This window comes from Gobio gobio (assembly GCF_949357685.1).
Source record: "Gobio gobio genome assembly, chromosome: 24".
NCBI lineage: Eukaryota > Metazoa > Chordata > Actinopteri > Cypriniformes > Gobionidae > Gobio > Gobio gobio.
Window position 1 is genome coordinate 29,783,338 of NC_137120.1, and position 72,089 is coordinate 29,855,426.

Here is a 72,089-nt window from a genome sequence, read left to right on the forward strand (position 1 = left end):
AAAAGGCACATAACAGCCTGCCTGGAGTCAAAAGGCACCTGAAGGACTCTCAGACCATGAGAAACAAAATTCTCTGGTCTGATGAAACAAAGATTGAACACTTTGGCCTGAATGGCATGTCTGGAGGAAACCATGTACCGCTTATCACCTGGCCAATACCATCCCTACAGTGAAGCATGGTGGTGGCAGCATCATGCTGTGGGGATGTCTTTCAGTGGCAAGAACTGGGAGACTAGTCAGGCTCGAGGGAAAGATGAATGCAATGTACAGAGACATCCTAGATGAAAACCTGCTCCAGAGCTCTCTGGACCTCTGACTGGGGCGAAGGTTTATCTTCCAACAGGACAACAACCATAAGCACACAGCCAAGATAACAAAGAAGTAGCTACAGGACAACTCTGTGAATGTCCTTGAGTGGCCCAGCCAGAGCCCAGACTTGAACCCGATTGAACATTTCTGGAGAGATCTGAAAATGGCTGTGCACCGACGCTCCCCATCCCACCTGATGGAGCTTGAGAGGTCCTGAAAAAGAAGAATTTCAGAAACTGCCCAAAAATAGGTGTGCCAAACTTGTAGCATTATACTCAAAAAGACTTGAGGCTGTAATTGGTGGCAAAGGTGCTTCAACAAAGTATTGAGCAAAGGCTGCTTTTCATTTTTTTATTTTTAAAACATTTGCAGATTTCAAACAAACTTCTTTCATGGTGTCATGATGAGGTATTGTTTATAGAATTTTGAGGAAAATAATGAATTTAATCCATTTTGGAATAAGGCTGTAACATAACACAATGTGGAAAAAGTGAAGTGCTGTGTATACTTTCCGGATGCACTGTATGACAGAAATGGTAAAAGAAGTATGTCAGTATACTAATTTTAATTCAGCCTATGTTTGCTACTTGCTAATGTTAGCAAGAAACACCATCCCCTTCGATGCGCCTCATCAAACTCCGTGTTCCAATAGGAAATATGTCAACACAGTAAACAAACTTTTCTTTAGTGTAAGAATAAACGTAATCAAATGGCAAGCATCATCTTCAAGCATTTTTACTTGCAATGCTGAAAAAATCTACTAAGCAGAATAAATCAAACACTCTAAACATTCCAGGTGGTGCCATTATGGCTCCGGCAGTCTGAATCTATAAGGAGATCATGACTTGATTTCATATGCACTTTCATGTGGCTTGCCATTTAATTATACATTAGTTTAGGGCCTCGAAATGAGACCCCGTCACTTCACAGGTACAAACAGTTGAATTATTGAGCAGCATACATGCTGGAAATGCAGCAGCGTAGCTGTTTCGGTGCAAAAACGGGAAAGACTGCAGGGTGATGTATCCCTTTATTCTTACACTCCCAGAGTTACTCTCAGCTCTTTGAGTCAACTGAGCCGCTTTTCTATCACATTCAGCTCTGGAGGGGTGCGATTAAACTTGGTCAGACAGCCTCACATGGATTTTTGTCGTTAGCATTTTGGTCTTATTCTGTGTTGCCTGAATATCCATGAATTTTCAAAGCACTGAAGCAGAGACTTCGAAAACGTAAGACAAAGCCTTTTGACAGATCAATTATGAGAGTACAGCTTGAAGTGGCTAAATGTGCAACTGACACTAGCTAAATGAGGTTTAATTCAGTTGCATGGTACTATGTGAGTGCTAAACCTACAGTAAATACAGTTGAATACCCTGGGTATATATCCTATTAGATATAAACCTCAAGGAACTGTATGCAAAAAGAATTGACATGGAATTTACGGATCTGAAATGTGGAATGTATATGTACAATTTAAAGCTGAAGTGTGTAATAATTTTGATGTTTAATACTTACTCTACTTATGTAGAGACAACTATAAGTAAGCCGTTTGTAGGTTGATTTTTCCTAAAAGTGTTAACGCTGCTGTGTTATTAAAACATTGCCCTGCGTGTTTCAGCATCCCAATCAGCCTAGCATAGCAACTGTGGCTGGACCAATGGCATGAGTTATGGGTGGGGCTTTTTGTTTGCAGACCAATGACAGGAGGTTACTTTTGCAAATAGAGGGGAGCAGATATGACGTCACTTTATAGGCCCAACCGGCAGTTAGCATCACACTGGTTCCCTCAACAAAAACCCAATAGGATTTTCCCACAGGCTTTTGGATTATCCAAAATATTGGATAATTTTCAATATCGTCAATGTTGCCAGAAGTCAAAAGCTAGGCTATAAACGAACTACTCAATGGTCCCATGACTTCAACGTCACCATCCCTAAGCTTCAGACAATACTTTCAGTTTTTATCTAAAACATTTGCTCAGAAAGTTTTAGTTAGAATAGTTTATTAGAGGATAATTATATGCATAATGAGATTGGGTTTACAAGTTTGGTGTGATGACGTTTAATGTCCCCGACAGCCTCTATAGTCCCATTTAGCACTTGTTAGCAACCGCTTTTTCAAGACGCATAACAGCTTCAGAAAATCACGAGTGGGATAATACTGATGCATTTTATGTTGTAGAATAAAACTTGAAAGTGTCTTGAGCTTGTGTTCACCACATACCTTGTTTCAGCCATTTAACCAAAACCCCATTCAAAAAACCCATTGACTTCGGGACGACGGAACCGGAAGTGCTAAAATGCTAACTCGTTTCCACGTTTTGGCCTACAAAACGATGTCATACCTGCACCACTCTATTCTGTGATAGTGAAGCAGAAATTACATACCTTTAACTTTAGAATTTAAAAAATTGGAGTTTTAAATGTAAAAAAATTGTAATACATTTAAATTGTAATTCTTTTAAATTTATCTTGAAAATTCCAGTGTAAATCTTTGCATGCATCTATCAGAAATTGTCTATTGGGAAAATACACCCAATTATTGCAATATAGCCATCGAGGATGCATAACTTGACTACTGTCTCAAAATATAATAAGCTCAATACAGGGTATGAGCAAATGTGACTTTAAATCAATTAAATCCTGTAGTAATGTTGTAATTTGTGACTTAATTTTGCATTGTGCCTAATTTTTTAATGGATTTTTTACAATTCTGGAATTCTGTCAAATTTGAAGAGTAAATTTATATAAAAAAAATATAACATTTAAATGTATAATTCCAATTGTAAAAGTTTGCATGCATTCAATCCTTTGGGAAAGTACACTCTTAAATATCCGCTCAGTTGACTGAAGATATTTTTTGGATTGCAGCCACCCAGGACACATCACTGTCTTTAATTTACAGCTCCAGGGCTTCAGATGTGTGATATACAGCTGATTGGGTGAGGGGAAAGAGAGAAAGTGAGAGAAATAGAGGGGTGTAACAGAAGCTGACAGACTGAGTGTTTTTCGAAGCAGGATACGCATGAGTGGGCTGGTTAAGTTGATATCTACTGGGGGTGGTGGGTGGGTGAGGGGCGTGCGTGTGCCAGGGAGGAAGCCTTATGCCCGATGACAGGTGAAGCCTATTACTACAGCTGAGACCTCACAGCTGACCTGGATCTACTGTGGATCCTCTCTGCAGAGCACATGCCATGTTCCCAGGACTACTACGACCCCTTTGAGACAATAGTATGCAGCTCATGCTTTAGGAATGATGGCAAATTGAAGTGTGCGTGGTCAACCCCAGAGCTTAGTTTCAGGATGATGCAATCGTTAATAAAACTACAACTTACTTTAAAGTCAAAAAGTCAGCCTGAAGCTTTGCATCAAGTAGGTCGGCTTTGAGGTGCTTAAAGAACTGGAACGTGACATCTTCTTGCACTCATTTTTCTCGAGCGCAGCTCAGTGTGACATAAATGAGCACTTGAACACCTTTCTATCGTTGACGTAAGTGCTTTTGAAGGTTTATCCCCTTCAACCGTACCTATGCTCTGACTGTATGACTGTAACAGGTTTAACCTTCTTGGAAATATTCAAGACGTCTCCACAAGGCATTAAAAAGGAGACCACCATCTTCTGCAGAGCAACTCAACATTGAATAAGCTCTAAAATCTGATTGTATGAGCCGGTTCGAAATTGCCATTATATTCACACCAGGGATCACAACTCGAATACATTTTAGAGTAATGTAGCAAGTTGCAATATCTCTTTGTACTGTGCCTAACCTTCTTGGAAATCTTCAGGGCTTCTCAGCAAGACACCAATAGAAAAAAAGAGACCACTAAAAGTTCAGCAAAACAACCCAACCTTATGGTGGGTTTTGCAAGGTATTAATGAGTCTCTTGAATGCAGTCTCAAAAATTTGATTGCGTGTTCGAAGCCATTGTAAATTGCCAATAGTAGGTGCAAACGTGACCTCACTATAAATTCAATTTTGTGCCAAGTTGTAACATCATTTTGCATTGTGCCTAACGTTCATGCACATCTTCAAGTCATCAAGGGACAAAAGAAGACCACCAAAAGTTCTGAAAGCAACTCAACCTTAGGACTGGTATTGCAAAAGGTTTTCTATCAAATACTGTCTCGAAAAGATTATTATATGTTTGAAGCCATTGTAAATTGCCAATATACATATACCCTGGGAATTTACAACAGCTCCGAACATGCATGCAAATGTGACCTTAAATCAATTAGATTGTGTGGTCATTTGCCATTCATGTTGTCATTCAAGTTGCTGCATCGTTTTGCATTGTGCCTAACCTTCTTAGAGATCTTCTGGGCTACTTCACAAAATGGGGTCGTAAAAATGAAGTATGCAACATAGGCCCTGTTTACACCTGGTATTAAGATGCTTTTTGGTGGATAATATCATAAGTAGACGAGGGAGACACATTTCTGTTTACACCTGGTGCTTTAATCCAGGGGCGCCGCTAGCAATTTTGGGCCCTATGAAAGAAAATGATGTTGGGCCCTCTACCACACCAACCTAGCTATCCAAAATCTTTGTCTGCAATTTAATAATACTGACCAATTAAGCTCCGCTCGCTCAACCCAGAATGCCCCAATTGGCTGATGAAACATTGATTAAAATTAAGATACAATTTATCCAAAACAAAACTTAATGAAGTGGTCAATGAATCATGTCTGATCAACACGTCCTATCTCATGCTGTTCACTTTTCATAATCGACATAGATAGACAGATCGACAACATAGACATAAAAAACCCACATTATAATATTTAAACATAAATATAAAAATAAATACCTTAATGGCTGCAACAATTATAGCACGTCATGTCGGAGTGGGATATGAGTGAACGTAGTTTTACCGGTGAGTGTGAGCGGTTCATGAGTGGAGCGTTTTTGCTGGATTTTGCCGGAAATGTGCCATAATTTTTTTATATTTGTAAAGGCCTTTGCACACTGAGTCCGAAAATTTTCGCACGTCAAAAAATAAATTCGACCTCACGTTATAACGTCAATTACGCTTGCACACTGCCTCCGAAACTTTCGTCCGTCAAAAAAAAAAAATCGTAACAGGTTCGATTTTCTGCGTTTTTTGCATCCGTTTTTCCCATCTACAGTGCTACAGTGATGCCCAACCTAAAACTGCTGGCAATGGTGGTGAATGAATCGCCAGTGCTCAGATACCTAAATATACAAATATTATTGTATCAAAAATACTACAAATATTATTATATCACAACTATAATTATAGCACACCAAGTCCCTGTAAACCGTGTGTGTGTGTGTGTGTGTGTGTGTGTGTGTGTGCGCGCGCGGATCCCTTTAGACATAGGCTGTCAGTCTCTGTTCAGGATAAATTGATTCACGGAAATTTGTGGTCTTCTTTTTAATATATGGCTCCAGTATCGCTAGCAAAGCATCAAACTGAGTCACTGACATTCTATAGTAAACTTTGAATCGGCCTGGATAATCCCGCAGTCCTTGATAAGAGGAACTCTCCTTCCTCTCTACGCGATCGCAGAAGTGGATGGACCCAATATTTCCTATTTTTCATTTTTTAAGAGAGAGGACAAAAAAAATCATCCTCACTACTTGAAGACGGCATTTTGTGTTGTTTTGCGTTTTTTTCCGTAACGTGTTCATTAATACACATCGGACTCAGTGTGCAAGGTCTCTGTGCGTAAATGTATGGTTTTTTTTCAGATCTTTCGATCTAATGGATAAAATAAGCTTGCACCATTTACATATGAACACGTTCAGAGATTATGGAAAAACATACGGAGCACATCAGCTTACGTTTCTGCTCTGACAGACACAAAACCACGCCGAATGCTGTGAGTGCGTGTTAGAAATAAGGAATGGTGAGAAATGTGCTTCAAAACAAACTTGGGATTTCAGCCGACAAAGTATAAATCCCGTCTGGCTAGCGTGCTTCCCGTAATAGGTACGCATTAGGTCAGTCGGCGGAGAGTAGGCGGTCTTTTGTGGCTGTTCGAACGCATTGCTTTCATAGTGTAAACACTCATGTGATCTAATTTGGTCAAATGCGTTTTCAACTACATCTGGAAGTGGTCAAAAGTGGACAAGCTCAAACCGTTTTAGACCTGTATTTAGCGTCATCCACTTGTGATCCGATCGCCAAAAGTGCTTCTTAATACCAGGTGTAAACGGGGGCATATAGGTCAGCAATTTGAAGGGGGACAGGAGTGCAGATAACTGGTGCGCAGGTGTGCATGCGTGGTAAAAAATAAACAATGTGCAGCAGAAAACGTGGAGAGAAGTGCAGAATCCAGTCATAAAAACGGAATTTACTGTATAATGCTGCGTTCACACCAAACGCGAATAGAGCGTCAGGAGCGAGTGATTTCAATGTTAAGTCAATGGAAAGGCGTGTTGACGCTCGCCTGAAGGTCCTTCGCGATGGACGCGATTCCGTCTCATTCGCGTGAATGACGCAAATTGGACGCAAATTGAGCGTCTTGCGCAATACACGCATTACGCGCGAGTGGTGCTTTTTGTGCATTCACGCGTTTAAAGCGAATTCGCATCTGACGCCCGAGTTGAAAAATTTTAACTTTGCCGTCAATTCGCGCCGCGTTAACCAATCAGGAACCTGCTTGCTGCTGTCACGTGGTGAAGTGACGTGATGAGAAACCCTGCATAATTAAAAAATACTACTATTATGTCACCAAATGAGGTTTTAAGACTTTTTCAGGTGAGAATGTAGTTGTTTAAAGCTCAAATCTGTGGTTTATTTGTAAAGAGAGCACCTATTTTTTTTTAAATAATCTCCGCGATCACCGGGCACTCAGCGCTCATTAACCCCGGCGAGAGCAGTCTTTCCTCGGCTAGTCCTTCTAACGTTTGCCGCTGGCTCTGATGTCCTGTAGTGGTTCGTCTTGTGTGGAGCTAACGGCCGATTTTTGCTCTCATGAATCTATAATTTGTTGTCTGCCAAATAGTTTTGACTGAGGGCAAAGAGAAGTTTCATAACTTTATTTTTTTAAGGATATTTAAATATACATGCAGTGAAGATAATATAGGAGTTGCCTGGACCACATTTGTGTGGCTATTCATGTTTAATATATATTTTTAATGAAAATGAAAAGAGGGAGAGTAGTGTTTTACGACATATTTCTTCTGGAGTGCCTTGTACATGCGTCTATTTCGCTTCAAACGTTCAATTTATACATGCGTCCAATACGCTGTGGACACGCGAATGGATTCAAAATGTTCAAGCGTCCAACTAGACACGGAAGACGCGATTTTGACACTTTATTCGCGTTTGGTGTGAACGCAGCATAACGCAGAATTTCATGGAATTTGTCAAATTTTTTATGAATAAATACGAATCCTGAATGTTCTGCGTGTCTCTGTGTGAATGAATGGAGTTTCATTTCCCACACACACACACACACACACACACACACACACACACACTGAAGCACGCTCACTGTGTTTTCAGCCTCTGCCTGCCTCACCTATGAGGACATGAATGCATGAACTTCATATCCAGAGCCGCTCTGAGAGTCACTTCATGAGCATTTTACCGTTTCATTTGAGAAAAAAACAAGTGAAGTTTTAGTTACTAATTTCGGGAGGAGCACGTCCAGATAATTAAACCTATCTAAACAATGGAGCACGCCAGATAATGTAACCTAATCAAACCCAAGTGGAGCACCCTCAGATAATTAAACCTAATTAAACACATGTGGACCATATCAAGCCAATCGATTTAATCAACGATAAGAGGTGTGTGTATATATACAGCATATTTACCTTCTTTCGTTGACCGTTTTTATTTTTAGCATCCCTCCACCACCCCATCTCCTCACTTTGATTTAATAAACTCATTAGACGTCAACACAATCCATAATAAAATACAGTCTAGTTCTAGACTATCTTCATCATGGGGGGGATACTCGGGGTTCGGGCCAAATTCCGAGCCCGGAGCCCTCCCCCGGACAGCACGCCAAATACGCATGATCTTTACTCCATTTAATTTGATGTACGTGTGAACTCGTGAATTGTCATATCATAAACACACTCAAACTCAAAGGTCTTCACGGCAAGCCGTCAAAACAAAAGCTTGGTTTAACTTTATATTACATTTACTTGTCTAAGATGACAACAGAGACTTGACCAACCTTAACTCCTGTTAGAAACTGAAGCCTCCGCGCCACGATCACCCCCAGGTGGTCAGTCCCAGTATAGGTCATAACCCCCGCCCCTCCGTGCATTCTAATGGATGCGAGACAAACTAAACAATCAAATTACACTTCATATAATTTTTTCCCAAAGATGGTTTCTGTCATTTTAGGCAGTTTTCATTTTAAGTGTTCGTTTTTTAAATAAGGTTGATTTAAGTTAGTTATTTGATGCTATAAAAAGGGGGGGTGGGGGGGGGGTGACAACATGATTGACAGCTGAGCGCTTCTCTGAGTGAAGTAGTCACTGAGGCACCAACTGACTTTTTTCTGGATTTTCGGGAGGAGATTGGAGCTTTAGCTTAAATTTTTTTTACATTTTCATAACTGTTTATTTCACACCGACATTATCAATTGTTCTGCGAGAGTGTGGGCGGGCTTTTGATATCGTGGCTATACTTCCTGCTCTCTATCGAGCAGGCTCTCTACCCGCGCAGGTCCCGAGGTCACTACTGCGCAGACTCCCAAATTTATATTCCGGACCTCCAGAGGCTTCACTTTTCTTTAGCGGAAGCTAATGAATTCGCGTCGTCCATATTTTTATATGGACTTGACCCAAAGCCAGCTGTTGACTTGTAGATGAAAACAACAAATCGCAGGCTTAACCAGGGATAAAGAAGCAGGCCTACATCATCATCTACCATGTTTGAGAGAGAAAAAAAGATATTGAGGAGAGCGGTCAGGAGGAAAGTGATGATGACAGCTTGTAGGATAAGTGTGCCGTAAAGTGTGAGTTCTAAGCAGCATCTGCAGATGTTCCCTTGAGAACCAGACCAAAAAAATGTTGTGCACCCATGGATACTGTATTGTTGCTGCTTGGTGTAAAGTGTCAGTAGACGGGGACCACCCAAATTTCTACAAAGCAACCTAAACCTGGTTTTGCAAAGCATCAAAAACTCTCTTGAGCCCTTGCTCTAAATTCCAATTGGATGACCCATGTTGGAAGCCGCTGTAAAAGTTTTTGTCTGAATTGTTAGGTCATTGAAAATGCTCAAAGATCCGGAGAACTGCCCGAGACATTGCAGTGTTAAATCTATCTGTCTTGGACTTTTTCTCGTTTGGCCTGAAATTGGGAACCCTTTGCACCTCGACACTCTGAGAATGATGATTTTCAGTTCCCATCATTCAGTATCATCATTCGGTGTCTTTATGAAACCTGAATGACCAAAATGACAACCGAAACCTTTAGCTCCACTTCGTCATCCATCAGTCCCACCGAAATAATTACAGTGGCTGCCTGAGACCCAAATCGAGGGGTCGAATCTAATAACCTCCATTAACTCTTCAGACATCTCAGATGGCAAGTGCAGCGTAATGAGGTTAGGTCTCCTTCGTAACAGATAATGCTCGGTCTCAAGGCATATTGCGCTCATACGCCAGGCTGCTTTTTAAGGCCCTGGCCGTTTTTCTGGAGAAATGGCATTCTTTGAAGGTGTCCACAGGCAAACCCGGGTGGATATTATCAGCATCTCTCAGCTGAACCGTGATGCCTGCCAGGGTCTTCAGTGCGGTCGACTGGCAGGCTGTCGCTCTGAGCAGTAGGGTTTTTCTTTCCTCTTGTTTTGGCACGGAGGCCGGGGCAGATGCCACACTCATCCCTCGGGGTTTTGTGTGTGTATGTGTGGATGTATGTTTGTGTGTTTGGGATGAAACCTGTGGCTGTAGTGTCGTAAGGCAGAGAAGGCAAGTGTTAAATAGCCCATCTATGGCGGCAATAGCGAGGTCTTCACAACAGATGGAAAGAAAAGCCGACGGTGTAGCAAAGCTCCGTGGAGAAGATGTAGGGAACGTTTTACACTCAGGATTGGATTAAAGTAGATAAATTTGTGTGGAAACTGTAGCGTTTTCCTCTCTTCATCTCCGAAACTGAAACTCACAATGCTGCACTTTAACAGTCTAGAGGTTTGCTGTGGCAGTTCTGATTTTGACTCATAATTTTTAATCTTGGTGTGTCGTTTCTTAAAAAAAAAACATGATTGTATTCGTAGGTGTTGGTACGGAAAGTGTGGTTCTACCACACATACATTTGTTGTCATTCAAATTGATACATTCGATATCAACATGGATAGACGGTTTATCATTGTTTTTTTTAACTTTGGATATGTAGGGGAGAGCGGGGCACAACCTAACGCTTTTTGACTTTCTCAGTTTGTGTAAATCCACTTGGGGTTCAGAGTATTTATTTTTTCCCACACGAATTGCACACATTTCTAGTACAATTATGTGGTGTTGTTTCATTAATACAGTTTATACTTTTTTCTTGATTTACCCCGAAAGAATGGAAGTTAAATGTGACAACGTGCCCCATAGATTGTAACATGTGAGGGGCACAATGTAACATGTCCAAATGACAGCTTAAAGGTCCCATGGCATGGCATTTTTCTATTATTTTATAATGTTTCCTGAGGTGTACTTAAATTGTTAGTATGATTTTTACATCATAAAATGTCATAATTTAGAAATAAAAGGCATTTTTGCTATAATGCTGTTTGCCCTGTGGCTGAATGCCCTGTTTCAAGGGGTGTGTCTGCTGTGAGACTTCAGTTAAAACGCCCACTGTTGTGATTGGCTGACATCTTTGCATTTGAAATGAGTGGAGGGGGCGTGGTTTAACGAGGTCTACCAGGCACGAGCTGCTACCAGAGAGACGGATGGACCTGAGTTCATTTCACATCAGTTCTGTCTGTACGTCTCAGTTCAGTGAACTGTTGTAGTTACTAGAATATACTTCAGGTTATTAGTTTATTTCTAGTCGGAGGGGCTGTCACTCATGTCAGAAAGTTAGTAACTTTAGTAAATTATGGATCAGCGCTGACTCGAGACGCGAACCGTGTAGAACGATTCAGTCCGATTTGGTGAACTGATTCGGTTCACTAAAAAGAACTGGTTCAAAAGAATGATTCGTTCGCGGACCGGACATCACGGAGACGGAGCGATTGCTAACAAAGTTATTTATAGTAACTACTGAGTCGTGAGAGCGCTGTCTGTCAGCGCGAGTTTATTGTGTTTGTATCTGAGAGTTCTGAATAAACACGAGTCCCAGTCACGCCGAGTCCGTCTTCATCATTATTCTACCAACTTTGTAACACATGCAATGTACCATTACAGCGAGATGAACGAGTTAGTAAGTGTTGATTATAGCATTATTTTTAGATATGTTCCAATCATATGAAAAGCGTCAGTGATGTGCATTGAGTAACTTACACAGCGCAAACAAAGACACAACAGCAGTAATCGAATGTAATCCAGTTTATTGTGGGGAAAGCTGGCTAGCCTAGCCGGATACCCTCACGCTTATCCCCCTTCTGCTTAATCTCGCGCCGCGTTTGGTGCCTCCGCTGTGGGCCAGATGCAGTACTGGGGGTCGGGGATGTTGAAGGCCGACCGGTCAGTGCAGCCCGAGCCTCGGCGTGCGTGAGGTTTATCTCTAAAGATCTGACTTTGCTGACGTTGAGCAGAAACTCACGACTGTATGTAGAACAGATAGACGCGACGAGGACATACAAAAATACTGACTCACAAGATAGTAAACACGAAAACACTGTTCTGTCAGGAGAGAGAGAAGCCGCAGTGTGTGCACGAATAATAAATAATTAGCTACACATAAGAAATCACTGATCACAGATCAGAAGTGAACTGAAAAAAATACTTCTGTTTTCATTTGTACATCCAAACACTGAGAAACTGCCAGCATTCACTCATTCACAACCCATGATCTCTCGAGCGTTTGCATGGGCGTGCCAGATTCTCTGGGCGGAGGAAAGGGAGGTAACCGTTCCTGTGTGGACGTCATAACAGGAGACTTCAGGATTGGCTAGTCTGGCCTGTCATTTTCTCAAAGGCAGAGAAAGACAGCCAGAACTTGGTTTTACACCGATCAACATTTCTATCCACTTGGGGACAATATTCAGGCTAGGGGAACTCATATTAATGTTGAAATACCTCATAAAATGAAAATTTCATGCCATGGGACCTTTAAAATGTTACCTGATATAATCAAAAAAATATCCAAGACAAACTAAAATATTACAAACTAACATACATTTAGGCATTTTTAAGTTTGACAACAAACACATCGCTAAATACAGCTATACAGCATAGTTAAAAACATAATTATAATTCATAATTTCTGAACATTAACTCTCAGTCATTATTCACCCTTTTCTCATGGTTTTTCAAAAGAATTCATAAAAGTATAGAATATAATAGTGTAGTTCTAATAGGGGCTCATTGTAACGCAGTGTTACAACACACCCCATCTGCGCAACTGGTATTTAAATTGTGGCTTGTGTCTTCTGCTGGTTAAAGAACGATCTTAACTGTTAAATAACAGATATAAGATTAAAATAATATCGGATTTGTCTTATTTTAAATAAACACAAAAAACAGAGATGAAAACCAAACTTAAGTAAGAAATTTACTCTTGCTATGGTTAAATAAATGTTCAGTAATATCTTCGAGATTTTTTAATTTTGGTGCAATTTTTTCTCTAAATAATGTTGATATGGCAACTAGTAAATACACTAAGTTTCGTCATTCTGGCATGTGTGGAAAGGGTTAAAACATGCGTGTTACAACTAACCCCGCGTTAGGTTGTGCCCCGTGCTCCCCTACATACAATATGTGTGTTTCACCTTTTTAGTGAGCTTTATTGATAGGCTACTTAAATTCAGCCATGCATGTGCAAATTACTTTACTTTGATTGATTAACCCCACCTGAATTTCATTTATAAATAAATTTGCCATTTCTTTCTTAGGCTGGCTACACACATTTTGAGCCCAATTTGCACCCCATAGGGCCAAATGTTCAAAAAATGTAATCTAGATCAGAATGATCTGGATTGGGAAATCCCATGTTTTGCTATCCAGGATCAGATAATCCATCTTACTTTTGTGCTGGTTTTTCAAAGCAAAATTGGATTGGATCACCCTAGTCCAGATACACACTCTTTCAGATTACCAAATCTGGATTACTAGTGCTCTACAGAGCCCCTAAACTAAATGGTGATGGCAAAAAATATGTGATGAGGAAAAATGCTTTCGCATAGCATTCACCCAAGAAACTGAGTTCGCTCGCAACAAACTTTTGACTGGTTAATCTCTTATTGTGCCAATGTAGTTTACAAGCAGAGATTAAAAAAAAAAAAACTTTAAATTAAATAGAATATTTACAGCTGTTTTGGGATTATTTTATGGGTTGTTTTACTTTTATTGTAGGCTACCGAAAAGCTTAATAGGTAGCCCAATAATGTCTACTTCTAATTTATTACTTTAACAATTAAACTAATCAAGAACAAAAATAAAAAAATGTGTGTATTACATTTTTTAGCAGTTTTATTACATTTTTGTTGGCATCAGTATATTCCTGATTTCTTTGGATCAAAGGAATCCCAATCTTACTAAAAAAAGTTTTGAACAGCACAAACTGAGGATTTGATCCAGATCAAAACCAAGATTGGAATTTGTGAACTAATCTGATTTCAGAATTCTTTTTTTCTTTTGAACAACCCAAGATTTGATCCAATCCGATACAAATCCAATCAACATACTTCTGGCCCCAAGTGATCGGGGGTGTGGGCCGATATGATACTTGTTGCAAACGACTTTTTGTCCAAAAATCCTCAATTGTGTGGTGTCATTGCGATTATTTTACTGCTTCTGATCGTGTCGGAGCCCACACAATCCCAAATCGTACATATCAAACATGTTTACAACTCTTGATCGGGCTGCCTCTGACGTGATACCCGCGTTAGCCAATGAGAGTGAGCGAGCTTCACCAACCGGATGTTACGTGCTTCTACAGCCTCGAAAGTGGCGTATTGAGAAAGAAGATCACCCATATTCTTTTTTGTCTCCTTTGTTTTTCTGTCCACAAAACAAAACTCACGTCAGGAGAACCAGCTGATGTAGTCGATCGTCCACCATTTGTTTTTCTTCTCAAGTCACGTTTGATCTCATGAGTCTCCGTGAGATCTCGTCTCAGTGTGAAAATGTGGTCTCGCGGTCCGGACGAATCTTCTAGTATGTGCATTCAGAGGATTATTATGCTCGAAATCTGAATCTGCCCTCATGTCTCTGGTCTCCCGCAGTTTTAAAATCTTAAGATTTGAAAATCGTCTCGTGTTTCTCAGGCCTTTGTGCATCTTTAGAGGATTAATAAATAAATAGTTTTATCCCTAAAGTTGTACATACTGTACGTAAACGTTTGTTTTATATACAGTCAGTATGTTGATATTGTTGGTGTGTATCCAAAATGTAGAAAAATGCATAAAAATACCTACAAATATAAACAAGATCCCCCGTTTTATGCATTCATAGTTTTAATTCTCTTTCACACCGTTTCTGTGGAAAGAACTGAAATATGACACTGCTATTTATACAGTAGTTACAGATATATAGATATTTCTCAAAGGGAAGATACATATAGCACGAAGCCTATGCTGCAGCTCAAGATAATGCAATTCATGCATGCATTACCACTGCAGATACTACACACACGCACACACATACGAGCGCGCTTGAACTGATTAAACATTAATATTCATAAATATGTGGACTAGTTTTTAAAGGTGATAATCACACATTGTAAAAAGTGTAAAATTATTATTGTGCATTCAACAAAAGTCTATAAATGAAGCAAGAAATATTTTTTGAAGCCTCACGCGGGCAAGGCTGTTTTACATCCTTGCATCAGAGTTAAGGCTAAAATTAGACCTAAATCATCATGCATTAACGGTTCTCTGAATCCTCTTTGCTCTCTACAATTTATGCTAAGCATTGCAAAATGTCAGTCTAAATTTAGGAGTGGAACAAAGATAAGATTTTGCTCATTTGTGATGAGGCGAATGCTTTGCCGCTGATCTTCTTTATTCTGAATTCTGTTTGTTGATTTGTTGCCCCCTCCAAACACACAACACACACACACACACACACACACACACACACACACACACACACACACACACACACACACACACACACACACACACACACACACACCTGCAGCAGGATATTGTGTCACATAACTGACAAGCCCTTATTGAGTGAATAAAAATGAAAGCAAGACGGCCATTCCGAGTACGACTGTGATGCTGATTTGAGATTAATGGTAAAATATCTCCTTAATAAATTTGCACAAGCCTGTTCCTTGACATGATACATGACAATCAACTGGAAATGATGCTAGCTATCCTCAGGCAGCCATTTTAAATGGGGCTTAAATGTGGCACAGCTAGAGAAACGTCACAGTCAACAGCTTTTTCACAGCTTGCATATCAAAATAATATTTACTCATTAACAAAATCATCTACTGTTGCTACAATTAAATGCTGTCTTTTACAGAAAATTATCTTTTAGTATCCGAAGAGTTTCAAATTATCCTTGATAAATCATATTACAACAGGCCAGAGTCCAAAGGCAAGTAAGTAGATTTTGGTAGTAAATAAAATAGCATTATTAGCACCTGCAATATTGAATTGTACTTGTGTCTTTTTGGGATCTTTTTTAAATGTATTTTTCCCCATAGGGACTGTCTGATGACATGCATCTATATGATGTATGATGCAATCACTTGCACTGGCTCTAATATGCAAGAGAAAAAATGGCAAAATAATCAAAATATAATCGCATCTAACATCAAAGCCTGTATATATATATTAGTGCTGTCAAATTGATTAATCTAATCTAAACATAAAAGTCTGGGTGTGTGTGTATATTTTAGTACTGTTAAATTGATTCATCACGATTAATCGCATCCAAACATAAGTGTGTGTGTGTGTGTGTGTGTGTGTGTGTGTGTGTGTGTGTGTGTGTGTGTGTGTGTGTGTGTGTGTGTGTGTGTGTGTGCGTGCGTGCGTGCGTGCATGTGTGTTTGCGTGCGTGCGTGTGTGTTTGTGTGCTGTAAAATCGATTAATCACGATTAATCACAACCTAACATAAAAGCCTATGTGTTTGTATATGTTAGTGCTGTCAAATCGATTAATCGCATCTAACATATAAGTCTGTGGGCCCTATTTTAACGATCTGAAACGCAAGTGTCAAAGCGCGAAGCGCAAGTAACTTTGTGGGCGGGTCTCGGCGCTGTTGCTATTTTCCCGGCGGGATAAATGGCTCTTGCGCCCGGCGTAAATCTAAAATGGGTTGGTCTGAAGTAGCTTCATTATTCATAGGTGTGGTTTGGGCGTAACGTGAATAAACCAATCCGAGCGTCATCCAACATTCCCTTTAAAAGCAGGTGCGCAAGTTCCATTATGGATTGCTATTATTATGGCGTATTTACCAGGCGCACGCCAGGAGCGGTTCACAGCCGAGGAGACTGATGTTCTTGTAAGAGCAGTGAAAGACAGAGAAGTGAAGTTGTAATGTTGTACATTATGGTAAAGGTGATTTCACAGTCTTTTTTTTCTTCAGTCTTTCAGTTTTTTCAGTTTTTCAGTCGATTTTTTTTCCTGGTTCTTGACGGACAAACCAATTTGTCAGATGTCCTTATATACATATATGTCTTGCCACTATTGGGCAAACAGGTCTTATCCTTAATTATTACAATTAGCCTGAATCATTTGTAAGCTAGATTTATGCCTATTTTTTCACATCTTCGTGGCACACCACAATGATTTCTGTCATCTCATGTGTTAATATTTTTTTAGTGTAACAATTTATGATTTGCAAAAATAACTGTTGCATCTGTGTAGGTTACATGAGCAAAGTGTATGCGCGTTGTGCACGCTATACATTATGGTCAAGCATGCGCCCTTAAAATAGCATAATGAACAACGCGTAACGCGCCACTGACTTTAGACTAGGTTTTTTCTGGTCAGTGGCGCAAATGTTTAATGGAACAGCAAAATAGCACCAGGGATTGTTTGCGCCGGAACACGCCTCCTTTTTTGCGCTGAACCGCCCAGGGAGCGCAAGTTCATTCACTAGTGTAGCGACGTGCTTCTGTGGAGGGAAAAGCGCGCTTTGCGCGGGTGCAAAATAGGAATGACACATGCGTCGGTGTACAAAGTCAATTGCGCTGGGTGCAAGATAGGGCCCTGTGTGTGTGTGTATAGATTAGTGCTGTCAAAACAATTAATCGCATCTAACATATACGTCTGCGTGTGTGTGTGTGTGTGTGTGTGTGTATTAGTGCTGTCAAAACAATTAATCGCATCTAACATATACGTCTGCGTGTGTGTATATATTAGTGCTGTCAAATCGAATAATCGTGATTAATCACATCTAACATAAAAGTCTGTGTGTGTTCGATGCGAGTCATGTTCGATGCGATTGATTGATTCTTTTGGCTAGCGTTAACATTATGTGAGCATGCTCTTACTCATGCAAATGCTTTTAAACCATTCAAGCACGACAAGACAAAAGTGCACTCTTGACACACACAACGTACAGAAAGACAAAAAGTACCCCATGCCCACGGTTAAACATACCGCTATATCTTTAATGTTGTGGGCCTATTTTTTTGCTGGAGGTCCTGGACATCTTGTTCAGATACATGGTATCATGGATTCTAGTAAATACTAACAGATAAAAAACCTGACACTTCTAATAGAAATCTTATAATGGGCCGTGGCTGGATCTTCCATCAGAACACTGATCCAAAACAAACATCGAAATCAACACAAAAATGTGTCACTGAGCACAAACGGAAGCTTCTGCCTTGACCGTCCCAGTTTCCTTATCTGAACCCTATAGAAAATGAGTGGGGTGAACTGAAGAGAAGCACCAACAGAGCTGGGAATCTGGAGAGATTCTGTATGAAGGAATGGTCTCTGATCTCTTGTCAGGTGTTCTCCAAACTCATCAGGCATTTTTAAATAAAAGATCAAAATGATCAACATTACAGATTTATTTTTACAGCCATATTTGATCATATTTACCAGGGCTGCCAATAATTCTGACCACAACTGTATTCGTGACCCATGCTGGCAAAAGGAGTCGCAATACGCACAGTATAATTTCACGCTACAGGCAAAACAAGTGAAAAATGTAGATTTTGAGGTTTTTGTCTAGCGATCCCAATGCTCCAAATAGCAATTAAACATTTAAAAGTATCTTTATTTGTACGTTTTCAGAGAGGAGTACCTTTCCCTTAGCCTGACGTTGTCATACTCAATTCTAGTCAGAATATGAGTCTGATACTGCTCCGTTGGGCTGTGATTATGGGGCGTGTTTCAACCGAACCAGGAAAGACCTCAATTGGATAGACCTACAACCAATCAGAGCAACGGAGCGACGCATAACTAATTATAGTTGTCAAATGTCAACAGAACTCAGCTGCACACAGTATTCGGCTGTTTTTCCATGTCCGCGGGTTGAAGCGACCCCAATTATGTGATATTTAGACCCAGGAACCCAGGCAACCCGAGCCAAAAAAAACACATATTTTACCCCCCAAACGCCTTTTTGCTATTGGGCTTGTTTTGAGTAGCAATTGGGCGGGTTTTGTTGTGAAAACTTGGCAACCCTGTGTACGTGTTAACGCTGTTTGCCAGTGTTGTAAAAAAGAATTTAAGGATACACAGAGTTTACTTACCAACACGATCATCATTTCTGAGAGAAATAGTAAAGGTGAATGCATATACAAACAAGTTTAGGATTAGAACAAATTCAACCCAAGCGCTCTTTGGTGACGTGAATGATTACATTACTGTTTATCATCTGTCCATCATCGTCTTAAGCCCGCCCTGACAATTTGATTGGTCCAAACAGCTTCTGTTCGGGCACAGTTGCTCCCCAACAGATCGAGTCCAGACCGAACTGCCGACCTCAAATGTTGTGGGCGGGGCTAAGTTCGGCTGGCATCCAGGCTACCTTTCCCTTGTCCATGAAAACGATCTCACTCGCGCTGACTGACAGATCCGACGCGTGCGCACAAAGACGCCTCAGACAGCGCGCGATCCCGATATACACAGAATTACAGTATTTCAAAATATCTGTTTTGCCAAGTATTCACGCAAACATTATCTCTTATGTCTTATGTGAACATCTAATGTGTAACATTATATTAGATCCGTGTGGTACAGTAAATCTTAATATGTAGGTTTTCTGCTTGATTAATGTTAATCAAACAACTGTGGTATCATGGGAAAAAAAGTTTAATGTATTTTCCAATAGATATTTGGTGTTGACTTGGTGTCAAATCTGGTGTTATTACCAGGGATTTTAAAGTATGGTTGCTTGCTATGTGATTTTGTTTTGAAATCTTCAGAAAACTTTAACTCTATTTTTCTCAAAATGGACTTTGCTGACTCTATCGACTTCAAACAGGTGTAGCTCAGTCATTTTTTTGTCTTATTGCTACAAATCATACATCATGAAGGTTTTTTAATATTGAAAATAACAATTTTTTTACAATTGTGACTCATTTTGCCAGCACGGGTCACACACACATATACACTGAAAAAAGTACATGGCCAAAAAGAATGCCTGGTAAATTTTCTCTATTCATTAGCAGGCGTGACAGAGCGTTAATTTTCAACTCGGCTCGCTAACTCTCCAGTATGGGATCTGTTTAATTGGTTGTATACTGTTGCAATGTTAAAGAGGCTTAAATCTTGAAAGGAAATGCAAAGCTAAGTTCTGGTAAACATCTCCATAACAGGAATGCTTTTGACACCAGATGCTACAGCGGCTACTCAGAGCTAACCAACCAAAATGAGAAACACGTAATTCTGAGAGTGAAAAAAAAAACGCTGATGATCGTTCTGCCAGTAGCAGGTGCGGCTCGATTCAAATGCCTGTCAAAGCTAATATACGCTAATCAGCTGTTGGATTTGCCTTTTTTGGCTGTCACACGTAATGAAAGACAAGAATATGTCATCAGACACTTTTTTTTCTCCTCTTGTAGAACTATCAAAGCATGAAAGTGGTGGGCCATTCAGATGAGGGCGAGAGAGGGGGCGTCACAAAAATCAGAAAACAACTGCACAACCCACGTGGTGGATCATGACAGCAGTCAAGTGAATAACTCAAGAAGGGGAAGCTTTGCAGAATATTGATTTAATGCTGCATTCATGCAGGGAGGATGTTCACCCGCATTACGCACGCTCTAATATTCCCAACATACCTTGGGCCTTTGGTTTTCCAAGCCACTCGGAGAGAAAGAGGCCGGAATATTCCTCTCGCATGAGCATTTCAGAGCTGAATCGAGCCGGCTATGCTGGAACGCCAGTGATTAGCACTCGTTTTGTGAGGTGTAACAAAATGGCTTTATGAAGCATCCCATAGAATTCTTGGTCAAAACTGTGTGTTATGACAGTTGGTATTTTCACCCAATTAAAATGTCTCAGTAAGTGAAGGTTAAATGTGAATAGAAGCAGATAGACAAACAAATGGATTGTATAAAGAATTTCAGTCTTAAGAAGAAAAAAAAAACAATAACACCGGATATTGTTAAAGTCCCCTTTAAAGCGAGATATTATAGCATTCTGATGCATGGTGTCCCCTTTGTTTGACAAAAAGCCATTTTTTAACCATTCAGGATGTGATGTTACAACAAAACCACCATGAGGAGATTTACTTTTGAACCTTTCTGATAATTTTATACATCAACGTCCTATTTATATGTCGTTTTGATGGTATAAATTCAACATTTCTGATGAAAGTGAATATATATATTAGTGCTGGTGGAAAATTAATCATGATTAATCGCATCCAAAATAAAAGTTTGTGTTTATATTTTACATAATATTTGTGTGTGTACTGTGTATGTATGTATATAAATACACACACATACATGTATATATTTAAAAAATATTTGCATGTATATAGGCCTACTGTATATATAATTTTCAAATATATATATATATATATATATATATACCCGTAAGACCTCCGTTCATCTTCAGAACACAAATGAAGATATTTTAGTGTAAAGCTGATGGCTCTGAAAGGCCTCCATTGTTACAATGCACTTTACACTCTCAAGACCCTTAAAAGGAACTAAAGACGTCGTTACAAAGTCCATCTCACTACAGTGGTTCTACAATAACTTTATGAATCGGCGAGAATAGTTTTTGTGCGCAAAAAAACCCTAAATAACGACTTTTATAGTGATGATTTCAAAACAAGGCATCATGAAGCTTCGAAGCGTTATGAATCAGTGAGTCGATTCAGCGGTTTGAATCGCCAAATTTCAGCAGTTTGGCGGTTTGACACGCGATCCGAATCATGATTTGACTCACTGATTCATAACTCTACGAAGCTTCATGATGCCGTGTTTTGAAATCGTCATCACTATATAAGACGTTATTTAGGGGTTTTTTTGCGCACAAAAACTATTCTCGCCGATTCATAAAGTTATTGTAGAACCACTGTAGTGAGATGGACTTTGTAACGACGTCTTTAGTTCCTTTTAAGGGTCTTGAGAGTGTAAAGTGCATTGTGCCAATGGAGGCCTTTCAGAGCCATCAGATTTACACTAAAATATCTTCATTTGTGTTCTGAAGATGAACGGAGGTCTTACGGGTGTCGAACGACATGAGGGTAAGTAATTAATGACAGAATTTTCATTTTTGGGTGAACTAACCCTTTAAGAAATATTTGCATGTATATACTGTATATATACTTTTCAAATATATATATATATATATATATTTGTGCTGGAGGAAAATAATCATGATTAATCACATCCAAAATATGTGTGTGTAGGCTACTGTGTATGTATGTATATAAATACACACACATGCATGTATATTTAAGAAATATACTGTATATATAATTTATCTTATGTATAAATATTTTTTAATACAAATATAACATTTTTCACACACACACACACACGCACACACACACACACACACACACACACACACACACACACACACACACACACACACACACACACACACACACACACACACACACACACACACACACACACACACACACACACACACACACACACACACACACACACACACACACACACACACACACACACACACACACATATTATTCTATTGCAAATAAATAAAATGTGATTGTGAATGATTATATTATATAAAAGGTTATATTCTGTAAAAGGCCATTTTAGCATGGGGGAAATAAAATGAATACATTTTAATAATGTAATATAAAATTATATTTCAAAAAAGACAATATAATGGTTATAGAGTTGTTTTTTTAAGCTTTAATTTTACAGTACATTTTTTTGTAATATTTTGTATTTAACAACAAAATTAATATAGTGTTTTGAAGTAAAAATAAATGTTTTTTTTTCTTTCATAAGAGGGCTAAAGGTGCTTACTAATGAAATGATGTCCATGCAAACATCATTGACTATATTGAATATTTAGTTAATTCCGTTTAAAATGTATTATACATATAATAATATTCGCTATATAATACATGTTATAATTTAATTGCTTAATATATTTGAATGCTAATATCTGTCTCTAAGCATTTTAATCAGTGCTGCAAACGATTATCAATAAGTAATCAATAAATGAAACTACCTACAGCTGATTCTTACTGGTGCAATTTTTTGGTTCCAGGAGCTTTGAAGCAGCATTGACCTCAGACATCAGAAGACATTCCCCATTTTTCTTCTCACACATTCTTGCGCACAGAAATCAGCGAGGAGGAGCGTCTGTCCCCCCGCTCGCGCCCAATGGAACAAAGAGCAGCGTTATCAATGTGCAGGCGGTCGGCCAATGGGAGCGCTTCCCTGCTGATGACGCGCCGCCGCGGCTCTGGTCTCTTCCCACTGCGCAGGAAGCGAGACGCGCAAAAGAATCAGAAGTTAAACGCAAAGGTAACATCGGCGGCAGCAGCAGCAGCAGTTTTTACTGTAACCGCTCGGAGTTTCCCCGCGAATGCAAGAGGAACCCGGCGTCTAGAGCAGGATGAATGGTTAGTATCGATATTACTTTTTTATTCTACGAAAAACACTTTGCAAGATGCGTTAGATGTTTATCGTAGTCGCTTGACGAACATCACTCAGAGTTTAAAATGAGATATTGCTTTGATGCTTAAAGACGTATTCTGGAATGACAAAGCGTATTATAGCCTATTAAAAATTATTATATTAGAGGACTGTTTCATAGTAGCCTACTATCTATCAGTGTTGTGTATTCATGTATGCTTGAACTTTTGTTGATTCTAATTCTTTTCTTTTTGTGAAACACACCTTTACTATGTTATAAAACATCAGCTTAAAAACCACTGACCGGCTCAGTTCTAATTAAAACAATAATTGTATTTCAAAAATGATATTATTACTTTTTTGTTTTCTAATATGCAAAGATTAATTGTCATCCCATGCGAAAATCTTCTGCAATTTGTCTGTTTTTGTTCAATTTGACGCGTGCTGTAAAGTTGTGACAGCCGGTGACCTGTGTCAAGCAGTTGTGTGTTTGTTTTTTCTTCGTTAATCATATGCAGACTGCCATATACATGTTAAAACGCGGCTCATCAAATATAAACAATGCTTGTATTAATATTAATTTAACATCTTGAGAGCTGGGCTATCAAGAAACCTGAGTTCAGGGGGGAAAGGCTTATTGCAATGCAATGAGACCTTGCAAGACTGTTTGATGTCTGAGGGTCTTCAGATGTTTTTAATTAGGACCTGTAAAAAAAAAAAAAATTCAGTCTGTCCTGTTCTCTGGGGCGATGCTTTGAAAAAAAAAAAAAAAAAAAGGCTGGAGAACACAGAAAGTCACTTCAGTGGAGGATCGCCTAATCAAATTTTTATAGCATTTTCTCATTTTTTTCCCCCCTCCCTCCCTTCTTCGCTTTCTTGGTCCCGGTGAACGAGTTTCTCTTTGTCTGCCTCTTTGGTAACCACACCTCCCCCCCAAAACGCAGCCGGCTCAGACACCTGAAGGCTAGACATAATGATCAACGCGGTCCCCATGAGTCTGGATGCCTGCCAGTTGTTTTCGCTCTTTTTTTCACTACTTTGTCTCTTCTTCTGTTTTTTTTTCTCCTTTGCATCTCTTGCTCTGCACAATCAAGGGGCCAGCATGCAATGTTGGGGGCCAGTATGCAGTATATGAGGGGCCAACTCTTCTGCAATGTATGGACCAGGGAGAAAGAAGTCTGGCACACATGCAAGGAGAAGCATGAACAACAATGTCTCCTTGTGTGTGTGTGTGTGTGTGTGTGTGTGTGTGTGTGTGTGTGTGTGTGTGTGTGTGTGTGTGTGTGTGTGTGTGTGTGTGTGTGTGTGTGTGTGTGTGTGTGTGTGTGTGTGTGTGTGTGTGTGTGTGTGTGTGTGTGTGTGTGTGTGTGTGTGTGTGTGTGTGTGTGTGTGTGTGTGTGTGTGTGTGAAAGCGGGAGTCTTTATTCAACCGTGCCGTTCAAAATTGCATATCAGGCTCTTCTTTTCCATACAAGACCTGTCAACTTACAGTATTCGTGTGCTTTTTGTTTTCATAAAAAGCAATGGCGGCTTATTAAGATTTCTTTTTTTAGGCATGTTTTGTGACTCTTGGTTCTGCGGATTAGACTGAGCGTTGGATTCTCAGCTTGTTTAAGTGCTTTGTCTGTGTAAGACTAGTTTACCGCATGTGAAATTACATACGATGATGTGTAACAATAATGCAAGAATGGATGATAAAACAGAATTCTTGCATCACTGTATTAGAAGAATTATACGTTGAGCTCTGTTTAAAGTCGATAGACTTCAAATGAAGAATCTTGTTTATAGCATAACTAACAAAATTTATAAAATAAAAAGTGAGGGCATAATTAATGTTAATGTTTGTTTTGATTTCAGTGCAGGATTCGTATGATTTAATGAGTAGTTGGATACTGATGTTTAAAACAAATATAAAAAAATGCTGCTTTTTTGCTGATTACCACACGCAAAACTTAGAATATTACTCGTACATATGAATATCATAACAGTTGGTCTATTTCCTTGTATTTTCGTAAAAGCATGCTTCCTGAAATCAGTGTCCCAAAAATCGCCATTTTGTCTCAAGCTAGTGCACTTTGATTTGCTCGACGTGTGATATTTTGGATGTAGTCTGCTTGTGTTTTCTCACAGAGCTCAGAGCCGACATGTTGGGAGTACAATGGCACTAAGTAGACGGCAGATCCTTTCTTTCTCGCTCTCCTCCTCTGCCATAAGCCTTTGAAGGGGCGTAATAAAAGGTTCAATAGAAGCAACAAGCTGTTTTTTTCCCTCCTCTCACGCGTTCTTTAGGCATTCTACCTGCGCATGAATAGGAGGCCACTGAGAACCTCTGACAGAGGAAGAGTGTTTATTGAGGGCTAAAGGGTTCAATACAATCAGACAGCCTCACGTAGAGAACTGCTCGGCTTGGGCGAGAGGCCATGGGCGTGAGTTCTCCCTAGCGTCACACCCATTGACTCCGTTTTGAGCGAACGTTTTTGAGCTGCTGAGGGGAAAATCGTATGGCAATGCACATTGTGGATATAGATATCAAGTATGTTTTTAATAGATGCCTTTTTGCTCATCACAAAGAGTTTAAATGAAGGTTCTTTATTGGCATGGATGGTTCCATGAAGAACCTTTAACATCCATGGAACCTTTCACCATTCTTTATAATGGAAAAAGGTTCTTCAGATTATTAAAATGTTCTTCATACTACGAAAAAATGGTTCTTTTAAGAACTGTTTATTCAAATGTTCTTTCACTGAGAAAACCCACTTTTGGACATTTTAAGAGAATATTTCACAGAAGGATATTCATACATTATTTGACAGAATTTTCAGTTTTGGGTGAACTATCCCATAAACATTTAACTATCATTAAACCATCCTGACTGACTGAAGTTAAACAGCATCAGTACCATTAGGAGTTACAGTAATCCGGGACATACGTACCGGTACATCAATCTCTCCAAGGAATATTATCTTATGTAGCACACATACCATCCATTATGGTTCCATGAATAACCTTTAATATCCTTGGAAGCTTTTATCATTCTTTATAGTGGAAAAAGGTTCTTCAGATTATTAAAATGTTCTTCTAAGAACTGTTTATCTTTGGGAATCACTGAGAAAACCCACTTTTGGAACCTTACGTTTTAAGAGAATATTTTAAAAACAATAAACTCATATCTGAATATTGGTGTGAATATATCCTTCTCAATGTATAAGGTGGTTAAAGGAATAATTCAGCCAAAAATGAAATGTTCATCAAACAATTTCAAAAGAGAATCCTTTGTTTTTGTTTGGGGTTTTTTCACAGAAGAAGGAAATTGACTGAATTGTCATTTTTGGGTGAACTATCCCTTAAACCTTTAACTATCATTAAACCATCCTGACACGTCAAACAGCATTAGTACCATTAGGAGTTCAAGTAATCCATTAAAGTAATCCGGGCCATACGTACCTCAATCCCTCTAAGGAATATCATCTTATGTAGTACGAATACCAGCCATTTTATGATTTTAAATTTGGTATGTATAGAGATACCATCCATTATGTCAGCTGAGCTTAAACCACGCAGCCCAGCATTAAGAGGAAATATGTAATAATATTTATGCTCTATGAATTATGGGTTGGAATTTGAATGGAGGGTTCTTGACTTATTCCGCTTGCGCTCAGTGTGAAAATGCTTCGCCGGGTAGAGGTTAATTGTTTTTAGATCTTTATGTGTCAAGAGAAAATGGAGAAACTGGTGCATAATTGAGCTCCTGGTCGTTTGAGTGATTATGGATTAACGCGCCTCTCCAAAGGAGAAAGACAGCGAGGGAAGGGGCGAAAAGAAAGGACGAAAAGTCCCATGTCGTGAGCTGCAACCACAGGGGTTGTCTGGCCTTTTCAGAGCTAGAGGGAGTGGAGGCTTGTTTAGTCAGTGGCCCTTGGGGGCTTGACCTTTGACCTGTGCCATGCCCCTCTGTGCTCCAGGTGCAGGTCGGTTCTGCACGGTGTTCGTTGCACACACACACTTCGAAGCACGAAGGAAGAACCTACTTGTATTTGTTAAAACACCCTTGAAGTTCATGGCTCAGGAACGGAAGGCGCAACTAAAGATAATGCAGTGTTGTAATATTCATGAATGCATTAATCAGGAGGTTGTCGTGTATAATTATTACAGTGTTTGATAATGCCTGAGCAAATCACCTCAGGCAGTGGTGATTGCTGCCTGATGCTATTAATGTTCTTTAATAAAATGCCCGTGTGGGCCGAACCATCAGCGCAGCCCGGTAGTTAAGTGCTGTAAGGTTAATGAGGCAATTTACATACGTTCTGCCGCCATCTGGACGCAGTAAGAGACAGCTGCTTGCTCTTATTTCATACTGTGTTTTGGGAGCTAACCCGCAGAAATGTCATTCCAGTACACGCAGAGAGCTTGTTGAACACTTTTGACTTTTGTCCCGTCAACACGGATAAATTCAGGGAGAGATTTGCTATGCTAATGAGCAGTTTTGCTTCTCAGTTGCAGTTTTCATTTGTAATCCTCCACACAGTAGCTGACTTTCATAAAGGAAAGAAGAACCGATTGTTTTTTTATTTGTTTTTGAGTAGTGTATGCTGATAGTTCTTTTATTTTTTGCTTTAGCATGTGGTATCTGTTGTACATACAGTTACTTGCTATAATTAGGTATGCGAGAAACATGCTAAAGTAAAATACTAGAGCTTTATATTAATTTTTTAAGTCTGACTGGCATACACATGCTTAGATAAGTCTTTAATGGTTTTAGAAGTCATCAGTCACTGATTAAAAGGCTTAAAGTGATCACAACTGAAGTTGCGCAATTAAAACTACAGTTTTAACTTGCCATAAACTCACCAATGTCCCATGTTTTTCTTCTGAAGCTCTTTCACTTAGTTATTTTCAAAAAAAAAAATTTGGGCTGGCAGACCATTTAAAACAGGAAAATATGAATTGCAGACCCACTAGCATGCTTGCTACCTCAATACAGTTACTTACTCTTTTAAGTAGTCTGAAATTAGCCTTCATTTATACCATTAATCTTGAAATTCTCTTTTTCATGATTAATAATGTTGCCAGATTATTTATTTGACATTAACTGGACTGCTACTTTTAGCTAATTAGCCAAAATGCTTAGCTAAAAAGTTTGCTAGCTTAAGTTAAGAATTTACGCATGTATAACTGTCAGAAGTGAGACCACAAAAACATTGTTATCAGAAATTATGGTTGCTTATTAGCATGCATATTACTTGGATATTGTCTGTTTATTAATATTTATAAAGGATATATTAATGCCTTATTCTGCATGACCATATTCCTTAATCCTATCCAATACCTAAACTTAACAACTACCTTACTAAATATTAATAAGCTGTAATTAGGAGTTTATTGAGGCAAAAGTAGTTAATAGTTAGTTAATAGTGAGAATTGGACCCTAATCTAAAGTGCGCCCGAAATGATTGTCAGCACAATGACTTTATGCTATCAGTCTTTTCTTTTTCGGTACTTTTCAACTCTTTTAACTCAGTCTAGAGTAGCCAATTGACTGGACCACTTGGAGTCTTCCATGGAAAACACTTTGAGAAGCTATTGTAACTAGATGTACTTAAAGTCTTTGAAACTATGCTGTATCTTTATATTGTAGGTCAGCCAGCATTTTCAGCAAACAGCTTTATACCAATTGCAGTCGCTATCTTTCCGTAACAGCGACAAGAAAAAAGGATATACGGATAATTTCACACCACTTCCTCCGAGGACTGGACAAAGAACAGCCACTATGCAATCGATAACCAAGCGCGAGAACGAACGAGAGCTGTTAAAGATTTGCAGTTTGGATTCGAAGTAGGTAGACACAAGCAGGATCCCCTCTGACAGCTGAAAGCAAATAACTGTTACTGGGCTATCCGTAAAATTGCTGAGATGGACCGTGAAAGGGGAAGGCAAAACTGTGGAGTTGGTGGATTCCTGCTGGCTCCGTTTCAGGCGAGGTAGACTGAAAGGGGTTTAAGCAGCGAGCATTGAGGGCTTGCCGGTGAAACCTGACTGCGTTTTTTCCGACAGGCCAAGAAGAAGGTGGAATTAATTTGCTGTCATCGCCGATTGAGGGCTTGATTCTTCGAGCCTCGCTCAATCTCAGAGATTAAAAAGCGATCCTACTCAACAACGACTGTGTTGGAGTCAGCGGGCGTGTTTGTTCCAGTTAGAAAATCGTGGAAAAGGAACATGGGAATTAACTCTTATTGTCAGAAGCGCAATCCGAGATGAAAGCCGTCGAATGCACAGTTTGTACAAATTCAGCAATTGTCCGGTTGTGTGGCTCTATCAAAGCAGAGCAGCACCAGGGAGCCTTTATTTGCCGTCAATTGTGCTGCAATCCCTAAACGATATAGTATCATTTTATTGTTCGGCTGCTCCTCATTTCAACTCGAGACTCTGTTGTGTGATCCATTCAGTCAAATTCTAGGGACCGTTCCAACTTTCAAGTTGCGGTTCATTCATTTAATGTCTTTGAACCCTATTCATGTGTTTGCAAAGTGAGCTAAAGACCTGCGAGCTGTAAACTTCAAAGCACTTCCATATTGTACTTATTACAAGAAGTGCATCCAAGCATTAGTGGCTCTCATATCCAAAGCATTTATCCACAGCTAGCAGAAAGGAAGCTTAAATTGGCAAGCCATTGGCATCAACACTTAGTGCTACATTTTGCAACCCGTCGACAATGAATAAACCACCAAAAGGTTACTTTGTGTTATCAGCCTTGCTCAGATCCTTCACCTTCATTTTTAGGACCCTCATAGTTGTCCTAGTGGCATCTAATGGCGGATAAATGGGTGCCAATCGCTTTCTGACCTGACTGAGATGGTTGGAAAGAGGTGCCAGTACCTTGTGCATACACAAGAACATTGATGGAAATGGTTGGGTTTTCCTTTGGTAGCCGAGTAGATGCCAGTTTGATGGATGTTTAATTGAGACATGGTGGACAATGAACTTGAAGCCCCCAAGGGACCACTCAATTAGTTTAGCACCACTGCCGAAGCCTCCCTGTTTTGTCTACGCGAGTACTGGGACTAGTAATCTCAAGAGGTTTTCATGGTCTGTTTACGAATGCATCCAAACTCCCTGTGGTCCTGCCCTGGTCACCTCCTAATTTGAGTTAAACAGTCCTTTTAAAAAACATTTGTGCTGGAGTAAATTTGGCGTGTGACCATTGTCCAGCTCCCCCCATTGACTTGTGGCATTTGCATTAGCATAGCTTTAGCTTGCACCTGAAATCAGACCCCCTTAGGGTTCCAGTTATTAAAGTTGACTTGTTAGTGAAACAGTTTAGCATTTCAAAATTTCTTTCCAGTAAAGGAAAATGGATTTAGACTTTTTTTTTTCTTCTCAGCAGCAATTTAATTGCATTGAACTTCCTCAGACCTAAAGCTTTATTTTATTAGAAACTGTTAAATGTTTATAGAGGGGTTTTTTCAGGAAATAAAACATTGATGTAATAAAAGATGATCGATTTGGGAAAACTCCAACAATTTTGCACAGAAGTCACAGCTAAAATAATGTTGGAGATTTGCTATCAGTGTTTCTTTTAAATCCTTCTTATGTTAAATGCTAAGAATGTTAAGTACAATCTTGAATGAATTATTCCACTCGAGGTTTATCTAGGGATTGCCTGAGGATTGTGGAGTCAGCACAACCACTTCAAGAGTGCTCATCTTCAATCCAAATATTTCTCTCCCTACTCGCATGTACGAGTGGATCTGAACAATACGTCTTGAGTTGTAGAAAATTCGTATGATTTAAATGCCTACAAGTACACCTTAACTAACATACACTGCACAAGTACATGAGCACAAACGATTCTAGCTCTGCAATTTTTGCACTCTCAGCATTGCCACAAAGGGAACTGTAGCGAGAATTACTGTAATCCTTCTACTGAAATTTTGCACACTTCTCATGTATATAGCTAGCTACCGGAGACATTTGTAAGTAACTATGTAACGCACATGCCTTGTGTATTTTTCTGGCCTACTCATGCTGTTAGGATTTTGCCTAGATCAATTGTATATTATTTATACTTCTATACATTGTGTTAATATTAATTTGTGTTACGTAAAGGCAAAAGTCTAACACATCATGCTCACTTCCTCAGTGTGTTTTTAAAAGGTCTGCCTACCTCTTTCCGAAAGTACAGGACTACTATAAACATGGCCATTAAAATAAAACAAACCATAAAATGCATACATTGCCACAACCGACACTACAATGTGCATTAGCATGAAATACGACATACTCTTCATGGGTCAATTTGTTCACAACTAGCTATTACAAACATGATTTAAAGATGTTTCTTATGTAATTATATCCATGCTTATTATTAGGGATGCACCGATATGAAAATTTTGGCCGATACCGATAATTCTTTATATCTGAAAGCCGATTACCGATATATTGACCGATACATTTAATATAGAGCCTGATTACAAAAACAAAAGTCTCACCATTAAAAGCCATGATAATAATGTTTTTATTATCATTTTATGTAGCCTATATGTCAGAATCGCTCAGAATTTCCTTTTTTGAATTGATTTCAATCATATTTCAAGCAATTCAAAACCATCATGGTGGAGAGTGTGCATCTGAAGGAAATAATCCATTATTTATCAGCTTTAATATATTGGCCAAATTTTCCTATCAGGCAATAACATTAAAAATGAACATATATCGGCCGATACAGATATGGGTTCCTATATATCGTGCATCCATACTTATTATTATTATTATTATTTACTTATTTTTAAATGAATATGTCCTTGTGATATTTAATCAAAAACGTATCTTATGACTTACGAGATCGCAACAATTAGCAAACAACAATGAGCCAATCAAATCCTGATGGACAAAATCAAGTCCCGCCCTACATTTTTTCTTGTTTGAGAAGCCATTTCACTCATACGTCACAATCAGAATTGACTTTAATGCCAACTTTAATGGCAAAAACATTTAACTGTAACTCGCCCCCTAGAGTACTGAGGTGTGTAATCACTAAAAAGTAATGCAAGAACGCACATTATGTAAGTACAATGCATCTGCATACTTGCATAGAGTTTCTGGCCTGCCCGTGCCTTTTGTACAGACCAAAATATAGGCTAAATAATTTGTTTTAATGCTAAAGATTCTTTTGCAAGTTTTTGTCACATAAAACTAGAAGTCTAAAATGCTCTACTTGAGTGTTTTTTTTTCCCATTCAAATTAATTTAAATGTTCAGAATCTGTCTGCATCTTTTCCAGGATAAATGGCTACCATAAACATGGTCATTAAAATAAAAAAGACCATAAAATGACTATTTAAATTAAAACCAGGGAAATGGTTATGGGAACTGTGCCACAGGCTAAGAGGGACGCAGACTAACCATCTTACTTGAATGTCTACATTGTAAATGGCATGTTATGCATGTATGTTGAGGAAAAATAAAGACACACTCTAGGTTTACAGTTGTCAGCGTAGGATGTTTTAGCCTTGAATGTTTGTTCAATGTTTGTTAGCCTTGAATGTTTTGAAGCCCCCTCTGGTATTGCTGAGTTGACAGAAATGCAGGAATGGTAGGAGCTTGAAAACGAAAGACCCTCCCCGTCGCTCACTATCTCACTTTTCACACTGTCTTTCCCTCTCCCGTTTCTTTGCCGTGCCTGTACAGGCATGCCTGTCAACCGAACGGAGGGTGGATGGGGGCGCTGAGGGAGAGGAGTGGTCTGGGGTGAACAAAGGAGCACTGTCACCGCTTTTCAGGGGTTCTGGGCTGTGCATGGTGAACGGAGAGCCGGGTGGGGGGTGGCGAGAATGGCAATTAAATATGGACGGGCGAGCATTGAAACCGAACGTAGAGGAGGACAAGCATTGAGTGTTCACACATATAGTCAAGCTCGAAACGGAGACTGTGGAAGCTCTATGTTTGTCGTTCATTGTGCAATATTTGCCCAACCCTTTATCTGTGCAGCTGTGGCCTAAAAAAAGAGAAAGAGTGAATAGTTGAATAGCCGCACAGCTGCTGGCGATTTGATGAGCGTCTATTACCACTACAGAGTCATCCCCTTGCGCTGAAGTCACCTATCCACACAGTGTAATATAGAGCAGGGCAGGGCCAGATCAGGGCAAATGTTTGATTTGTCAAGCCTTGCTCATCCTTTCAGGGCAAAAACACAGCTGCTAGACACACAGTCACGACCCGATGACTGGGAGGTGTTGTACTGTCGTGACTTTCCTCTGTGATACTCCTCGAACGTCTTGCGGGTGCTGCGGGAAAGATAGCGAAAAGTATTTTAATGTAATGATTGGAATCCGCGACCTCGTCTCATCTTGTCAAATTGAGTTTTTTAAATGAAATGCGCTGCCTTCTGCTTTCGCCTGACTTTAGACAGTTCCATCTGGTGAAACGATTTCCTTATCATTCTTCCTTCCCCTTCCCTCTGCATTTCATAGGTTATCAAGGCGCCAGAAACAGAGCGAAGGAAGCCGTTAGAAGATGCAATGCTGGGAGTCTTTTAAACCCTGGTTCTTCTGGTGACTTGGCAGAGCTCAACCATGGACTGCTACAGGACGAAGACGAGCGATAAAGGTAACGGATTTACCTCGGAGGGTGTGTGGTGAAGTTGAAATTAATGCGTTTGGCGTCCTCGAATGGCTCCTCGGTAGAATCTGCAAACATGTATGCGTGTGTGCGTGTGTGTGTATGCGTGTTGGGCAATTTGCCATGTGATCCAGGTGCAGACCGCGTTTCATCTCCGGCTCATCCTGTACACTCAGGCATCAGTTCCTTGACTGATTATCTGTGCCTTCATCTAACCTCGTCATGTTAAACTGACATCTGATACTCCCTGTATTTTACTCACTGCAATTACCTCACCGCAAGACACTATTATGAGTGAGTCTGGAACAATATGTCATCTTTAGGGTGCAGGAATAAAATTTTCAAATATAGGTATTCCACAACCTTTGCTGACTATGATGATGTCTGGCATGATGTAAAAGTTGGTTTTCAGGTAGTCTGAAAGAGCAAAACATAAGCATGCAATGATTTGTAATTATTGCAGCAAGGAACAGTTCAGCCAAAAATTACATTTCTGTTGTTCTGCTAATAATTTGTGACCATGGACCACAAAACCAGTCATAAGTCACACTGGTATATTTGTGGCAATAGCCACAAAATTATCGATTTATCAAAATTATTGATTTTTCTTTTATGAAAAAAGATTAGGATATTAAGTAAAGATCATGCTCCATAAAGATATTTTGTAAATTTCCTACCGTATATAAATAAAACATGTATTATTAGTAGTAATATGCATTGCTAAGGACTTCATTTGGACATTTTCTCAATATTTATATTTTTGCACCCTCAGATTCCAGATTTTCAAATAGTTGTATCTCTGCCAAATATTGTCATATACTAACAAACCATATGGAACCATATCAATGGAAATTATTTATTCAGCTGTCAGATGATGTATAAATGTCAATTTCAATTGACCCTTAAAACTGGTTTTGTGGTCCAGACTCCAGGGTCACATGTATGAAGAACCTTCATAATGAACTCCAAAAAGTACAAAGAAACACCATAAAAGAATTGTAAAAGTCATCCATATGACTTCTGAAGCCATATAATTCAGAAATTTAAGCTGTAATTCACTGAAACTCTTGTCGCTGGTCTGAGGCATTGACAACAAACAGGACAAGATTGCTTTTACTTTTTTGGTGTTTTGTCCTTTTTTGGAGCTTGACTGACAGTTGTTGTAAGAAACTCTGTGTTGCACAAACAAAATAACAGCGTGGCAGATCTGGAAAGACATGAAGGTGAGTAAATAATGATCGATTTCTTTTTTTGTTTATCCGGTTGACTACACGTCAAGTTTAAATGTTGCTTGTGTACATGGTTTTTACAGCTCTACCCTTAAATCCACAAAGATCAGAGATACCGATCAGCCGTTTCATTTAGTGTTTGCTTTTCTCCAGTGCCAAAAATTTTGCATTGTGCTGCCAGTTAGTATTCCCAAGACGAACTCTCAGCCACTTAAACTAAGAGCATTCTTTATCCATACTAAAAGCTTGAGTAAATGATCTCTAGTCTGTCAAGTGGTCAGACAGACTGGCCCTGTAGGATTATAGGTAACACAGATGTAAATGCTGAATTGCCGGAAGGCTATAATTTCTCCTTCCTTTTCTATCCCCCATCAGGCCCCACCCTCCCTCGCTCTGGTCTGCTGTAAAAGTCTCAGCAGACTTTGTCAGGAGACTAGTTTAAGACACTGGCTGTCTCTTTTCCAGTGGACACTTGCTACATTATCCTCGCTCCGCCCTTTTGTAGACCCCCATACGCCTCAACGAGTGTTTAAAAGCTGCTTTTATTTCCTCCGGGGACGACCTCTCCAGCTGTTGTCTTCCTGGATGAGATTCACTCGCCCGTTTGATGCCTTTTCTCTCGCACCTCAGCCTCATACTCTCCTGCTGGGTTAACAACGCACCTCCGGCCTTTGACTACTGTCGCATGGCAGGTGAATCCAGCAATAAGTGGACTTGGATGCGGGGGATGGGGTCTGTCATTGAAAGCACTAATTGAGAATACAATTTTAGATCTTTCTCAGTTAGCATAATCTACCCCTTATTTGTAAGCGTTCTCCCTCATGTCTCCACTCCCATGCTAGGAAGCCCCAAGGTCCACTCACCCTATTCTACGTACCCAGCAGGAGGGTGGTGGCTAGCATGCTAGCTGGATTTTGCGAAGCTAACGGTGCATTACATGCCGAATTAGCAGACACGGCCCCTAGAGCATTCATAAAGTCACACTGTGGAGGGATGGCTAACGTTGTCCTTTGGTAATTGGCACAAGCTTGGTAGGATTTAGAACTGTCAAGGAGGATTTTAGGGAGAGTTGAACAATATGGCAGAGTGCTGACAGATGAAAATGTGTGATTTTATACACGTCTGATTACACACAGTCGCTGGTCTTCGTATTTGCCTATATTATAGTAGCATGTTTAGCTCTTTGCGTAGTCAAGCTACAGTCTTCGTCTCTCTCTGTCCAAATGTATGTGACATTGCAATGCATAATTGAATATTTGAAGGATAAAATACATATTGCATGTCACCTCTGTCTCTCGGAGCAAATGCACAACGTTGAGGCCAATTGTAGTCTGATTAATCCCTCGGGTCATTTTCACCCGAAACTAATTTTTTAAAAATAGAGTGTTTATCCGAATGGTCCAGGACCCTAGGAGAAAAGGAAGGAACAGCATCGGGAAATAACGCAAACCAGACTCAAACACAACCACAGGTCCAAGTGCTGCTGTAGTTCAACTGGGGGTGCGTTTTCCAAAAGCATCGTCAGCCAACTTCCGTTCATTATCAACATAGTTCAACGAGTCTGTGATTCCCGAAACCATAGTTCCAACAAACATTCACAAACAGCCTCGCAAAGTTGAGTGATTTGAACGACAGCTCTCGAGCTGCGGTTAGAAGCATACGGTTCTTGTTTGCATGACATGTGGATTTAATAAATACTTATCTGGAGCAAAATAAGTAAGCTGACATTCAGTACAATCTATATCTTTCATTTTTAATATATACAAATGTAATTTACGTCTTTTAGTTTGTCAAAAGAATTAAAGCGCAGGTGTCGAAGTGTACGTGCTATAGCACGTAAGAAGAAGCCTATGGTTGAATTTGGAAATAAAGCAAAATAACTGAGAAAATGAGAATTAGTTCTTAGATGATGTGTCGGTATTTATAGCAAAACATATCTAGTTATTACTCCACCACCTGTGTGACATCATTAACCAATGTGGTTGAGCAACAAATTTGCGTCAATGCGGTTTTGGGAAACAGTCGTGACTAGCTAGTTGATTTCTTCAACGATTCATCGTACTATGGTAGTTAAACAGCGAGTTATGTAGTTAGCATTGCGCTAGCAACGACAAGCTCACATTGTCAAATAAATATCTTGTAAATGTCCTAACGCACCGCTAGGCTACAATGTATATTCCTGATTTAATATTGGTAAATGTAATTGAAGATTGTCTGAAAATTGTGTGCATTTACGTAAATGAGAGGATGGTTTACCTGCTACTTTACAGAATGCTAAATGAGCGTGTTTCTCTAGCCCATGCTAATTGGGTAGCTCAGCTACTGGACCTGAGTGATAGTTACCGGCATGAAATCTGGACAGCTCTGCTACCTCAGAAAACAGTGCCAGGGCCACGGGCACTTGACCAGAGAGAGATTATCTGGGCTTTCTTTCCTCCCTGCCTGCCAATGTAAGCACAGCCAGCCATTTCACTTATCACCGGAGGTTAAAAACGACTGGCGAACCACAATGTGTCTTAATCTTCATGATTCGTACCGTAGTGCTTGAAACGGTCGTAGCATTTCAGGGAAACCTGGATGGAATTTGAGAATGGTATTCCTACTGGGTTCATGAACTGCTTGAAATCCTTGGCTCTGTGGAGGCTTGTTTTGGACACAATGGTGTTCAGTACGTTCCCTGCTTGTTTCTTTCATAAGGTGCTGAACCTTCAGGTGGACTGAAAGCTCCAGGGTTTGAGAGCGGACAAAAGACTCTTCACATAAAAGACCTGAAAAATCTGCGTCCTTTCTTTACACAACATACACAACTCCATGGAATATTAACGATCGCCACATAAATGAAGCGATAAGTCAAGATGTCTGGTCCAAACAAGCAGCATTGTAATCCAAGATTGATAAAACAAGCAGTGTTACAACAGGCCCTCCTTGCCCGTAATGTATTTTGAGAGATAAATGGTCTCAAAGAGATTAAGTCGGTACAACCACGAGCCAAAGCGGTATAAAATGTGCTCATCACACTCAATTTGCCTAGCAAATTTGTAGCCGTTAATGCTGCTGTGGGAAAATATATTGAGTTACTTACCACCTTGTGTCTTTGCTGCCCAGGAGCTGCTCACGCGAGTTCAGGGTCATTACCCTCGCTGTCAATGACAAATGGAGCTTGATAGCATCTGCGCTTAGCTACAATGGAAACAGATTAATACCTCGGGGTGAAACTTTGCATATTACGAGGGGGAAGGAGGGGGCGTTTGCACCCTCTCCGGTTTTCTTTCGGCTTCCCGTGTTTTGCAGCCCGAATAGTTGTTGCTCTCAAATGAGATCGTTTTAATGGATCATTTGGAGATTTCGAGGGGAAACGGTTTGTTTGGATATGCTAAGAAGATGAACGCTTCTGAGACAAAGGATGATTCATTAAAGTAGGAAAAACCCAGCTATGTTCTCCCGCTACCCTGCACTTTGCCTCCCGCTTCGTGACTGTCCCTGATATTGTCATTGTAAATTACAGACTATCAGGGGCCACGAAGCGTCTTGTTTTAGGAGACAGTCTTTTATTACAGTGTCTCAGAATTTATGACATCCTTTCATCTTAAAAACTTATCTCTGGATGCTCCTGCTTACAACCCATAACATTTTCTACCTCAAAGGTGTTTACATTTGCATGTAGGCCTGTGCATTTCATAGATGCTTTTATCCAAAGCGACTTCAGAGCGTAGGTTTTTCCCCCAGTATGTTTATGAGTGTGTTGCTTGGGAATTGAACCCACGATTTTGGCACACATAAACTATTTGTAGAATCTTTTTTTGTTTTGTTTTGAGTCTCTCAGATATGTGTAGCCTGTTTAAGCTAAAAACAAAGACGGTAGTAATTTTATCTTGGTTAATATAATTGTAAATGTCCGCAGAATTTGGCCATTTTCGATATGGGACATTTCTACATCTTCTAAATCTTTAGTACATTTAAATAATACATATTATTTTATGTTTTGTTATCTTAAACCCCCAAAATGTCAGGTGGTGCAACTGTCCGAACACATGAACAGACTAGAAAACTATTTAAAGCTAGTTTTAAAGCTGTGGTGATCATTGAAAAACTTTTGTCCAGCAATTTGTATATTCTCAAATGTTAGGGTGGCGCAACTGCGAACATGGCTCTTTTATTATGAATTGACTAGGTAATAACAGTAAGCATGATAGTCATCCTGAGCCCAGCTGATCCTTGTGAGTGAAAATGTTTGTAGATCTCTCTCAAATACTGGTAAAAACTGCTCATTTCAAGTATGGGTAGGTTGGTGCACTTTCCATGTCAGGTGGTACAACTACAACTCTTGGGTTGTACCGCCTGACATAAAAACAGTCAAAAAAATGTAATTTAAACCCTTTGAAATGTTATTTAACAACTGACACTTGTTAAAACACATTGTTCATGACTCAAAAATATGCATTACATCAGTTTTGAAAAGATATTTAACACCTTTTTTTTAAAGCTTTATTTGTTAGTCACCCATATAAGGTTTGAGTGTGTAATGGCAGGTTTTCACTGTGGCGAATTTGTACTCTGTATAAATCTCGAAGTGCAAATAAGGGAGGTAACTGCTGTTCTGACGACGTACTTTCAAGTCGATGGCACACCCAGAGGATGGAGACAATTAAAACATCTAAAGCCTTGTTTAGACGGCTAATCTGGGTGGTCCAGAGCTTGGGCGACAAGTTACAACTGGTTAGCACCACAATAAAGTCTAGAAAAATGAAGGCTGGTCTGAAGAAGTCATGCCACTGTGGAGACATTTGAGGGTTTAATGTCGAATGAAAAGATAGAAATTGGCTCAGTTTCATGCAGACGTTGATATTGTTCAATTAAATGTATTTCTAGTCTGTTGTGCACTGCAAGACTTCAGAGGAGTTTGTGGGTGGTCTTCATTTAGGTCTCTGACTTGTGTATATATATATGCATGTTAAAGACAAAAATTGTGAGCCACATGAAGTTTCTAAAATAAAAATGTTCATCAAGTTGTCAAGTAGGAGCAAGTCTTGGAAAATGAAACTGGATGACTTAACATCGTGCAATTCAGTGCATAACATGGGTGTTAGGGTTGAAGGAATCTATACAAATTTTGTAAATCTTATGAAGGTTTTCTTATGCTAAAATCTGTATTTCAATGTGCCTGGAGAACCAACATGATTTGTTTAGGCTTAAAATAGCTATCACTATTTTTCTTTTGTCAAATCAAGAAATAATGTGGTTCAGATAACATAACATTTTGAGTTTCTGTTGATTAAATCTCCTATGTTGCATTAACTAAAAAAATTTAATTACCTCAAAATGTTCAGGTAACTTAGTTGTTTAAGTTAAACCAACAATATTTTTTATAGTGCAGTCCACATAGAATTAGATTCTCGAAATGTTCTCCCAAACAGCAATGAGATTAAAGGAACCGTAGTCTTACATTGTCTTTCATTTTTATCCAAAATATTTTTTAATATAATTTAATATAATCTCCTCAAGAGTTTCAAAAGAGATCTCAACAATGTCACAACCTGTGCTCAAATTTGTCAAGATCCCAAAGTCTGCTGTCAAACATCAGAACATTTTAGCAATTTCTTAATTTAAAATGATCCAAATTAATATTATCTGATCTCTCTTACAAAATGTCAACAATTGTTTCATTTTTGTCTATTTCTTCTAACGATTTTTAGATGGAAAAAGTGGATACATGAAACATCAAGAATTCTATTTTATCTCCCGAGCTCTTAAAGAGCAAGATCTGAGCAAAACAATTTTTCCAGTATTCTTTTATTAAATGTATTGGTCAAGGTCAATTGATTACATTTATTATTTATTTTCAGACCTAAAACTCAGGCCAAAAATACGAAATAGGCTGACTGGATGTGCAACATTGCCCGCTATCAACAATAATTATTATATACAAATATTATTATTACTACTTTCCTTAAATTGTATGCTTAAAATATGCAATATATTGGCAACTTTCACAATTTTAACCTTAAATTGTCTCCAACAGAATTGCCATTTTTGTCCTCAGTATTTCGAAATGAATCGATTTAGTTTGAGCTCTTGTTGTCTCTCTTTTTTTAATCCAACAGCACCGTAGAGACTTCTGCGTTTCACGTGTTGTCAGTTTCCTTGGTTCCTCTCTTTTCATCTTCTGTCACTGCTCCATGTGAGATTGGGCGTCACAGTGTTCTCACATGTACCTGGCCTTTAAGATTTCAAAGGTTGACTGCCATCTGTCCTAGCAGGCTAACACAGACGCGTGAGACAGAGTTTCTCACTCAGGTGAAGCCGTCTGGCTATGACCGGCTTTATCTGCTACACGCAGAGGTAGAATGTGTTACAGGAGCACACAAGGAAACAGTTCAGCACAATGAATTGCCTTTATCTTATAGATAAATATGACTACCAGAGACCTTGAGAGAGGCAGGTCACACACAATATTCAGATTATAATAGGTTTTTCATTTTATGCTTATCCTCCTTAAATTTTAAACATACATGCTCCAGCATGGAGTTGCAGTTTCTTCAAAAAACTGCTTGCCGTTTTGAATAAGGAAATCCATGCATTTGAATTGCAATTGTGTATGCAAATTTTGGTTGAATCGGTTGAACTTGCAAAGGATACCTTAACCACATTGAGAACAGAAATCATTTACAACTGCTACCTAGTAGCATTCAAATCAGAGTCATGAGATTCAATGCAAGTGGTTATCTTCAAACTGCCTTTTATATCGTTCTGTGATGTATTAAATAAATGTGTTAGTTTGACAACTAGTCTAACAATTTATGGTCTCAAATTATTATTATTTAATTATTAATTCATTCATTTGTATCTGTTTTGTTCATTTATTTGTTAATTTTCTATGGAAGCTTGTTTCTGGCATGGAATAAAAAATTTAAGATATTTGCGACTTATCTCACAGTTCTGACTTTTTTTCTCAGAATTGAGATATAAATTCCAATTCTGAGGAAAAAAAGACTGGCTTTATTTCATAGACAAAATAACAAGTGTTTATATCTCATAATTCTGACTTTTTTCTCAATTATGAGTTTATATCTCTCAACTTTTTTCACAAATCTGACCTTTTTTTTGCCGTTGCGAGTTTATAGCTCGCAATTATGACTTTTTTCTCAATTGCGACTTTAAATCTCGTAATTCTGACATTTTCCGCAATTCAGATTTTTTTTTCTTGCAATTGAGTTTATATCGGAATTCTTAATTTTTTTACTTGCAATTGCGAGTTTATATCTCACAATGCTGACTTCTTTTCTAGGAATTGAGGTATAAAGTTCAATTCTGAGAAAAAAAAACTGGCTTTATTTCTCAGAATTGCGGGATATAAACTCGTAATTCTGAAAAGTTTATATCTTGCAGTTCTGACTTTTTCTCTCTCAATTGCAACTTTTTTCACAATTATGACTTTTTTCTTGTAGTTGCGAGTTTATAGCTCACAATTATGACTTTTTTTTCTCATATTTTATCTCATAATTCTGACTTTTTCTGCCATTCAGATTTTTTTTCTCTTCTTGCAATTGTGAGTTTAAATCGTTATTCAGAATTTTCTTGCAATTGCGAGTTTATATCTTGCAATTCTTGTTTTTTTTGTAATTGCGAGTTTATATCTTGCAATTCTTGTTTTTTTTTGTAATTGCGAGTTTATATCTCACAATGCTGACTTCTTTTCTCAGAATTGAGATATTATGCAATTTGCGAGAAAAAAGTCAGAATTGTGAGAGAGAAAAAAATCGCAATTACCTTTTTTTTATTCAGCGATGGAAACTGAATAAAAAGTTTCCATAATTTTCATTTCATTGTATCTTTTATATTATATTTACTTTAAACTTACAAATAATATTATCTGAAAAATGCATTTGCATGAGAACCAAAATTGTGTGACATAGTACAACTTGTTTTCAGAGAATACATCTTCTTGAATGTAGTTTACTTTTCTTGCCTCATTGGCAAATTGTTTAAGCATAACTCTAACAAAATGTAACAATTTAGTAAAACAGATCTCCTTCCAAGAGACGGGAATCACGGGCTACCCTCGCACTGACCCCTCTAAGTGTAGAATTTGTACACACTGTGAGTGTTTGCTAAAGGAAGTCCAGAAATCTTTCAACTTCCTTCCAAAATGCTTGGAGAAATCCTTCACGTCCCACACACCCTTAAATAATTTGTTCGAAAAAGAGAGATGACCCAGAATGCACCAGCTCTGCAAACTCCACATGCACTTTTCCCTTTAAACTACAGATATGGGGCTTAAATCTCCCCTGTCTATATTATTCTACCACACTTTTGAAAGAGATTTGATTAAAAAAAGAGCACCAGTTAGGCATTTTATTTATCTTTTTGCTTCTCTCTCCCTGTCTCTCTCAGGTCCAGACATGAAGGAGACCGCGTCCTGTCTGTGGCATCTCACAATGAGAAGAGCTTTCAGCGTGTCGCGAGGTAATTACTCTGCTTGAGGGAGGAGGACGAAAGCTGTTTATTGTAATTATGTCAGAGAAATGAAGAAGCATGCTTGTGAGATGCTCTAACATTGTCTCAACATATTTGGGGGGAAATTTTCCTGAGTTATGTGTCAGCATAATACCCCCAACATCACATTCCCAGCCAGCTATCACATTCAGTTGTGTTTAGACCGTCAGGATAATGATGTGCTAACGCTTGTGAAACCGTATCGTAATGCGCGTATGTGTGTGTGTGTGTGTGTGTGTGTGTCGTCTACCCTGAAGCCCATGGCCCCATACACTCGACAGTGACCGTTCCATCCACACAATAGAAAAATATCCTGCTTCTCTCCATAACAACAGCTCTGCTGAAGTGGCGGGATTAGAACATGCCGGCCCCGGCCAGGGGTTGCCATGGGAAAGAACCTCCCTTCTCCTCGATCTGTTTTCCATTTACCCCGCCGGTCTGGGATCGAGGTTTTATGTGCTTACACTATCAATGTTTGGCCCATTAATTCACATCTGCAATTATAATGTCCAATTAGAGGCCAGGTTGGCTCGCCTTTTTTATTATGAAGTCAGAGGGGGTTGGAAAATAGTGCAATTTTACACTGAAAGGGGCATTGGTTTGTATTGCGTTCCTGATTATTTTATGCCCCCAGGTCAATAGTTAATAATGAGTAGGTGATAGTAGGGTAGTAGAGATTGCTAAAAGAAATGAAGGAGGAAGTCACAACAGAAACCGAGGTATTGAGGCTCTTGAATGCCCCAGTAATGCAGAAAAATTACAGTCCTAACAAGAGTACCATAGTAGTTTTACTACAGCGCCTGAAGCTTAACTATAGAGTTAAAACATAGTAAAAAAAAATACACACTTGACTATGGTTTTACTATAGTTCTGGCAAAAATTGTATTGTCACTGATCTGAAGTCGCAGCAAATTATTACTAGCAAGATTTTTAGACTTAGTGCATCCTAAAAACACAGTCTTTAGCCCTATTCGGACGGGACATCCATTCCTTTAGAACTTTAGTGAAATTCATGTTTCACAATTGTACTTTGCGATTTTTTTAAATCCCGTCCTAACCTGCCAAGTCTGTGTTTTTCTCACACAACCTCTGTAAAAATTCCAGGGAAAATATTAATTATTTCGGCAAACTCAACGGTCCTCTGAGAAATCTAATCCCGTCCGAATGCGAATGTCTGTGATGTCTGATCTTGTGTTATTCTAACGCTTCTCCTCATGTGTTTTTTGACCTACCTGAGCTACCGTTTGCGCACCAATCTTCGGCATGCTTTCATCTAGTTTCAATATGGATGGTATCCAACGAAAAGATAACATATACAATCAATAAACAGAGCCAAATCACAGAAACTGCGAAGACTGCACATTTTAATATCAGTGTCAGGGTAAGATACTTATCTAGATTTCTATGCTCACTTATGCACGTTTATTATGAACAGCCACTGCTATAACTCGTTAAGTTGACTTAAATAGGGTTTTTATAATAAATTCAAATTATAATTAACAAATAATAAATTAAAATACATACTGTATACGTCATACGTGATGCTCGCAAGCACAGAACATGACCTTCTGTAACGCCCACGCCTTCAAAAACACACGCCCATCTCTGTAATGTTAGTCCCATCCGAAAGTTGAGTGATAAGAATTGTAACTCACATGTAGTATAGAAAACTAGTCCCATCCGAATAGGGCTTTAGGAGATACAGTGGGGTACAAATGTATGAGATCACTTTTTTAACCTAGGTTTTATTTAAGCCTAGCGGGTAGCACACATGCTCTTTCTCTCCACAGTAACTTCTGTATGAATAAAAAGAGCTAAAAAAAAAAGCACTAGTGTGTATAATATCTCTCATCTGAGATGTTACGATCGCAGCGGTAGGGGCTGTCGAGCCATGCGGTGCAGGCCTCTGAGGAAACCCTCTGCAAATGGATGTTCTCTTTCAGCGCACAGCAATAAATAATCCAGAAAAATGATCGTGTCTATGGCAGAGGAGGTGGGAGACTAACGAGCCTGCTGTTACTCATACTGTCATTAGCTTCCTGCTCTCTAAGCTCCACCCACACCTCACTTGAGGGAAATTTAAATGCAAGTAACACAGTGTGCCTGCTGCTCTGCTAGCTTAGCCGCTAATGTTCAGTTGTAATCTTGGCTCTATAGCCGAGGCTAATGAGTGATGCAAGCACAAGTAGCAGACTTGTTAAAGGTGGTGGTGGGCTTAATGGTTAAACAAATAGCCTGTATCTTATAAAAACCTTGCATTGGTCTGTTAGCATTTAAATAGCATGGCTGCTACTCTTCAAGATAACATGTTGGATCCAGCATGATTCTTCCTATGGTTTTCTTTATGTTCTATGAAAAAAATTTTTCACACAACTACTACTTTTTGCGATGTACTAAAACTTTATAGGGTAATACTTTCGTTTAGGGTCCAATTCTCACTATGCTAATTAGCATGTATACTCCTAGGATATTGGCTGTTTATTAGTACTTACAAAGCACATATTAATGCCTTATTCTGCATGACCATATTCTACATCCCTTAATCTTACCCAATACCTAAACTTAACAATTACCTTACTAACTATTAATAAGCAGTAATTAGGAGTTAATTGAGGCAAAGGTTGTAGTTAATAGTGAGAACTGGACCCTAAACTAAAGTGTGACTGTTTCTAGACTTAACAAGCAATTTGTCTGATCCAGCTTTTTAGACTTTTTATCGTTTGTCGCTTTTTCGTGTAACATAATGACAGGACTTCCATTCCTACAGTACGGCTGCCGTATTGGACTGTTAGCATAGAATTAGCATGGCTGCTAATCTGAAAAGTGAAAAAGTGAACATTTGATCCAGGGCACCATAGACTCCTCCTGAATAATTAGAAATGACCAAATTGTCCCCCCCAGTATTTGATATTATTGATGCTGCCCTGTTGTACTCCATTACACACCGCTCGTTTTGTTGCTAGGATGACAAAAGTAAAATGTAAAATTTTTAAGTTGGTCTGCCTCAGCGGTCTAGCAGTGCTCGTCACTGTCAGAATGAGTGAGTTGGCCAATCAAATCAAAGAAGGCGGGGCTTACTGTTAGTGTGAATTCCAGTGTGACACTTTAGTTATAGCAGTGAAAGAGTGCATCGTAAGATGTAAGTAGTTAAACATTGAATATTTTAGTAATATTAAGTGATGCAAACCACTTTACGTTTTCAAATTTCACCATTTTGAATCGAAATTATGACATTATGTAAATCATAACTGAATTTGAAGAGACAAGAAACGTTTTGCATTTTTACATTTTAGGCCGACGAAAATAAGAGTCAGTGTTTGCATATTATTTGCAAATTGTTTACTTCATGACTACAATAGAATTGGAACTTTTGCCATGCTCATATCTTTTTCTTTATTTCCTTAAATCCCTTTTAATCCTTTAATCATTTAATACCCCCCCCCCCCCCCCCCCCCAAGACATGGTTATGGCCTTGATTTGATCCATAACGATTTTTTATTTTATTTCTTCATATGCTTTCTGCATTAATACTTAATTCTGCGATTTATGATGACTTTCTAGATTTAAGTTCATTAGCGACAAGCGATATGTCTGTTCCAATTAACATTTTGAGGATGGCTTTTATCACTTTTTGCTTTATCGCATCACTGCTAAAGTAAACCAATTCTCAAAAAGACGTTTTTCAAAGGGGCTCTTTTAACGTAACAATGCAAAATCCATTCGTACAGTAAGGCGTTTTCTCACCGTTGTTTTTTGTTGTGCAAATGTAATGACATTGTTGAGCTTTTTATGTTAGCAACCTCATTGAAAATCTGTCTTGTAATATTTCCCAATCTCAGAAATGTGTGAAACGCACACACAAACGTCATGGTCTGTAATGACGTTCATGACTTCACATGTCCACGAAAACCTTGCATGCTTTGTCTGAAAACTCTGCACACTTTTGACAGGCCTGCGGTCTTCCTTTCGGTCAGTAAGCTTTAGTCGGACCATTCATCCAAACACACGCACACCATTTGTTTGGACCTCAAGGGTTTTAAAAGGCTGCATGGCTGGTGGACATCAGCACAGATTCATTTGTTTGCCTGATATGTGAGGAAGCCATTTTTGTTCGGTATCACCAAAGCATGCAATTAGAAGCGGTGGCATATGTGTGTGTGCAATGTCCTCCTCCTTCGTCCTGATAGAGGCCTCTTGTGTGAAGATCTTACAGACCCAATTACTGTAATCACGATGATCAAAGGGAGGGTGTTGAAGAGAAGAGAGCAGCAGTCAAGTCAAAGTGTGTGTGTGTGTATCATTTGCGTGGGAGTAGGGGTGTGGTTAGCTGTTCGATTCACATCCATCATCTGTTTAATGTACTGATTCGTTTACACCATTCTCAATCTCTTTCTTGTTGTGTGCATGTGTGTGTGTCTTCGCAGTCGGTTCGCAGTCGGTTCAGTAGATGCACTGAATGAGGTCGGAGGCTAAAATCTCTCCTGGGCGGCTGATCCTCTCCTGCACCAAGGTGAAAGGTAAGCTTCGATGTTCAGGTGGCAAAGGGCACGTCTGCAGATATGGGTGGACAATTCGTTTGCAGCCTTAAAAGGTGCACTCAGAAATTAAACAAACAAAAGTAAATGTAATTGTATTTTACATGGAATGGGGCGCCTCATGGAGGCCGCCATTTTGAAAGCTTTTCTGCTGAAAACGACTTACTTTAACTGTCCTATTATTGAAAACGTTTGCTTGATAAATATATTATTCAATAGGATAGCATTTCAATAATGTTTTTGCTAACTAAACGCATTTGGTCATTCTGCATCCACACCACTAAATGTCAGTATGTCATGTTAGGCATTGCCACAGCACAATATAAAACCAAAAAATCACAGAGTGCAGCTTTAAAGTGTATCTTTTGAATAGATTTTCATGATAATGCCCTATAATGAATCATGTCAGTGTTTATTTAATTATAAATGACACATTTCATATGAATATGCTGTGAATCCTCCACATAACATCTATTCTCTTTTCTTGTTTCCTTTTATTTCTTTCTGTCTCTGTTTGTGTCATGCCTGCTTGCACTGGGATTAAGGCCAGGTGTGATGTCTAAGACTTGTGGATACTGAATCTAATATTTTTTTTGTTTGTTTGAATTATATAATGTTTTTAACTGGAGAGTTTGCATGTTAATTGTATTTTTATATTAATTCAACAACTTGTGTATCGTTCAAGTGAAAAAGAACATTCATCTGGAAGTAATGGAGGGCAGGGCTTGATTTAATACTGAAGAAGTGTTAAACGTGTGATATTATTGGTTAATATTTTTGCCCCGCCCACATGGCCTTGGTTACATCAGCAAAAAATGCACAATAAGGGGCAATCGTTGAAAAAGTAAATAGTCAATTTTGTTTTTATGTTGTGTTTTAAAGGCTTGTAAAAAAATGTCCAAACCATCAAAAGGTCATAGAAGTTTGAGAGCAGAATTCAATATGTTGTATTTTTGGAGTAGGTGACCTGTGATATGTCCTTTCAGCATTGAGAGGTGGGATGCACCCGCCCGCTGCTTGCCTTGTCTCCACAGCGACCTCTGCGCAAACTGTCAAGTCGACTCACCATCAGGCCACGTTTGCCTCAGTGAACATTCAACGCTGTCGGTGAGTTTGAGCTAAATAGAAAAAAACCATCGACCGTTGATTGTACCCTGCGGCCGAGCCCTACTGAGCCTTGCCTCTCCCCACCACCGGCAAAAGAGGAATTTTATCATGGACTCCTGGAGACACGACGGCGCTGTCTTCCAATGCCGCCGGCAACCTCGGACGACGCCTGAAAAGTTTGACTTTGAAAACTGCAACAAAGGTCACAATCAACATTCATTGCTGTCGGTGGGTTGGACTGTAAAAGAAAGCTCACTGAACAATGAATGCAACTGTGTCCCAGATTTCCTTCTCGCAAAGTCGCATCGGAGATAAATATTATCTGACAGAGCTGGATATACTCATTTGCTTGTCTCTCTGAGTTTGTTTGTGGCTCTTCGTGGCAAAGGCACAAGTGGACTGTGAACACCATGTCAAAGGCCCCTTTAAGGCTGATGAATGTTTCCTTTGTATAATAAATAAAGACAAGACCTATCCAAACCCAGTCTAATCCTGTGAGTCTAAAACTTATTAACCGGAGCTGTGGTACAGTTGTTGCCACGTGTTGTGCTTTGGTTAGGGGTGTCACTAGGTTCATTTTAAGAGGGCTAAATTTCCACCCAGCCCCCGTAAAATTTGCGATGTACACTAATTCGGGATCGCCTCAGTCCCCTTTCAAACTCATATTCAACGTGTTCTTCAATCCGCAGCAGAGCAGATGATATCTGGATCTGTGTAGTTCTTTGTCATAAATGCAGTACACATAATACGATGCAGGAGCAATTTAATATGGTTTCCCATCAACCGTAAAATCTGGGCAGGAGCAATTTAATATGGTTTCCCATCAACCGTAAAATCTGGGCTTATTTATTTTATGAAATTCTTTCGTCTAAATGACATGAGACTTTTTCTATGTTCAGTTAAATAAAATAGCTAAAATGTTTTATTTGTTTTATAATAAATCAAAAAGCGAACACGCAAAAAGAAAAGGGAGTGGAAATGGCAAATGAGATAATGAGGTCCTCTGCAGCCATCTACTGGTTATAGTGGTCATTTAATGTCATTTTCATGTTAAAAGTGTTTTTTTACCTGGTGAAAAATTCTCCACTAAAGCATGACACATTTTCCATGTTATCTCCATGAATGAAAATGAGAAATGTAGATCTTCTTTAAAGTTATATTGCCACATATTGCTAATCTAGACAATTACAGTAATATAAAGTGTGTCTATATATTAGCTGGTTATTTAAAATGATTAGAAATTAATTACTACAAAGGTAGTGTAGAACCAACCGTATTGTTCCTTCCTAACCTAGTATGCAAACAATAGGCTATATTAAATCGTTGTTGTTTTTTTATCATACCCTCATTGGGGGCTGAGCCCCCCTAATATTGAAATCTTAGAATCGTCCCTGGCTTTGGTACTTACAGTATAAAAACTGTGCAGGGTTTTTTTATGTCTTGCCAAAATGTTCTATAGCTATAGGCTATATCTGCAGTAATTGTATAACTAACACACACACAAATTGTAATATGATTATAGCCATATGATTATAGACATAAAAGTGTGCACGCTCTGAAAGTGTTTTTAAAATTTCGTTTATAGCATTTTTTACACAATGAATGACCCAATATCCTCTAAGCGACTATGTGGTTAGGAGCTAAGTAAACAAAATTATTTTGGAAACATCTTATTAAAGAGTTCTTGCAATAAATCCAAGGCTTGCGAGATCATATGGGCTACATGACGTCGCGTTTGAGCTGAACTAAACCGATCACGGTGAAATCTGAGAAGGATAGCGCGCGCGCTGCATTTGGAGGCCGTATCTTAATTAGAGGCTAACGGTTCTACTGTCCGTTTCTAGGCCAATCCAAGATTATGTCACATTGCTGGTAGTTTATGAAAAATTAATCCAAATTAAATTTGTCAAGAAGCTGAAGTGCTTATCGTGTCAGTGTGGGTGAGAGCCCCTCGGCACCTCGGTGACATTGCTGACAGAGATTGACTCCCGCTCGCCGTTGAGTTTTTTTTTAACGACAGACAATTCGCGGGATTAATTAACATCAGATTACGGCTCCATCAGAGACCTGCTGTGTGTGATTTCTTAACGCTGGGCTACTTTACTTACCGTGGCGGTGGTGACGCTGGTCTTGGGTGATTATACTCTTAAGAGTTAGCCTATTTTATCAGAACTGTCACATGAAAGATATTTGGAGGCTGCGAAGTAGCTAATGCTGATGGCCGTCATGTTGTGAAGTCTAAAGACGGTCGGGATTTGATTCCAGTCATAAACATTTTCTCATTTCATCAGGCATATTGTAAACGACAACAAATGTAATAGGATAACCTTAAAACACATTATAGCTACTGTTGGTAATGCACTTTTATATCTAAACTACAATTCCATTTTAAATAGCCTAGCAGGCTTTATTGATTTTATCATGATGGTCTACTTGCTCGTTGACTGAGGCCAGGCTACGGTTAAGGGGCGGGGCATTCTCACTAGAGAGAGCATCTGATTGGACAAAAATCTCTAGTGCAGACTGATTAACCAATGTTGTCAAAGAAGACTGTTTTTGAAAAGAAAAAAAAACTTTTGATTTAAACTTTAATTTGCCAATTATGTTTGCTGTAAAAAATGGAAAATAAAGTTAGTTTATAAAATATGTTAATGGGAGGTTAAATAGGACAATCACACTTCAGTTTGCAACTAAACTGTGCAAACATGTAGTCTACTAAAACAGTAGTTTAACAGTATGCAAATACGCATATTCTGTAAGAGTTTAAAACTTTTACATTTCTCAAAAAGTAGCCTATAAAATATCAACAAATGTAGTTTTGAAAGCAGTTCAAGGCAAGCCTGATCACAGAAATAATTCAGAAAAACAAACAGAATTAAAATAATTTTTGAAGTATCCTTTATAACACAAAGCAATACTATTCAATAGGCTATAGGGTATCACAACATGTAATTGCCAGGAAAATATGTTGTAAATTTCGAAGTTTGTCCCTTCCAACTCATTATGTTGTTTTAATTATTGTTGGTTTAACTTAAAAAAGTAAGTTACCTGCTTGCCTTTTAAGTTCATTGAAATTAAAAATTTCAGTTAATACAATGGAGATTGGTTTAATAAATAGAAACTCAAAATAGTTTGTTATCTGAACCACATTAATTACCCTATCTAGGTTGATTTGACAAAAGACCAAAGAAAATTGAAAAATCATGAAAATATATTTTTTTTACAGTGAGTATAAAGTCTTTTTGTACTGGTTTTAGGCACTCTGAAGGCCTAATAAAATGTCCATGTTGCCAAATGATAAAAGAAAAAATAAATGAATTTCACTAGTGTTAACTACCCCATGAGTAGGCTATTTATTTGACAGCATTATCCTAACAAACAGAAACCATTCCCATAATGATAGTATTTGATTCCCGTTCCATGGTTTTATGTTTTGTTCAAAAATTGTTAGCTGCTGATAATCCAAGAAATCACAAAGCGACACATTCCGAGCTTCTGTACTGTACAATTCCTGTTTCTTGTTCTCCTTGAGAATCCTTTTGTAGGCCTATAAACACAGAAATTGGAATTCTGTTTTACCTCCTTTGAAGCCCCTCATTTGCTCATTGTGTGGGTATCTATAATTAAAGCCTTGAAGCTTTTCAGCTCTTGTTTTCAAAGCGCCAATGCAAAGTTACAGACCTCAGCAGTATTTTGGGACAGAACGTTCTGGGTTTTCCGACTTGAATGTCACTGTGGTTTCCAAACCGGCAACAGGAAAGGTGAAGAAGACTGCAGGTGTTTGAGAAGAAGAGACCCGAGCAACAGACAAGAGGATTAACGCAAGCGGTTAGACATTTTGAACGGTGTAGGCTACATACTCGGCCGTTTCCTCAAATATGACACTATTTTGAGAAATACCGCGGAGCTTTTATATTTTCCTCCTGCTTCAATGGCTTCCTTTTGTGGAGTTGAGGAACTGAAAATAATCGTGACACCTATCAGGACGTAAATTAGCCTACATTAAAGTTGACGTTCAACTAAAATATATACACCCCCCTCAGATGAATTACTGACTGACTTGGTTTGACGAAAATGGCCGTGTTTGCAAAATCGTTATTCTTGCGATGCCCCTGAAAGCTCGGTGGAAATTAGAAGGTCCCTGTTCACTTTCAGCCAACATTAACATTTGTCAGGTGTTATTAGCATGCGTCAACATTTGAGTTGGAAAACGTAAAGGTTCAGCGGGGTCCTACATGAACAATGTATACCAACAGCAAAACGAGTAAATAAAGATTTAGATTTAAATAGCACCGCGTGTTCTGAAGGCGAACAAATATATCTGGTGTTTTAGGGAGAAAAATAACACTGTGGGAAATCTTACATTTAAATACTGAATAGCCTATTTAGTTTAGACCTATTTTTAATATTAGTAATTCAACGTGGAGCTTTTTTAGTTGAGTTTATGCAATTGTATGTAGGCCTGTAAATGTATGCTTTATACCTAATGTAAGATAGTAGAAAAAATACCTTCACTTCAATCCTTACTTTTTATTTAAATGCACTATTGTTTGACACCTCATTTAATTTAGCATATCTTTGAATATTAATATAATTTTCTGAAATATAGCCTAGTTATTTTTTCCTCGATCGCATAAAAAAGACAACAAAAAATACATAGGCCTATTATAACAAATTAAAATACAGACCTGGTTTATATAATATATTATTTATTTAAAATAATAATACCACAACATATTTGTTGTCTTATACACTTCAGAATATTTCAATAATAATGTTTAAAATAAATATTAAATGTATGATATCATGTGAAAAACTAAACTAATGCTGCCACCTAGTGGTCATACTGTGACCTCAGTGAGTGACGTCAAAGACTGGTGATTTGTAAAACATTTATAGCCTTCTAATCAGTTTCGAATAGTTTGTTGCAAAATTCACGATTCGACTGTTTAAAGATGTCCTTCTTTAACATGATCAAGCTATATTTTTTATTATATAGCCAAACAAGTAATTAAATCTGACATGCCCTGCACTGTTGAGAAAAAATAAGTAAAGAGAGCTACATTTGAATGATTTACATTTGAAGATAAAATTCAGTTAGTGATAAGTTTATATGATTTGGGTTGGTATAGAATGTAGATGATTTTATCAGCATAGCAGTTGGGGGTTGTGATTGTTGAAGGGGTTATGACCTGATGATGACCCCCATCCCGTGTGTGTGTGTGTGTGTGTGTGTGTGTGTGTGTGTGTGTGTGTGTGTGTGTGTGTGTGTGTGTGTGTGTGTGTGTGTGTGTGTGTGTGTGTGTGTGTGTGTGTGTGTGTGTGTGTGTGTGTGTGTGTGTGTGTGTGTGTGTGTGTGTGTGTGTGTGTGTGTGTGTGTGTGTGTGTGTGTGTGTCTTATTAGCACCTAATGATGCAGACGGGACAATCTCCCTGTTCCAAAACATTGAGTCTGGCTGCAGTAGAGCTGATTTACAGGGCCTTGCAGCAGCACTCAGGGCTGAAGGATGGAGGTTTTTCACTCATATTCTGCTCTCTGTCCTCCTCCTTTCTCTGTCTTTCATTTTTTTTTGGATGGAGGAAACAGAGGCTCTATTATAGCGATTAGTATAGAGAATGCTTTCTAATGCTCGCAAGTTTGTGGGGAAAAAAAGAACCTGTAGAACAAATGGAGAAAGTGTTCAGAAAGTTAGACATATATAAGTTATAAGTTATCACATAAGTTATATATATATATATATATATATATAGTATTATTTGAAGTATTATAGAATTATACTGAAAGTTACTGAAGGTGATCACTGAGTTTCATGAGGGCATGAAGGCAACTGTACACTCTGAAGGCACTTGCTCTGAAGAGTTCCAGATAAGGTGTGGAGTAAAGCAGGGATGTGTCCTTGCTCCTACCCTTTTCGGAATTTTCTTCTCTGCCCTACTACGCCGTGCCTTCCCTGATGACTCAGGTATCCTGCTACACACCCGCAGCTCAGGAAAGCTGTTCAATCTGGCCAGACTGCGGGCAAAGACTAAAGTACGCCATGTTCTGGTACGTGAGCTGCTTTATGCTGATGATGCTGCCTTTGTTGCCCACTCAGAGGTAGATCTACAACTACTCTGCTCATCTTTTGCCGCTGCATGTCTAGAGTTTGGTTTGCAGATCAGTCAAAAAAAAACAGTTATCCTTGCCCAACCTGCAACCCTGAACCCTACAGTATACATTAACAACACACCTCTATCTGTGGTAGACAAATTCACCTACCTGGGTTCCACAGTATCAAACAACAATAACCTTGACGCAGAGCTTGACATGCGCATTGGGAGGGCATCATCGGTGTTTGGAAAATTGAGCAAGCGTGTCTGGCACAACAAGAACCTCTCATTGCTCCTCAAAGTCCGTGTGTATCATGCATGTGTACTTAGCACCTTGCTATATGCAAGTGAGACATGGACAACTTACAGGAGGCACGAACATCGCCTCAACGCCTTCCATTTTCGCTGCCTCCGCTCCATACTGGGTGTATGCTGGAAGGACCATGTGCCAAACTCTGTCATACTTGGGAGAACTGGTTCCAGTGACCTGTACACCATCCTTCGTGAACGCCACCTCCGTTGGATTGGACATATCTATCGAATGAAGGACACCCGCCTCCCAAAAATCTTGCTGTATGGCGAGCTGGCAAATGCCCCCCGCAAACATGGTCGCCCCCATCTACGTTTTAAAGATGTCATTAAGAGGGATCTTCAGGCCTTCTCCATCAACCTGGACAACTGGGAGGCACTTGCAATTGACAGACCCAACTGGCGTGCAGCAATTGACAACGGCCGCAGGGACTCTCAGGAGTCCTATAAGTCATTTCTGGAAGAGAGAAGCTCAAAACGGGAAGCAGTTCGTCGCACTCGACATGAACGGCCATAGTAGTATTATTTGAACCCCCTGCTATTTTGCAAGTTCTCCCACTTAGAAATCATGGAGGGGTCTGAAATTGTCATCGTAGGTGCATGTCCACTGAGAGAGACATAATCTAAAAAATCCAGAAATCACAATGTAAATCACAATTTTTTAACTATTTATTTGTATGATACAGCTGCAAATAAGTATTTGAACACCTGTCTAACAGCTAGAATTCTGACCCTCAAAGACCTGTTAGTCTGCCTTTAAAATGTCCTCCACTCCATTTATTATCCTAAATTAGATGCACCTGTTTGAGGTTAGCTGCATAAAGACACCTGTCCACCCCATACAATCGGTAAGAACCCAACTACTAACATGGCCAAGACCAAAGAGCTGTCCAAAGACACTAGAGACAAAATTGTACACCTCCACAAGGCTGGAAAGGGCTACGGGGAAATTGCCAAACAGCTTGGTGAAAAAAGGTCCACTGTTGGAGCAATCATTAGAAAATGGAAGAAGCTAAACATGACTGTCAATCTCCCTCGGACTGGGGCTCCATGCAAGATCTCACCTTGTGGGATCTCAATGATCCTAAGAAAGGTGAGAAATCAGCCCAGAACTACACGGGAGGAGCTGGTCAATGACCTGAAAAGAGCTGGGACCACCGTTTCCAAGGTTACTGTTGGTAATACACTAAGATGTCATGGTTTGAAATCACGCATGGCACGGAAGGTTCCCCTGCTTAAACCAGCACATGTCCAGGCCCGTCTTAAGTTTGCCAATGACCATTTGGATGATCCAGAGGAGTCATGGGAGAAAGTCATGTGGTCAGATGAGACCAAAATATAACTTTTTGGTCATAATTCCACTAAACGTGTTTGGAGGAAGAAGAATGATGAGGACCATCCCAAGAACACCATCCCTACTGTGAAGCATGGGGGTGGTAGCATCATGCTTTGGGGGTGTTTTTCTGCACATGGGACAGGGCGACTGCACTGTATTAAGGAGGGGATGACCGGGGCCATGTATTGGGAGATTTTGGGGAACAACCTCCTTCCCTCAGTTAGAGCATTGATGATGGTTCGAGGCTGGGTCTTCCAACATGACAATGACCCGAAGCACACAGCCAGGAGAACCAAAGAGTGGCTCTGTAAGAAGCATATCAAGGTTCTGGCGTGGCTTAGCCAGTCTCCAGACCTAAACCCAATATAGAATCTTTGGAGGGAGCTCAAACTCCGTGTTTCTCAGCGGCAGGCCAGAAACCTGACTGATCTAGAGAAGATCTGTGTGGAGGAGTGGGCCAAAATCCCTCCTGCAGTGTGAGCAAACCTGGTGAAAAACTACAGGAAACGTTTGACCTCTGTAATTGCAAACAAAGGCTACTGTACCAAATAGTAACATTGATTTTCTCAGGTGTTCAAATACTTATTTGCAGCTGTATCATACAAATAAATAGTTAAAAAATCATACATTGTGATTTCTGGATTTTTTTTTTATAGATTATGTCTCTCACAGTGGACATGCATCTACGACGACAATTTCAGACCCCTCCATGATTTCTAAGTGGGAGAACTTGCAAAATAGCAGGGTGTTCAAATACTTATTTTCCTCACTGTATATATATATATATATATATATATATATATATATATATATATATGAGAGAGAGAGAGAGAGAGAGAGAGAGAGAGAGTTATTAATCTTATGTATTAGTGCTGTCAAATCAATTAATTGCATAAACGTGTGTGTGTGTAATCAATTTTACAGCAATAATATTCACCAATCAGCCATAACATTATGAAATGAATAACACTGATTATCTCTTCATCACGGCACCTGTTAGTGGGTGGGATATATTAGGCAGCAAGTTAACATTTTGTCCTCAAAGATTGTGTTTAAAGCAGGAAAAATGGGCAAGCGTACACTGTTATCCCTGAAATTGTTTTAATTCAAATTATTTAGGTACAATAAACATAAACTCCAACAGATTTGTTCAATGACTAAATGTTTTTCGTTTGTTGTACGATTTGTATGATTTTTTTCATTCTATTTAATTGTTTAGATTAAATGTACTTAAAGAAGCCTATTTTTGTCGGTTGTCAATACAACGCAATACAAGGAAGATGCTGATTGGCTCTTTGAACTGAAGTCAGGCATGGACGCAGCTGCACGCATTTTTATCAACGTTTGCTTCAGTATAGGCCTTGTAACTTTACATTTTGGTCTCAAACAGCTAATACATTATTAATCCCTAATAAATTAGATGTATAACAGTTAGCCAGTAAAACAAAATGTAAATTTAGGCTGTGTTTACACTCAAAAAATTATTTTACGATACTGTTGACTTTATTTAAACAATTTATTTTGTTTAAGGTTTTCATTTTGAAATAACTAAATAAATCAACAGAAGATAAAAGAAGACATTAAATCTCTGAAGATCTCAGCAGAGGAGGATTAAACAACTCCACCAACAGCATTACCAGCTTCACACATCACTAACCAGACTGGCTTTATTTCTGTCTGACCATGATGGTGATGAGTGTTTGTTTTAGTTGACCCTTGGCTCTTTAACATTAGTTTTTTTCTTTTCTTTGGCTGCTTTAACTGTGTGTTTAAAAAAACACTTTAGTTATGCCAAGACAAGCCAAAGAGAAAATGTGATCAGGTGACTTTGACTTACTGTATTGATGATGATGACATCATCATGTAGAAGCTGAATCACTAATCTCAATCACACTAAAATGTTCTGTTTATAGAGGTAATGTGTTAACAATTTTGTGTTTACGTGATGTTATTAATGTTATTCTATAACACGAGATCCAGAACTGTTATGGTAATTGAATAATATTCAAGATTTTAAAACCATGTAGTGCTCAAAAGGTTTAAATCTACGGCATTACTTAAACACATGCAGACATCAAGAATCTGCGTATGAATCTCAACAATGGTGACAATGAAAAGCTTCATGCTGCAGTGCATGCAGGGTACCACCAATCAAAACTCCCCCATGGCTCCCAGCATGCATTGCGGCAAGAGCCCAACTAAAACGAACACTCATCTGCATCATGGTGACCTAAAATTTAAGTTAGTTTGTTAGTTCAATTAACTAAAAGTTTTTAATTAAATGCTGTTGAAATCTTAAGTACATTAAACTGGAAATGTTTTGTTTTTTCAACAAGACAAAATAAACTTTTTTAGGGCAACGAGTTTCCATAAATTGTTTAAGTTCAATCAACCTGTATAAGCTTACAGTGTAAGGATTTGAGCGAGTTTGACAAGGGCCAAATTGTGATGGCTAGACGACTGGGTCAGAGCATCTCCAAAACTGCTGCTCTTGTGGGGTGTTCCCGGTCTGCAGTGGTCAGTATCTATCAAAAGTGGTCCAAAGAAGGAACAGTGGTGAACCGGCGACTGGGTCATGGGTGACCAAGGCTCATTGATGCACGTGGGGAGCGAAGACTGGCCCGTGTGGTCCGATCAAACAGACGAGCTACTGTAGCTCAAATTACTCAAGAAGTTAATGCTGGTTCTGATAGAAAGGTGTCAGAATAGTACAAATGGGGCTACTGGGAAACCTTGGACCGTGGCATCCATGTGAATGTTACTTTGAGGCATACAACTTACCTAAGCATTGTTGCAGACCATGTGCACCCTTTCATGGAAACGGTATTCCCTGGTGGCTGTGGCCTGGTGGCTGGCTGTGGATAATGCGCCCTGCCACAAAGCAAAAATGGTTCAGGAATGGTTTGAGGAGCACAACAACGAGTTTGAGGTGTTGACTCCAAATTCCCCAGATCTCAATCCAATCGAGCATCTGTGGGATGTGCTGAACAAACAAGTCCGATCCATGGAGGCCCCACCTCGCAACTTACAGGACTAAAAGAATCTGCTGCTAACATCTTGGTGCCAGATACCACAGCACTGCTTCAGGGGTCTAGTGGAGTCCATGCCTCGATGGGTTAGGGCTGTTTTGGCAGCAAAAGGTGGGACAACACAATATTAGGTCAAAATATTTTGCCTGTATGTAATAATACATCTATCTATCTATTATTATTATATTTTTTGTTTGTGTGTATTTTCCGTTTCCGTTTTCATTTTCATTTTAGTTAAAGGTTTAGTCATTTTAATTTAGTATCATTTTTATTAGCCTATAGTTATTGTTTTTTATGTCTATATAGTTTTTAAGAATGTTTATGTGTCTGTGTGTGTGTATATATATATATATATATATATATATATATATATATATATATATATATATATATATATATATATATATATATATATATATATATATATATATATATATATACAGTATATATTATTAGCCTATTATTTAATTTTTTTTCAGTTAATGTTTATTTTATTTCAAGTAACAAAAAATATTTTTAGTTTTAGATAACTCTAATAACACTGGTCAGAACAGACCACCGACAAAGAATCAAGGAAAAAAGCTAAATTATTAATATTTTTTAAAAATGTAAACTTGCCTACAATTTTTTTTGTGTATACAGAGTACATGATCTCTACCACTAGGTGGCAATATATATCTGGAAAAGGCATTGCTTTACCAAGACAACGTTCATATTTTTTAATAACACTGTAATCAACATCAGTAAAAAAAAAAAAAAGTTCGTTACATTACATAATTATTACTTAAATTCTATGAAATATTAAAACTAATTTATTCATATTTTAGAAATGTAATGCACAAAAGTTGTAAATTCTCATTAAACACTCTAATTTGAACTACTGTACGATCTCAGTCTGCCAAAGAAATGTTCAAGGGAACACATTATTTCTAATTCATGTGCCATTAAACAACTTGCATGGACTTTTCATGTGTTTTACCAAGGTTGAATAATTTACAACCAAATTACATTTTGCCGACAGAGAGAGAAAAAGGAAAATGCTTATATGTGATAAAGTCCAACAAAATCTCTGACAACTGAGACTCACTATATGGGAAGGTCACTGGATTCCTTTGTGCATCTCGCCGGCTGTGTTTCGGTTAGCGAGGAAGATGAACCTCCAGTGGTGGAAACATGCCTGTCCGAGTGCCTGAAGCTGCCCTTTGACCCACAGCTTTATTTAGGACCAAATATGACAGAGGGATGAACAAAAGAGAAATACCCATCCACCTACTGTCGGAGTCTCCGGTCCGAGATCCGTCTTAGCAAATGGTCAGTCGAACAAGTCCATTAGATGGATCATTCTTCAAAGCTCTGATGCAGTTTTGATTTGTCTTTATTAATGCTTTAATTGTAAAGCTAAATTATAAATGTAATATTTGAGAAGTTGAGCAAAAGAGAGGTGAATAAATAATACATAACCATATAGCATCTCTTCACGTAGCCTATTTGGTTTAACAATGACTCGTAGGCTACATTTTGATCCATTGATTTACAGTCTCAACGCGGCCTGAACCGAATGATGTGTGCTAAAAAGTCATGGATTCTCTTTCTGTCTGACAGGTGTATTCTCAATTAAATAATAATTTTCTTCTTGTTTACACTTTTGACGGACCGAAACATATACGAAGGAAGCATCCAAAATGCATGCATGAAATTAAAAATGAAACGCAGCAGCTCCAAATGAAGTCCCCTGCCTCAAAAAATGCAAAATTCAGAGGAGAAATATCTGACAGTACTGGAAACTGCCAACAGGACTGCAGGTGAAGGGGTGGTTAATATTTGACTTTCGTCCTGGGAAACAAATTCAGCAAACATTTGTTATGTTTTGCAAGCAGTAGTCATTATCGTTTTCAAAGACATGTACTGTTTCTTGTCAGTTGATGTGTCGAAACCAGTTTACTTTTAAAAAAAATAAAGCAGTTATATTTAGTAAGATTAATATGTGCAGGATTAACTTTCTGCAAGTTATGAAACGAATGGGTTCCCTTAGACTGCCTAGATTGTGTACTCCAGGATTTAAATAATAATAATAAAACACATTTAAACATTTTAATTTACTGGAGTTTTACTGTAATTTACTGGAAGCCATATCACTATCAATAACACAAACATGTCACAAACTCATATTATAGCAAATCTCCAGAGAGAAAAAAGATCTCTAAAAACAAGCTGTCTTCATGTTTTTTTTTCCACTTTAAACTCTAGATATTTCATATAAAAAGTTGTCAACCTATTGAAAACAAATTTGCATTTTCTTTTTCTTAAAACGACTGTGTTGATGAGTGTAAACGTTAATAGCACTCTGTAATCTAACTTTTGCCCTTAATGACATTTTTGAAATGCTGTTGAAACACATGTAGCCTACATTCGTAAAAGAATACATAGGCTACACCTTTTTCTTTGACCCCCCTTAATGGGTTCAACCCTTCCCTACCGATCAACACCGTATCCATGAAACCGTAACCTGAAGTGTTTAATGAAATTCTGTAGTGTGAACTGACCGCCTTTTTAAAGGGATAGTTCACCCCAAAATGAAAATTTTGTCATTAGCCTACTTACTCACCCTCGAATTCCAAACCTCTATTTGTTTGTTTCTCTTCTTCTGTTGAACATAAAAAGAAGATATTTAAAATAATATTGGTAACCAGACAGTTGAAAGCACCCAATGAAAAAAAATAAATAAATACTATGGCTAGTCAATGGGTGCCGTCAACTTACCAACGTTCTTCAAAATATCTTATTTTGTGTAATTTTAGAAAGAAATTAATTTGGAACGACATGACGATGGTGAGTTGCCTAAATGATGACAACATTTTCATTTTGGGGTGAACTGTCTCTTTAAAGTAGGCTTACCAATAATTACCGTTTATCATAGTTACTTTAACAACAATAGATCATTTTGGCGACTACGTTATAGATCACATAACATACGTAGGGAAAATAGCCTATTCAAAGTCAAAGTTTTTCAGTATATTATTCTCTGTAAGTAGCCTATGGAAAATAAGAACACTGTCAAAAAAAAGAAAAGAATGTTCTTGTACTAGAAAAACATTAATTACTTATAGACAAACATTCATTGAGGCAGAAGGCAATTGCTTTTGTTTGAGCATTTTTCTTCTTTTTTCCTTTTTAATCGATGGTCTGCTTTTTTTAATGAGACATACGATATGCACGAAGCATGTTGGACTTGACAGGATCAGTCACCGGTGGCAAGTGTGCTGATACATCAAGGATACCACCTTTTACCCTGACAATTCTGCAAACTCAGGAGGCCAATTAACACCTTCACAATGAGAGCGCGGAATCCTCCCTCGTGAGCAGAAGAGCTCAGCGCGCGGCTGTGCTGGTGCGCGTGGCGGAGAATGGAAAAGCGCGGGAAACTCGCAGGTAAAGTTCTCCTCAGGGTAATTGTGGCGAGACCTCAGGCGAGATTCGGCTGAGGCGATGCGTTTTTTCTTTCTTTCTCCTTTTGTTTTTGCTTTTTTTCTGTCGGATGTTTTCCCCATTGTGGTTCGAATTAAGTCACATGAATTAAATATTAAACGCACATCAGAAAATATTCATTTAAAGGTAAGATTTCTGTCAGGGGAACCGTCTCAACTCAATTGATATTCTTCGGACTTATGGTTAATGCATATTCATTCATCAAAACGATCATTAAATGAAATGAGGCGTAGGTACTAAGATTTCCTTCTGTTAGTTGACATTTTTTGAAGCTAATTTAATAGAAACAAGAGCATCTTTTCAAAATGCAATTAAATAAGGGATAATATACATTATCGCACAAATAAACGTCATTATCCATACCCTACAGCTACTTATTAATAAATTCATGTAGGCTAGGCTACATAAAATATTTATTTGAGTTTAAATTATTTTGCCTTATTTGTAGAAACCAGGGAGAGACGTTGGCCAGCAACAGTCATCATGTGACCAGTGAATGTCAAGATTGACCAGGTTTGATAAGAATCAATGATTACAAAATCAAACTAAAAATATATTTAGCTAAAAGAAAATAAAGCCTATTCTATGGCTATCAAAGAAAATATATAGGCCTATAACTGACCATTACATACAGCTGTCGTAATTTCAGTTTTATATTATACAGTACACTCAATATTGCACAATAAAGCATTTTAAGCTGGTATTCTAAAAGCTGTTTCACTGTTTGCCAGGTTCACATTAATATCCTTGTCACATCACTATGGAGCAATGACAGAAATCTGAGGAAACAAACCAGGACAGGTGAGAGACGTTCGGTTGTCTTCTCTATTCTAAAATCTGACGTGGTGTGAGTTGACATGGAGGAGCCATTGTGTCCCATAAAAAGACATCTCAAGACCCTCTGCTCTTTGGATAGAATGTAAATTAGATCCTGGGGAATGTACTGGGAGAACGGCATCGGGGGGGTGACCACCGGCAGCCGGGGTCGCCATCCATCACGGCAACTTGGGCCCGGTGTGGTGGACAAGCTCGGCACAGGCCAAGAAACCTGAGCCACTACAAGACAAACACATGCTCCCTCCAAAATAACAATGGGCTCCAGTGACACACGCTGCCTGCTGTCAGAGCTTCAGTGCAGGCTCACGACACCTGACATTGTTATATTGAGCGTATAGTGTTACCAGACCCACAGTTAGAACAGACGAAGGAACAAATGCTATCGACCAAAGATAATTGCAAGTGACAACTTTAGAAGACAATCCTCTGGTCTTTTTAGGTAGGAGCTTGTGATACAGAAACTTAAAAGAGTAGCAAATAAGGACAGCAGAGAGCAGTCTAAATATATGTCAGTTTGGGTGACAAGGCACTAAATACTTTACACTTCACCGTCTATAGCCTTATTTTATAGTCATGTTCCCCATGTACATACTATGTACTTATTATAGCAATTACAATAACTGGGTAATGGACCCCTAAACCTAACCTTAACCCATGTAGTTACCTTATATTACCCAGTACTTTCTTAGTACACTGCAAGTACATAAGTGCATGTAGGCTACTGTAAAATAAAATGCAACCGGATTCTTTTGTGAATAGAAAATACTGTCACTTTTGAGATGTATATACAAACTAACTTAATATATAATATGTTAAAAGCAAAGCCAAATTTAGGACATTGTTACGCATTCACTGGCATATGACACAACCTTCATTAGCTCCTGTTTTGAGCTCAGTCCAAAATGTGTCTTCTCTTGGGCGAGAAACTTTTTTGCCAGTCAATTACTAGACCACAGCTATAGATTGATGTAAAACTGCCAGTTGAGTTCATTTGAAACATCACAAGCCCTCAGGCCTTGTCTACACCTGGTATTAAGATGCGTTTTGGTCGATCGGATCACAAATGGACGATGCTAAATACAGGTGCTAAATGGGGTCTAAAAGGTTTTGAGCTTGTCCACTTTCAACCACTTTCAGAGTCGAAAACACATTTGACCGGCTTGCTTTCATAGTGTAGATGCTCATGTGGTCGAATGTGAACAGCCACAAAAGATCGCCTAGGCTGCGTACCATTTCGCATACTATCCGTCCTAAATAGTATTTGTATTTCCCAAATCCAAAAAATGAGTATTCCAAAGATACTTAGGTGGTCTACTATTTCCGAAGTGCAAATAGACGGCAACTTTAATGGCTGATATTGCCCACAACCCATTGCAAGTTGGACGAGGATTCGATTAGAACTACAAACGCGGATAAAAAGTGTTAAAAAACTACAAACATGACGGATGTGAGAGTCCGACGGTTAAGTAGAGAGGTTTAGATTAAGGAGCTTGAGTGATCAATTATCCATATTTAACCTGACTAAAAGATATTTATTCAATGTTATCCACATTATATTTCACCTGCAGCAGCATTGTGAACTTTTGTAATGATACATTTGGCCATTAACTTTTAAATGCATCATTATAAGACCCATCAATGGCAGAAATGAAATTGAATGTGGAGGATTTTAACTGTGGCGATGATTGACAGGGCAGTTTAAACGGTGACGGGATGCACGTAACTAAGCGACAGAGTCCGTTAAAGATGACGAAGTAGTCCCAAAGCTTGCATGCTCTTCTGCTACACACTTAAAGTTATGCACTTTTTCTTCACAAAAAGAGTGCATACTTTTAGGTCGTAGTATAAGTAGGCGAATTGGGACGCAGCACTACTCTCCGCCTACTGACCTAATGCGTAAACATTAAGGGAAGCGCGCTAGCCAAATGAATTCAAAGAGGAATTATGTGCACATCCAACAAACTTTTTGAAGGTGCTCAGTCAAATGAAGCATTTAACTCTGCCATTACTGCTCCCAAGGATTTATTTAAAAGGAAACAACGTTTCGAAGCGCGCTACCAAGACAAGATTTTAACTTTGTCGGCTGAAGACCCAAATTTGGTTTGAAAAACGTACCAAGCAAAATGTTCTCTCACCATTCCTGATTTCTAAAGCCCAAAGTATTCTTCTCCCGTCCACGTCTGCACACCGTCCACTTGACGTAATTATAGTCATCAGGTCACCCTGTCCGCGTGCAGCCCAATTTTTGATGCGCAAGAAAGACAGAAGAGTCCACTAAGTGGCAATACACTAGGGCTGCAACGACGCGTCGACATCATCGATGACGTCGACTACGAAAATACGTAGACGTGCGTGAAATGCGTCGACGCGTCGGCATCACATTATTTACGTTCTAGAATAGAACAGAAGATCTAGAATAATGGCGGCTTCTGCTCCCGGGCATAGTGAAAAAGTTAATTTATCATATAAAGCCAGACCGCAACATTCAAAAGTGTGGGAGTACTTTAAACAGAAGCCGAATAAAACTGCTTTGTTCGCTCTGTAACGCCGGTTTCACACTGCACGCGGTGGCAGAGCAGGAGCTGTGTGTGTGTGTGGAGAGCGGGAGCCGTTTCACACTGCCAGTGTTCGTCTCGCAGCTGAACCGTGGCGCGTGTATTGCAAATACAGACGAATATTGTCCATTCGGTCAAATTTTCCAGTGTTCTTCTCCAACCCCAGCACGTCTCGTGCTTTTATTTATTATGGGCTGCATATATCTGCTTCAAATGCGACCGGGTTCCCTTCTGTCCCAAACACATATGCATAATAACATGCTGTATAAAGGTAGTTTAAATGATTAAAGTAACATTAAAGTTAAGATATGCCTCTAGTTTTAATCATTTAAATGTGTCTTTGAAGTTTGGGTAAAAACTTCTGGCAGCTTTAGTCGTTGTTTTTGCACATGTAGGCTATATCTTCAAAGTAGACGACTAGTTATACTATATTAAAAATATGCTGAAAGCTTCTGTATGTGAACCTTTTGCAGATAAATACAAGTGCATTTTCGTTTACTATTGACACAAATCAATAAGTAAATCATACTCAACTACTATAGTAAACAACTTTTCCTAATTAGGCCTACTCTGTATATATTTTATGATTAATAGTATCATTATATACTACATTATATTCAGCCACTGCTGAAATCTACCCGCATTTGGCGGGTTGGTGGGTGTTAATGTCAAGCCCCGATCTGTATCCCTCGTCTACTTGTGATCCGATCAACCAAAAAGCATCTAAATACCAGGTGTAAACAGGACAGCAGATGAACACATAAGTGACATGATGTTTGACCATAGACCATAAGAAAATATGGATGATGCGACTTCATTCGCTTCCACTGAAGAAAAGTGAAGCCTCTGGCGGTCCGAATATGGCCCGAATATGGCCGTCAATCTCCACTGTCAATCATGACGTCACACTCCCCGTTTTTATAGCATCAAATAGCTAACTAAAAGCAAACTTATAAAAAAAAAACCAGAACACTTGAAACGAAATCAGCGTGATAAAAACTGCCTAAAATGACAGAAACCAACTTTGGGAAAAAATTATACTATGACGTAGGGCTGTACGATAAATCGAAAAATAACCGAAACCGACATTCAGAACCTCTAACCGACCTTTTTTTCCCATGTCGGTTATTTCGGTTTTCACGTGACTCCGCCCCATCAGTTACATCAAGGGCAGTTTGCAGGCACACAGAGATGCAGGAGCAGTTATCTGTTTTTATAGATGCCCAGAATCACTATAGTAACTGCATGTTTTACACCGTTTTTATACAGGTCAGTTAATTGCTGTTCTTATAGCCTATGCGCTGACACACACACACACACACACACACACACACACAGAGAGAGAGACGGCACACGCAACCCCCGAAGCCGCTTTCACTTTCGTGCTCATGAAGTTTGTCAAGTATGCGTTTAAAGGCTAGCCAGTTTCAACATTTAAAGGGATTGTGCACTATTCAAAAACAACAATACAGAAAACGTATCCGTTCAGTGCTCAGCTTTTTTCTGTGACACACAGGGCCGAGCCGTGTCGCGTCTCTGACAATGCGCGCGTGCGCCCTGAAGGCAGACTCTTTCACCTGCGTCCTCCCAAAGCTTGACATTTGTATGTGGTTTAAGCCCTACCAGTTTGAACATTAAAGCGAGTTTCGACCATCAGATGTGTATTATGTTGAACTAATGCCTGATATATTGTGACAAACGAGCACTCAGACAGAAGCTCGCACAACACGTGAAGATCGCGCGCAGAGGAGTGCAGAAACGCAGTGTCAACACTGTCCTGTGACTAAAGTAAAGTCACTAAAGTAGCTTAGAAACTCAACCGTTATTGGCATACATTTTAATACCTTTGAAGTAAGTACAAACCACAGCTTCATAATGAATAGAGACGGTATGAGTAATTCACACACACAATCACTCTCTCATCAATGCATTCAAATAAATGTAATGTAGGCCTACTGTGCAAATTTATCTGTATCTGATGTACAACAAGCAGAAATCTGCCCCATAGACAATCACAAACTGCTGAAAGTCAACCATTTCCTTCAAGTATTTTAAAATCACAAAGAAATGCACTTTTTCAATAGAAAAAAAAAATCCACCTTTAATAGTAGAAATATTTACAGTACAAACCTTATCAGTGAACCTTATGAGGGCAAAAAAAAAAAAAAGCAAAATAATTGTTCATTAATCGTAATTGAGGTCAAATGTTCATTTAATCAAGGTTTTTATTTTTGGTCAAATCGTTACAGCCCTACTATGACGTGTAATTTGATTGTTTAGTTTGTCTCGCATCCATTAGAACCACCGCGATCGAGGCGTTAACTTCAGTTTTTAACAGAAATGCTGCAGGCTTGTATGTAATAGGGATGAAACGGTATGGAAATTTCACATCACGATTATAGTGACCCAAATTATCACGGTTATCAATATTATCAAGGTTTTCTTCAAATGAGATGAAAGTGTTCAAAAAGAACAGATGCACACACTTAAAACATTTCAACAAGTTTTATATTTGAAAATCAACAAACAACAAATAAATCAAGCAGCTCTATGCACTTTTTTAAGATAGATTCTATTCTGTGGGATTTCCTTCCTTATAATGGCCGTCCTCAAATGCAACGCATAACGCATAAATCATAATAATTTGGTGTAAATATAATCTCTAATATTATCTCTGTAAATATATTCTCAAGCAATATTCTCATCAGTGTTCTTTCAGATATTATGCATTTAAATCTAGCATATTTTGTGTAAGAGCCCAAACAGTATCCTACTGAAATAATGCAAAAACCACATTTCCATGGTTTTGACAGATTAGACAGTTTATTTGATTAAATATCAAAATGTGTGCATCATACCTGACACCTAGATGAACAATTTACAGTCAGTTTTATGACTGTCATTCTCTTCAAATGCTATTGAAGTTTGAAACGTGTATAACGTTACCAATGTTGTATGTAACTTTAGAGACAGTCCCTTAATTCGCCAACTTTATTATGCCAGTCATATCAGATGCGCTGTGGTTCTGCTGTGTTTGTTTGAAACACTTTTCGCTGCTGAAATAGAAAAAAAACAGTCAACCACTGTATGATGAGTGAATCTCCTGCATACATCGCACGTTTATCTCTGCTTTGAGTGCAGATTTCAGCGAGTTAGAGCGGCGCGCTCTGAACAAAACTCTGGTTAATCTGAATGCCTCTGATTATGAGACATTGCATTCATAAACTCAATAGAAACACGTGTGAGTGGTTATAATGAGCAACACGATTATAACGGATGGCTTTTGAGAAGACTATAATAAGTTCAAAAAGTTCGCCAAAGTGGCTAGTGTGCAGCCGAAATAACGTTACACCCGCAAATGGCGGTTGTTAATGTCAAGCCCTGATTATTATTCCTTAAATGTCACCCTAGTCTTGTTTGAATTTGTTCGTTTGCTTCACGTTATTATTTCCCAGACTTAGTTTTGGTATTGAGGTTAAAGTCCACTTGCCTTGTGTTTGTAGTTTTGAAGTGTTTCCCCCGATTACAGCGACTTTCTTCTGGCATGTTCTGCAGGCATGGTGACCATCTTCGATTAAGTTTCCCTCAGGACTTTTGTAAAAGCCAAAATATGACCACGCCTCAGATTTGGTCCTTTTAGAAGTCTGAACAATCTCCCGCCGGCGCTGTCACTGCCTTCTAGGGCTGCAACGACGGCGTCGGCGGCACATTATTTACGTTCTAGAATGGAACAGAAGATCTAGAATAATGGCAGCTTCTGCTCCCGGGCATAGTGAAAATGATCATTTATCATATAAAGCCAGGCGGCGACATTCAAAAGTGTGGGAGTACTTTAAACAGAAGCCGAAAAAAACTGTACTTTGTTCGCTCTGTAACGCCGGTTTCACACTGCGCGCGGTGGCAGAGCAGGAGCTGTGTGTGTGTGTGGAGAGCGGGAGCGTTCACACTGCCAGTCAGTAGCTGTGTCTCATTTCATTTAATTTTGAAGGCTGCATCCTCTGGAGGACACATCCTATGAAGGATGCGGTATACGGAGAGTCCTTAATCAGAATTAAACGAGACGTCCTCCGTAGGACACACAGGCAGGAAGTATCACGTTGCTATGCCAACACGTTCACCGTGGAGTTGCGCTCTCACACCAGTTAAATTAATGAAAATTATTTATAACTTGAAAATGACTATGAAATGTTTTGCCTTGACAGCAAAGTACTGTTCTAAACGTTTAAAAAAAAAAAATCACAACACTTGTAATCCTGTTTACCACAACTATCTATTTGAGGTATATATACAGCTTAAAAACAAAAACAAGCTTTAAACTACTTAAGTTTAAACACCACATCTTCGCTTGCATGTATATCTGCCGGCGGCGCCATTTTTTCAAATAATATTTAAAAAACATGACGGTTGTTAATGGCGACGCAAAGAATTGTGGGTTATCTGCAGCAACGAAGGATACATCTCATGCACACTCCGAATTCCTGAAAAGAAGGGCGCATTTGAAGGTCGCATTCGGAGTATCCTACTTACTTTTTTGAAATGAGACAGCCTTCAGACGCATGCAGCCTTCAAATGCGACCTCCGGAGGATGCAGCCTTTCGAAATGAGACACAGCTAGTGTTGCCAAGTCCGTTTTTTTTTCCGCGGAATTGGGCTACTTCTACACTGTTGCCGCGGGCTGTGTCTCATGTCCGCGGGTTGAAGCGATCCCAACTATGTGATATTTAGCCCCGGGAATGAGAATTTTAGCAGGCAGCCCTGCAAAAAAACCACACATATTTAACCCCCCGAACGCGATGTTTACCAGAGAACCTCCCCGAAACGTGATTGGGCTTGTTTTGGGCTAGTTTTGAGTAATGAATGGGTGGGTTTTGTTGTGAAAACCTGGCAACCCTGCTGCCAGTGTTCTCTCCATGGTTCTCTCGCGCAGCTGAACCGTGGCGCGTGTATTGCAACAGACGGTCACATTTTCCGGGGTTCTTCTCCAACCCCAGTACGTCTCGTGCTTTTATTTATTATGGGCTGCATATATCTGCTGTTAATGCGACCTGGTTCCCCTCTGTCCCAAACACATATGCATA

The 72,089-nt window shown here is 38.9% G+C and overlaps 1 long non-coding RNA gene across 1 annotated transcript; it reads left to right on the plus strand.

Annotated features, from left to right (window-relative positions):
• Window positions 1-23,248: 23,248 nt before the first annotated feature.
• Window positions 23,249-45,530, plus strand: LOC307120597. The gene is made up of 3 exons (XR_013815820.1): window positions 23,249-23,379; window positions 33,858-33,993; window positions 43,626-45,530. It is a non-coding gene; the product is annotated as an uncharacterized lncRNA (long non-coding RNA).
• Window positions 45,531-72,089: the final 26,559 nt, after the last annotated feature.